Here is a 56654-nt window from a genome sequence, read left to right on the forward strand (position 1 = left end):
CCCCAGTGTGTGTGTAGCCCCTAGTGTGTGTGTAGCCCCCAGTGTGTGTGTAGCCCCTAGTGTACGTAATCCCAGTGTGTGTAACCCCAGTGCGCGCGCAAGCCGAGCAATCGCGGTAACATAAACTTGAATTAACAGACGTCGCACAGTCCATACTAATGTCAACAGAAGGGGGAGCGAATCACAGAGTTTAATCAAAAGTTTTTCTCCCGCCCACCGCCAGCCCATCTCTCTAAAAGTTTATTTGTACGGTCGAGGGATTATAATTTGTGGAGCATAATCTGACGTTTCTTGTGATGTGATGTGACTTTTAATCAATCAGAAAGCGAGGGTGATAAGGGCCACGGGAATGGCGGGCGGGCGGTTGGTCCCCGAATCTTAACTCCGGTTTGCACAGTGTTAATATTTTATTTTTTTATTTCAGCTGACTCAATCATGCGATATAAAAACACTTGATGGGATTTTGAATGAGTTGGCGTTCTCGGATTATTGTATCGTTGGAATTTAGTTTTCATTGGGTTTTTAAGTGAAGATTGGAGGCAGACTTCATATACAGTAGAGCCCAGTAGGCTCAGAAATCTGTACACCAGTTGACTGACAGTTGAGAGGCGGGACCAAACAGCCAGAGCTCAACTCCCGCAAGCACACCTAGGTGAGTACACAGCGTGGTAGACGGTTGAAAAAAAATAAAGGAGAAGGTGGTGGAGGCCAAGACCGTCAGTAGTTTCAAAGCGTTATACGACAAAGAGAACGGGGAAGACGGGACACCACGAGCGTAGATCTCATCCTGTAACTACACTTAGGTAATTAAAAAACACACACACACACACACACACACACACACACACACACACACACACACACACACACACACACACACACACACACACACACACACACCACATAGAGTAGGCTCAGGAACCTGTACATCAGTTGATTGACTGTTGAGAGGTTGGACCAAAGAGCCAGAGCTCATGGCGCTTAAAAATCGCAAGCACAAATAGGTGAGTACACACACACACACATACACACACTCACACACACACACACACACACACACACACACACACACACACACACACACACACACACACACACACACACAAACACACAAGCGCCCTTGGGAATGAGTGACCACAGTGTATTGAACTTTGAGTACCTGGTAGAGCTAGGACTTATCTCCCCCCCAAAAAGAACTAGGAATCAAAAGGCTGGCATACCGAAAGGGGAATTATGAACAGATGAGAAGTTTCCTAAGTGAAATACCTTGGGACACAGACCTCAGAGACAAGTCTGTACAGGGTATGATGGACTATGTTACCCAAAAGTGTCAGGAGGCAGTAAACAGGTTCATCCCGGCCCAAAGGGAAAAATCCGAGAAGCAACAGAAGAATCCATGGTATAATAGGGCATGTATGGAAGCGAAGAAACTGAACAAAAAGGCGTGGAGGAACTTCCGGAATAACAGAACACCAGAAAGCAGGGAGAGATACCAGAGAACCAGGAATGAGTACGTCAGGGTGAGAAGAGAAGCAGAGAAAAATTTTGAAAATGATATAGCAAACAAAGCCAAGACCGAACCAAAGCTACTCCACAGTCACATCAGAAGGAAAACAACAGTGAAAGAACAGGTATTGAAACTTAGAACAGGCGAGGACAGGTATACAGAGAATGACAGAGAGGTGTGTGAGGAACTCAACAAGAGGTTCCAGGAGGTCTTCACAATAGAACAGGGTGAGGTCACTGTGCTAGGAGAAAGGGAGGTAAACCAGGCGGCCTTGGAGGAGTTCGAAATTACGAGAGAGGAGGTCAAGAGACACCTGCTGGATCTGGATGTTAGAAAGGCGGTTGGTCCAGATGGGATCTCACCATGGGTACTGAAAGAGTGTGCAGAGGCACTTTGCTTGCCACTCTCCATAGTGTATAGTAAATCACTAGAGACGGGAGACCTACCAGAAATATGGAAGACGGCGAATGTGGTCCCAATATACAAAAAGGGCGACAGACAAGAGGCACTGAACTACAGGCCAGTGTCCTTGACTTGTATACCATGCAAGGTGATGGAGAAGATCGTGAGAAAAAACCTGGTAACACATCTGGAGAGAAGGGACTTCGTGACAAATCGCCAACATGGATTCAGGGAGGGTAAATCTTGCCTTACAGGCTTGATAGAATTCTACGATCAGGTGACACAGATTAAGCAAGAAAGAGAGGGCTGGGCGGACTGCATTTTCTTGGATTGTCGGAAAGCCTTTGACACAGTACCGCATAAGAGGCTGGTACATAAGCTGGAGAGACAGGCAGGTGTAGCTGGTAAGGTGCTCCAGTGGATAAGGGAGTATCTAAGCAATAGGAAGCAGAGAGTTACGGTGAGGGGTGAGACCTCCGATTGGCGTGAAGTCACCAGTGGAGTCCCACAGGGCTCTGTACTCGGTCCTATCTTGTTTCTGATATATGTAAATGATCTCCCGGAGGGTATCGATTCATTTCTCTCAATGTTTGCGGACGATGCTAAAATTATGAGAAGGATTAAAACAGAAGAGGACTGTTTGAGGCTTCAAGAAGACCTAGACAAGCTGAAGGAATGGTCGAACAAATGGTTGTTAGAGTTTAACCCAACCAAATGTAATGTAATGAAGATAGGTGTAGGGAGCAGGAGGCCAGATACAAGGTATCATCTGGGAGAGGAAATTCTTCAGGAGTCAGAGAAGGAAAAAGACTTGGGGGTTGATATCACGCCAGACCTGTCTCCTGCAGCACATATCAAGCGGATAACATCAGCGGCATATGCCAGGCTGGCCAACATACGAACGGCATTCAGAAACTTGTGTAAAGAATCATTCAGAACTTTGTATACCACATATGTCAGGCCAATCCTGGAGTATGCAGCCCCAGCATGGAGTCCATATCTAGTCAAGGATAAGACTAAACTGGAAAAGGTTCAAAGGTTTGCCACCAGACTAGTACCCGAGCTGAGAGGTATGAGCTACGAGGAGAGACTACGGGAATTAAACCTCACTTCGCTGGAAGACAGAAGAGTTAGGGGGGACATGATCACCACATTCAAGATTCTGAAGGGGATTGATAGGGTAGATAAAGACAGTCTATTTAACACAAGGGGAACACGCACAAGGGGACACAGGTGGAAACTGAGTGCCCAAATGAGCCACAGAGATATTAGAAAGAACTTTTTTAGTGTCAGAGTGGTTGACAAATGGAATGCATTAGGGGGTGATGTGGTGGAGGCTCACTCCATACACAGTTTCAAGTGTAGATATGACAGAGCCCGATAGGCTCAGGAATCTGTACACCTGTTGATTGACGGTTGAGAGGCGGGACCAAAGAGCCAGAGCTCAACCCCCGCAAACACAACTAGGTGAGTACAACTAGGTGAGTACACACACACACACACACACCACACAGCTCTAGAACCAACAACAATGCCAGGAACTATGCTGCTCCCCACAGTACGAAAACACACACACATTATCCCCATAAGATATATCAACATTATAACTAAAACCCTTAACACCTCAAGACCCAAAACACCGGAGTTTAGAACCCCCAAGAATCTCCAGATTAACCCCATAACTATGACCGTGGCTTGGGTATCTGGGCAGATGTGCAGTCGACAGGAAATCAAGAGCCTCGAATCACTATTAGAGAAGCCCAGCCAATCCCAATCAAGATTCTCCGGTAATGCAATAATCAACATGAGACAAATTTAAAGTTGGATGTTGAGAGGAATGAGGGAATGAGGACCTTGGAAGTGGATTATGAGGTCGATCTGTGAGCTGTAATGTCTCAAGGCGCATAAGAACCAGGGGCCAGATTCACTAAGCAGTTACACAAGCACTTACGAACGTGTACATCTTTCCTCAATCTTTGACGGCTTTGGTTACATTTATTAAACAGTTTACAAGCATGAAAACTTGGCAATCAACTGTTGTTATTGTTATAAACAGCCTCCTGGTGCTTCGGAGCTCATTAACTGTTTAATAATTGTAAACAAAGCCGCCAAAGATTGAGGAAAGATGGACACGTTCGCAAGTGCTTGCGTAACTGCTTCGTGAATCTGGCCCCAGGTTCGTAAGTGCTGGCGTAACTGCTTCGTAAATCTGGCCTCAGGTTCGTAAGTGCTTGCGTAACTGCTTCGTGAATCTGGCCCCAGGTTCGTAAGTGCTGGCGTAACTGCTTCGTAAATCTGGCCTCGGGTTCGTAAGTGCTTGCGTAACTGCTTCGTGAATCTGGCCCCTGTCCTCCATCTGATGACTCCCTACCACACTACATACACCTGATGGGCACCATAGGTACCAGTACCACGTACCTGATGGGCACTGTGCCCTGGTGAAGATCCAACTTATCGTTCTCTCTCTCTCTCTCTCTCTCTCTCTCTCTCTCTCTCTCTCTCTCTCTCTCTCTCTCTCTCCCTCTCTCTCTCTCTCTCTCTCTCTCTCTCTCTCTCTCTCCCTGGCTCATTCCTGCTTACCGTTCTGCAACATTGAAAAAGAAAGTAGAGACGCTTTTAAACGTCAACACTGTCAACAACGCCCCCTGGGACCCGACTGTGCAAGCCTCCACATCCTGAAATGCTAGAGACCTCCACCTGGTCACTAGTATGTTATAACTGTAGTCATACTGAGCCAGAATGACTATAACCATGCAGGCGAGGAGGCACAATAACGTGGCTGAAGTATGTTGACCAGACCACACACTAGAAGGTGAAGGGACGATGACGTTTCGGTCCGTCCTGGACCATTCTCAAGTCGATTGTCTTGAATCACATGACCCATTCTCAAGTCACAATCGACTTGATAATGGTCCAGGAAGGACCGAAACGTCGTCGTCCCTTCACCTTCTAGTGTGTGGTCTGGTCAACTATAATCATACTAAGCCAGTCCATCCAGTGTTAAATACGACGATCGACGTCTTTGGCTTACACCCCGAAGGACCCGGGTTCAGTCCCCCCCCCCCTCCCAGGTAGAACAAAAACGGTTGGGCACGTTTTGTTTCACCTGGTGCATCTGTTCACTTAGCAGTAAAATAGGGACCCGGGAGATAGGTAACCAGAGTGTGTTGTCTACATGTGGTCCTTGCGGGCCAGGGTTTCGAACCCTGGATACTGCTGTAATTTCCGAATTGTTGTTCATTGTTGTAATGTGGTTAAGTAATTATCAAAAGAATGCGGCAAGCCTGATGGCTGAGTGGACAGCGCTCGGGATTCGTAGTCCTAAGTTTCCGGGTTCGATCCCCGGCGGAGGCGGAAACACATGGGCAGAGTTTCTTTCACCCTGATGCTGTTGTTCACCTAGCAGTAAATAGGTATCTATGAGTTAAACAGCTGCTACGGGCTGCTTCCTGGGGAAGTATAACAAAAAAGGAGGCCTAGTCGAGGACCGGGCCGCGGGGACGCTAAGCCTCGAAATCATCTCAAGATAACGTCAAGACGCCGGAAAGACCACCATCAGTCTCGCTAAATGTCCATAGGCCGCTAAATATAGCGCTGAAGATATCAATACCACAATAAAAACATAAGACGAACGATATCAAAGGTATCAGATTCACCAAAAGGATTCTGTCGGGGATCAATGTCCTTAAGGGATGTTAGGAAAGCAACACACACACAGCACCCGCCCGAAAGTAGGACATTCTACGAGGTTCCCGCCCGAAAACCGGGACAGTCTACGAGGTTCCCGCCCGAAAACCGGGTCAGTCTACGAGGTTCCCGCCCGAAAACCGGGTCAGTCTACGAGGTTCCCGCCCGAAAACCGGGACAGTCTACGAGGTTCCCGCCCGAAAACCGGGACAGTCTACGAGGTTCCCGCCCGAAAACCGGGACAGTCTACGAGGTTCCCGCCCGAAAACCGGGACAGTCTACGAGGTTCCCGCCCGAAAACTGGGACAGTCTACGAGGTTCCCGCCCGAAAACCGGGACAGTCTACGAGGTTCCCGCCCGAAAACCGGGACAGTCTACGAGGTTCCCGCCCGAAAACTGGGACAGTCTACGAGGTTCCCGCCCGAAAACCGGGACAGTCTACGAGGTTCCCGCCCGAAAGTGAGACAGCGCATTTCGAACCAAAAAGGAGCATGGCAATGTTTCATTAAATGACTATGAGATAAGCAGGAGTGACCAATACGCAAGCTAGCCACAGCCGTCCATGTTGTTGTTATAGATTCAGCTACTCGGAACAAGTTCCAAGTAGCACGGGCTATGGTGAGCCCGTAACTTACCTGGCACAGGGGCGAGGCAAGTAGCACGGGCTATGGTGAGCCCATAATGGACTTACCTGGCACAGGAGCGGTGCTGTGTAGACTCCTGAGCCGTCCATAATCCGGATAAAACGGGTGCCTTTCGTCTGACGGCCGGATGTGCCTGACAGAGCCACACTGCCAATCTACCTTTGGCCAGAAGAAGTGTTACGTTACACGTGCGCAACTTCCCTCTGGCGTAAGAGAGCGTAGAAGCCGTACACACTAACCCAAGTAACATTTCAAGGAACATTTAACGCATTTACTTGTAACAAAAATATTTCGCCTGTGGTCTAATGCTTAATCGAAGAGCAAATCCCATCATACTGTTTTCCGGGAGGTGAAATTCATACCAATAAAATACTGAGAAACTTTTATTGTAGTGACCAAACCAGGAGATTCTGGCTTGGTATTCACACAACATAATACACACAACATAATTTGCTACATAATACAACACGCTGTATTATGCAGCAAAACTTAAAAGTGTTTGTTGCACTGCTGAACCCAAACCAAATGCATCAGCAAGTTGTGTAACCCTTAGAAAACATATATATATATATATATATATATATATATATATATATATATATATATATATATATATATATATATATATATATATATATATATATATATAGGCTTGAAAATGGCAGCAAACTATTTTTTTGTAGGGAAGGGAGGTGTCACTAGCTCATTACAGTGTTTACACACCAGAGTGATGAAAGGGGAGGGTTCCATTTGAAGTTAACAAAGTCTTACTATTAAGTACTACCGAGCAAAAACAACCATTAAGCCCTTGTTTGTACACACACACACATATTGTTATGTAATTTAGTATTCAAACAAAGCGGATTAGATCCAAACAGATGACTATCAACACAGTGAACCACAAGCCCATTATCAATGTACTTATGTGAGACATTCTTTAAAAAAACTTAAGAATACCATATAACTTTTCAGACAAAAATTGCCCATTATAAGTACAGCATATTAGACTCTTATTAAAATTTGTAGAGAGCATTTATTAACAAAATATTTACTCAACCCTATATACAACTTTCTTTACATAAAAAATGGAAAGTGACTGAGGGATTGTGGAAAAAAAATCAACTCTTGAATGGATAGTTTGAGAAGCCATTACAAGATTGTCAACAAATATAAAGCCTTAAGCAGTAAACACATTAACAAAAAAAAGTGGAAAAACACAATTCCAATCAATACCACATCTTGACATAGAAAATAAACACAAAAAAAACACCATTGAAATATATTTTGAAAAACACTGTGCTTATCTACTTGATTTAAACATTCATTTTTTACCAATAGCATCAGCATGATCTTTGGATTCTACCTTCCATGTGGCCTTTGGATTCTACCTTCCATGTGGCCTTTGGATTCTACCTTCCATGTGGCCTTTGGATTCTACCTTCCATGTGGCCTTTGGATTCTACCTTCCGTGTGGCCTTTGGATTCTACCTTCCGTGTGGCCTTTGGATTCTACCTTCCATGTGGCCTTTGGATTCTACCTTCCGTGTGGCCTTTGGATTCTACCTTCCATGTGGCCTTTGGATTCTACCTTCCATGTGGCCTTTGGATTCTACCTTCCATGTGGCCTTTGGATTCTACCTTCCATGTGGCCTTTGGATTCTACCTTCCATGTGGCCTTTGGATTCTACCTTCCATGTGGCCTATGTTCTCACATATTTCCACTCAAAACTTGTATTTTTGTGTAGAGTTCAGACAATACCTACAATAAATTCATATTTAAACAATATCTTTGGTCTCGTCAGTACTAAAAGTAATATATTAATTAATATTCTTCAGGGTATCCTTGTGCATTTGTTTCTCAGTTCTGTGTCTATCCAGAAAATTTATTGATATCTTTGTTAAGGTGTTCTTAAATGTTTGTTATACACCCTTAAAATCTTCCATTATTTTTTTTTTTTTTGGGGGGGGGGGGATTTCAGCAATGTTTGCACCTAAGGAATTTGTTTGTGCTGCCTCCGTGGTGACTTGTTTATCTGGTACAAACAACGTCCATGTGTGTGTCTGCCCACTGTACACAGTTATTGAATTTAATTTATATGAAACATCAGAAACAGAACTGTTTTGAATACAATTTATTGTTCTCAGAACAAGGAGCTGCCCTAGTTGCCTGGCAAGGGGGCTGCCTGACAAAGGGGATGCTTGGCAAGGTACTCCATGTCAAGGTGCTCCCTGGCAAGGGAACTCCCTGGCAAGGGAACTCCCTGGCAAGGGAGCTCCCTGGCAAGGAGACCCCCTGGCAAAAGGGCTGCCCCAACAAAATCAACAAAAATCAAAATCAACAAAATATAAACTTCGTCCTTTTTCTCAGTATGCCTTAAAGTAAATGCTTTTGCACATTTATTAAATAAAACATATTCATGTATTTGACAGCTATGATTGACAAGAACACATTACCTTTTCTTTTACAAATGTTGCAAATCTGGAAGATGTAAATTGCTTGCATTTGTGCCTTACTAACTTTCACCTTTTCTGCAGCTTTCAGGTTATTTTTTGCCAATTTATCCCTTTTTTCCGTTCAAGTGTTATCATTTCCAAAAGGAAAAGACATTTTTGTACCACTGGAATATTTATACTATAAACATTAAAGTCAATGGCTAAAATAATCATATCAGTATCAACCCCAGCGTCTAAACCCGTCCTTATCTGTCTAAACTACTTCTAATCTGTCTAAACTACTTCTAATCTTATCTGTCTAAACTACCTCTAATCTGTCACTTCAAATGACTAAATTAGGATAGTTTATGCTGTCATTTCCACCGTTTTCTTCCAAGAAATCCTAAGACAATTCTGACATTACACTTTGCGTCTAGTGTATTTTATACACGAAAACTACATCAAAATTGTAACTGAGAAACCTGTCACCAGAGACAATAGAGAATCACAAGTTTGTATTAAGCCAAATTAACACTTGTTAATACAGTATACAGTCAAAATTAACTCGAGTTAAAATATGAATTATCTGCAGCAAAACTGATCACTCAAAAGTTATTATTATAATTAGTTATCACATGGTTATAGTAAACTATAAATACCTGAAAATGAATGACATTTCCAACATAACTTAGAAGTAACATTACAGTAATCTTCCTGGGTACAGAACACCTGTAGAGGTACAGAACATCTGTAGAGGTACAGAACATCTGTAGAGGTACAGAACATCTGTAGAGGTACAGAACATCTGTAGAGGTACAGAACATCTGTAGAGGTACAGAACATCTGTAGAGGTACAGAACACCTGTAGAGGTACAGAACATCTGTAGAGGTACAGAACATCTGTAGAGGTACAGAACATCTGTAGAGGTACAGAACATCTGTAGAGGTACAGAACACCTGTAGAGGTACAGAACATCTGTAGAGGTACAGAACATCTGTAGAGGTACAGAACATCTGTAGAGGTACAGAACATCTGTAGAGGTACAGAACATCTGTAGAGGTACAGAACATCTGTAGAGGTACAGAACATCTGTAGAGGTACAGAACATCTGTAGAGGTACAGAACATCTGTAGAGGTACAGAACATCTGTAGAGGTACAGAACACCTGTAGAGGTACAGAACATCTGTAGAGGTACAGAACACCTGTAGAGGTACAGAACACCTGTAGAGGTACAGAACATCTGTAGAGGTACAGAACACCTGTAGAGGTACAGAACATCTGTAGAGGTACAGAACACCTGTAGAGGTACAGAACATCTGTAGAGGTACAGAACACCTGTAGAGGTACAGAACATCTGTAGAGGTACAGAACATCTGTAGAGGTACAGAACATCTGTAGAGGTACAGAACATCTGTAGAGGTACAGAACATCTGTAGAGGTACAGAACATCTGTAGAGGTACAGAACATCTGTACAACATTCTCTTTGGATTATTTGTTCACCTAGAATGTGAAACAGGATTATTTCCTTTATCCCTTTTGACTAGAAATGAAATTTAGAACTACCAACATTATGATTTTTTCCTCTCTAGTATTCAATTAAAAAAATAGTGCAGTTCTTACAAATAATTACATTACTTATCTTTAAATTGGTTAATTGTATTGTGTTCATTATTTAAATTGGGGGAGTTGGCCAATTTTGTTATTTAAAACAGTACTTAAAATTGTACAGGAATATCTCTATCTCTCTCTCTCTCTCTCTCTCTCTCTCTCTCTCTCTCTCTCTCTCTCTCTCTCTCTCTCTCTCCCATCTCTCTCTCTCTCTCTCTCCCCTCTCTCTCTCTCTCTCTCTCTCTCTCTCTCTCTCTCTCTCCCCTCTCTCTCTCTCTCTCTCCCCTCTCTCTCTCTCTCTCTCTCTCTCTCTCTCTCTCTCTCTCTCTCTCTCTCTCTCTCTCTCTCTCTCTCTCTCTCACTCCCCTCTCTCTCTCTCTCTCTCTCTCTCTCTCTCTCTCTCTCTCTCTCTCTCTCTCTCTCTCTCTCTCTCTCTCACTCCCCTCTCTCTCTCTCTCTCTCTCTCTCTCTCTCTCTCTCTCTCTCTCTCACTCCCCTCTCTCTCTCTCTCTCTCTCTCTCTCTCTCTCTCTCTTTCTCTCTTTCTCTCTCTCTCTCTCTCTCTCTCTCTCTCTCGTGTTGTGCAACCTTGCAATCTTAACGTTGGCGACTGCATCGAAGAGAATCGATGTATCAATTGAATATCGAATTAGCTCCGACACCTTCTTCGTCTAATGCCTCTGTTCACCCTACCAGTAAATAGGTATCATGGAGTTAGATAGCTACAATCGGCTCCATCCTGGGAATGTGTGTGTGTGTGTGTGTTAGAGAGAAATATATGTAGTAGTCAGTTTTACTTATTTTCGACTCTTAGAATGAAAAAGATCTGTCTGACATTTCTGTTAGACAGAGATGTCCTTAATCTTAATTCCTTAATGTGAACATTACTTCTTTATGTATTTTGTCAATTCTTTTTAGTATCTCATACGTCGTTATCATGTGTGGCCTATTCTTTCTTTCCTTCAGTGTAGTGAGGTCCAGTTCCCTACAGTTTTTCTTCATAGCTCGGACCCCTTTCCCCGCCCCCCATTCTATGTGAGTGTGTGAAGGGGGGGGTGATGGGGGGTGAGGGGGAAGTGTGAGGTGGTGGGGGGGGGAAAGACTTGTGACATGTAAACTTATAGATAAAGCCTGTGTGTTGTGTATCGCTGGCTGGCTAAACATTTTATTCCCCCTGATAACAGCAACAAATGATTTTGACGAACCTATTCAAGAATGCAAAATACATTATAATTAACTCGAAATTATCTAAAACAAAAATGAAAAGGGGGAATTTAGTGAATACAATAATAAAATCAGAACTGAGTTTTGTTGATGGTGTGGGTTACCGGACTCAGGTCTCTGGAGGCTGTGATGGGGGGAGTCAGGTCTCTGGAGGCTGTGATGGGGGGAGTCAGGTCTCTGGAGGCTGTGATGGGGGGAGTCAGGTCTCTGGAGGCTGTGATGGGGGGAGTCAGGTCTCTGGAGGCTGTGATGGGGGGAGTCAGGTCTCTGGAGGCTGTGATGGGGGGAGTCAGGTCTCTGGAGGCTGTGATGGGGGGAGTCAGGTCACGAGATATTGCTCCTTGTCAGCGTGGGAAATGGGGGGGAGGAGCTCCCTGTCTGCCCCCCATTCAGCTGCCTGCTCCCCCTTCCCCGCCACTCAGCCTTGCCAGCTGACCAAAGCCCTGGCCTGCTGGCCAGGACTTGACGGAATTGCTCCACAATCCCCAGTACAGTAGCAGACAAAGGCGGGACCAAAGAGCCAGAGCTCAACCCCCGCAAACACAACTAGGTGAGTACAATACCACGTGTCCATCAATGATACGGAAAAGGTCCACACTGGAATTATTATACCATACTCGTGGTGGTGGTGGGGGGGGGTTCCTTGATTGTTTCAAGCGTTGGTTAGACATGTATATGAGTGGGACTAGGGTGGGTTATATATAGGAGCTGCCTCGTATGGGCCATTAGGCCTTCTGCAGTTACCTTTGTTCTTATGTTCATATACTGTACGTTATATGGGAGTAGGTTATATTCCATATAGGTTGTTAAGGAGGACGTGTTGTCTCACTTGCTACAAGAAAAGTCCCCCAAAAATTTGGTGGGAAATAGCTTAATAAAAGTAAACATTTAGGAAATACGGGTTTCCAGCCAATCCGGATTGCGTCTAAATATAATCCGGATTTTCGTGGTTTACTCCTACCTCTGTCCCGACTTGGGACAGAAATATTCAGCCTACACTTCTACGCTTCCTTGTTTTCAAAATATTGTGTGTGTGTATATATATATGTGTATATTAAAAGTCATAGACTTAAAGAATTAAAAAAATTGTGCTGTAAAGAAAAACTCATATTTTTACTACACCACCTAACACTTAAGATCCTAACGCACATCTTAAACCACTCTGATATTTGAGGTGTATATATATCTCGAAGTCTCTACTTCTTTTGTAGGGTCTGATGGTGTAGTGGGTTAAGGCGTACTAGTTATGGCAGCTACTGGAAGATAGTTGTGCTTTCTGGGTTCGAGGCCCACTGGTGGGTGTTGTCCAAAGATTGTTAATCTTCACTTGTGGTTTATGCAAGTATAGGCATATATATATATAGAGAGAATTTACATCTTCATCTCATTACCAGATTCTCATAAGCTAACTACTGACTTTTCCAAGGATGCAGCCCACAACAGGTGACTTAACCCAAGGTACCTATTTACTGCTAGGTGAACAGCGCCATCAGGTATAAGAAAATGTTCTCCAAATGTCTTGCCTTGCCCCGGAATTGAACCCGGGAAAATGCAGTTTTGACTACAAAAAAAAAGTCATACAAAATATCCACAATACAGTGCATTACTGCTAAGAATTCTTTTTAAAGCTTCAAATGATTAACATTATCAGTGTTCAGTAGAGAAGAGGAACATTACAGGAATCGAACAGACTTACATAGCCGGTGTAGTAAAAAAAAATGATAAAAATAAAGAATTGTATACCATGAATAAATCCACAAGGGCCGTGACGAGGATTCGAACCTGCGTCCGGGAGCATCCCAGACACTGCCTTTGTGCCTCGGAGAGGCTACGGGATCCAGTAAGTTCAGTAGAACTTCGGTTTCAACCCTTTTTAACCCTGTCGTAGCTCAGTCGATTAAGGCAGTGTCTGGGATGCTCCCGGACGCAGGTTCGAATCCTCGTCACGGCCCTTGTGGATTTGTTCACTTGATGCATCACGCAAGTGTGATCTGTGTGTGTAATTGTATACCATAGTGAGAGTACTCTCCAACTCATAAATAAATACACATTCTCACAGGAACTAAGAATTGTATATACTCCAAGAGACTTATTGCAAATTCTTAACCCATACTTAGATCATTCTAATTCAATATTAAATTTGTTATGATAATACACTATTGTGCTGAGATACGACTACTTTATGTTCATTTTTGGACACCAAATCCTTGACTTTTTCCACAAAACTACAACATAAAATCATCTTACTTGCAAGTGAGTATTAAAGCCATCTTGGACAAGATCTTGTGCATGGTAACAACTCTACTGTAGTACTGTGTCTTAACGTAACAAGCTTTAGCTGCTGAATGTCAGCTTGGCCAGACAACGACGCTGCTCCTAGACACATTGTACAATAGACTCAACAAAGGCAGTTTATTTATTTAGATTCCAATTACCGAGCTCTTCAAAATTCGCGCCAGACAACGGGTGTTTGCATCGTAAATCTAAATATATTTACTGTTTACATATTATGACAAATTACAAACAAAAATTATATGATATTTCAGATCAATTTGTTAAGCTTGAGCTTAAGTGGTGTTCAATCTTAAAAACAACAACACAAACTCGTAATATGAGCACACAAGGTCAGGCATCAGGTGTCTGCAAACTTGTGAATGGAATCTATGTTGACCAGACCACACACTAGAAGGTGAAGGGACGACGACGTTTCGGTCCGTCCTGGACCATTCACAAGTCGATTGTGGAATCAAGTCGAATGGAATCTATCTGGAAATAAACTCCCTTCACACACTCGAAACACACACACAAATGAAAACTGACGGATCGAAACGACCTTATTTTCCATGCTTTCAGATGTGCGGATTGGATGGTTTTTTTTTTTCATCCAAGTTATTGTGGCTTAATCTTGGCATTTTCTTCAGTTTTTACAAGTAACAGATATTAATTTCTCTATCAATGTCAAGTCTAACATAAAATGTTATTGTCAAGAAATTGTTAAGATCTATTATCACATTTTCTGGGTCCTCCAACATCTATTGAGCACCTTAACAGCATACTGTCGGTGTTGCCATTGTCTAAATTATCCTTTTTTTTAAATGCTTTATTTTTATACAATAGTACAGTATATACCGGTTTTAAAGCTTCACTGACTTATGTCGAGGTCCTACGACAATTCTAACCTAAACATTACTAGAGTGAAATTCGGAATAATCTTTGTTCTTAGGACATCTATGAATTCCAACATAGCAGCATCACAGGGGGAAGTTAAGGACATCAATCCTCATTTTCTTGAAACATTAACTACAATATGCTAATATGTATCCCTCGACTTTGAGTAGCACCTATTTTCTTAATCCAAGGTTATCTATAAAGTAATCTCACCAGGAGACCCCTTGAACCACGGCTGGTGACGCCTCAAGAGGGCGCCCGACCCACTTGTGTACTAAGCGACCTCCGTCCACAGATTGTAAACAAACACAGTGGTGCCAAGTGTCCTCACTGCCCCTATATCCTGATAGCCTGAGGAACATTGGAATCAGATATTTGGTAATAAATTTGCTTAACCTAAAATCCAGACATGTCAGATTTACATATATATAAAACAACGATCACAGAAACAAACTGATCCAAATATGCAGGAAAAAAATTGAAAAATTAGAGAATGCTAAACGCGTTTTCGGCGTATTTGGCCTTTCTCAGAGCGAGGCTTTTCTAGTTACTTGACTGACACAAACTGTGTTTTGTCTCACCTGTTTATTTGACCCTCCTTGTCTTGTGTTTCTTGGACACTACGTGTTGAGCAAACTGACTGACGGAGTTTAGGGTGAGGTCACAGGGAGAACAGTAGTATTTACCTGCAAGCAAACATTGAAATTGAAATTGAAATTGAAATAGGTTTATTGATGTAAAATACACACAAAGGGATGAGGTAGCTCAAACTATTCTCACCCCGTTCAGTACATCGTGTTAATATATACATACACACACATCACAAACAATAAACATATTACCAAACATTCTGAGAGATAAACATATAAATTTCCTCCTCAAGCAAACATAATAGCGTTATTTCCTACATCTTAAATATATATGAAAATTATTAAATTAATGACCGTGACCTCAAGTCTGATGTATTCAGAGGATTGCAGTAGAATTACGTGGTCTACAATGAAATTTCACAACGCCATTCATTTATCATACACGATATTATGCATTTATAATGTATATTACCAACTGTGCATAATCCCTTTCAAATAAAATATTTATAAAATAATTTATAAAATTATTCAATGCTTTATAAATTTATTTATAAAATATTTAATGATTTATAAAATAATGATTTATAAATGATGCAATGATTTATAAAATAATTCAATGCTCTTCTCTTCAAATGAATTTGAATAACATGTTTAGCGGATGATTTTTTCCTTTCTAAACACTGTACAAACCCATTAATTATAAAATGAAGGGTTAAATATAATGGAACGTTCTTTCCTGGTGGAAAGGAAAGTCGCCAGGAAAGGGCCAGGGGCCCCACCTCGTCCTTTCCTGGTGAGAAGTTGCACCAAGCTTGAATAAAGCACAACCAAGCCTTGCAAATCGTGCTCTGAGACCCATGCGGACCTTACAGGAGCCAGGACCAGAATCAGGCTCCAGGAAGAGCCCTGAGGTTCAGAGATCTACCCAAAACCAACACAAAACAAACTAGAAAGGATAGGCGAAGGAAGATAAGCGCCTGGGGCCAGATTCACGAAGCAGTTACGCAAGTACTTACGAACGTGTACATCTTTACTTAATCTTTGACGGCTTTGGTTACATTTATTAAACAGTTTACAAGCACGAAAACTTGCCAATTAACTATTGTTATTGTTATAAACAGCCTCCTGGTGCTTTGGAGCTCATTAACTTTTTAATAATTGTAAACTAAGCTGCCAAAGATTGAGAAAAGATGGATAGGTTCGTAAGTGCTTGCGTAACTGCTTCGTGAATCTGGCCCCTGACTAACCAAACCACACACTAGAAAGTGAAGGGACAACGACGTTTCGGTCCGTCCTGGACCATTCTCAAGTCGATTTTGGTCAACATATTTCAGCCACATTATTGTGACTCCTCGTCTGCACTGGCCCCTGATTATTGTCATTGTGTATGCACCCAACACACACATTGTTGTCATCGGTCATGGCAGTACAGACGAAGGACCACGTACCTGAGGGAGTCCTGTAGATGGAGAGATCGTTCGACTTGGGTTTCTTCACCTCGTCCGCTTTGATGACACTGGCAAGGATGCTGTCTGCTGGACCTGCGACAATTGAGATACATTTGCTTACAATAACGTTCATAACAACACTAAAGTTAATGAGACAATCATCTGGAGCAATGAGGTGATTCGATTCAGCAGCCAGATTCACGAAGCAGTTACGCAAGCACTTACGAACCTGTCCATCTATTCTCAATCTTTGGCAGCTTAGTTTACAATTATTAAACAGTTAATGAGCTCCGAAGCACCAGGAGGCTGTTTATAACAATAACAACAGTTGACTGGGAAGTTTTCATGCTTGTAAACTGTTTAATAAATGTAACCAAAACCGTCAAAGATTGAGGAAAGATGTACACGTTCGAATGCTTGCGTAACTGCTTTCGTGAATCTGGCCCCAGGTCTTCTAGTAACAGTGTTTACCCTTCACCCGACGCCTAGCATAAGACAGGCCACACACTCACCGTCTGGGCTCACCATAGCCCGTGCTACATGGACACTTCGTTCTGAGTAGCTAAATCTGAAACATCACCGTCTGGTCATACTGTATCCTCTCACGCAGCTAAACTGATCCAGTCACATCGGCCGCTCTCCATTTTGTAAGGGGGAAGGGGCACTGGAGGCGATTTTCCAAGTGAGGAGGCGAGCACAAAGATGGCCCTGATTGCTCTTACGCGCGCCTTCCGCGGCTCTGAACAATGAAAATGGCGCAAAATCTCCCGCCAAAAGCGCTGCTGATGACGTCGTCAGAGAAAGCGCGGGAAGACGGAGGGAGGAATAAGGCGCCAGTATAGCTGACATGGAGAGATCCACTCATCGTTTTCTTTCGCGTTTTTCTGGAGAGTTCAGTTTATCGAGGTGTCTAGATTTATGAGAAAAGCTAATGTGCGATTAGAGACCGGAGGCCAGATTCACGAAGCAGTTACGCAAGTAATTACGAACCTGTACATCTTTTCTCAATCTTTGGCGGCTTTGTTTACAATTATTAAACAATGAATGAGCTCCGAAGCACCAGGAGGCTGTTTATAACAATAACAACAGTTGATTGGGGCGCTTGTAAAATGTTTACCAAATGTAAACAAAGCCGTCAAAGATTTAATAGTAAAACTTTAATAGTGTGACAGCATATTCCCCAATAAATCTGACTGATCAATTTACTATAACCCATTTAGAATTAACAAGATAATTAGGTAAAGAAAAATAAAATACCTCTGGTGAGGATGGTGAATGTTCAACACCTTAAGATTAATGAACGATGGTCTTAATCACCATTTAGTGTGTGGTCTAGTGTTGACTAGACCACACACTAGAAGGTGAAGGGACGACGACGTTTTGCTCCGTCCTGGACCATTCTCAAGTCACAATCGACTTGAGAATGGTCCAGGACGGATCGAAACGTCGTCGTCTCTTCACTTTCTAGTGTGTGGTCTGGTCAACATACTTCAGCCACGTTACTGTGACTCCTCGTCTGTATTTATTTAACCTCTGTCAATTGACCCATGCATAAGGTATTCTACCCTACAAATGGACACAAAATCTCATATCATTTCCTAAACCGAACTCTCAAAAATTATTATGATCCAATCTTGAGCATTTCTAAAGTCGTATAAGGAATTATTAACAGTCGTCTCATGTTTCAGGCCAAAGACAACCTGGACCCATATTCACGAAGCAGTTACGCAAGTACTTACAAACGTGTACATCTTTCCTCAGTCTTTGACGGCTTTGGTTACATTTATTAAACAGTTTACAAGCATGAAAACTTCCCAATCAACTGTTGTTATTGTTATAAACAGCCTCCTGGTGCTTCGTAGCTCATTAACTGTTTAATAATTGTAAACGAGTGATGGCGTTGTGGTGTTTCTGGTACTCGAACCAACAGCGATGCTATGGTATTCTGCTGATAAGGTGGTGTTACTGTCAGGGGGGACGTTGACAGCGCGGGCCCGGCACACCCCAGACACGTAGCACATGTCGCCCCAGATTGGACTTCGGAGGGCGGTGGGACAGTTGATAATGGATTTCCGCGGGAAAAGAAAAAGACTACAAGGATGACCCTTCGCCTCCCCGACAACCCTCCCTCCTCCCCCTCCTTCCCCGGAGCAAGCGCCGCCACCACCACTCTTGATGGGGAAGAGGGAGGGGGAATTATTTATCGCGGAGCCAGGCAAAACGTGCGGGGAATGGTTACAGGAGCCCCCTGCTCCAGGTTTCTTCGTCGACGCCTTCTGCTCGACAGACATAATTAGGTGCTGGGGTAGGGCCGCGGTGGAGGACGCCTCCCAAGAGCCCCGGGACTCTGCTTGGGGGAGAAGAGACAGGGGGACAAAAACTAAATTGTGGACAGTGGAAAAGAATCAAGGCTTCTTCGCCCTGTGTTCATGGTGTGTGAAGGACCAGTCCAGGGTCGTTACCACGCCGCCGCTCCCTCGCTAGTGGGAGACACCATCACTGCTCCACATTACAGTTTCCAACTGTAGCAGTTCTAAACTGTTAGCATTAAACTTCGTGTGAAAATCTGTGCTAAATTATCCTTCGTTGTCCTGGTGCTGAGGACAGAGTTTCTCTCTTCGACAAATATAGATTTATACACCAAACTCTGTCTGTCCATAGAGCACAGAAGAAAATATATACTTATCCTGGTAAACACTTCATTAATGACCAAGTCTGTGATAAAAAATAAACTTTAAAAAAATAGCTAGGAATTCTACAATTAATCTCTGAACGACAGAGATCACGTTGATTTGGAGTTGTTGTTTCAGATTTAGCTACTCAGAACGAAGTGTCCATGTAGCACGGGCTATGGTGAGCCCGTAAAGATTTGGAGAGGTCCCCCATGTTGAAATAGCCAGCCACTACACCACACACTACACAGCAAGCTATACCTTATACACCCTCTATCCCTCCCCCGGGACACACACACACACATTTCTTCTACCTTCTGAGTACACGCACGCGCGTGCGCACACACACACACACACACACACACACACACACACACACACACACACACACACACACACACACACACATACACATACACATACACATACACACACACACACACACACACACACACACACACACACACACACACACTACGCCCAAGTTAAAACAAGATTGAGTGCGGGTGCGGGAGAGAGAGTGTTCCACCACTATTAGTGTGCTGATCCTCGGCTCCCAACAAACTCCACAAGGGCCGTGACGAGGGTTCGAACCTACGTCCGAGAGCATCCCAGACGCTGCCTTAATCGACTGCGCTATCCTCCCGGACGCAGGTTCGACTCCTCGTCACGGCCCTTGTAGAGTTTGTTCTTTTTCTGTCGATGTTTTTCTGTTATCTTTTTCTGATAGGTAAGAAAATTTGTTCATTTTCTTATCTATCTGAGACTACGAGGGTCGTGAGGTCCACCACTATAAGCCCCCTCACCTCCTTATCGTCCCCACCTGGCTGGCTAATTACTCGTCTCAGTGTCATATATTTGTGTCTTAACAGTTATGGGTGGAATTGGCTTCAAACACCTTCTGTGTTCTCCACTGGTCCACCTCCCGTATTCTTGAGGTTATCTTGAGGTTATCTTGAGATGATTTCGGGGCTTTTAGTGTCCCCGCGGCCCGGTCCTCGACCAGGCTTCCACCCCCAGGAAGCAGCCCGTGACAGCTGACTAACACACAGGTACCTATTTTACTGCTAGGTAACAGGGGCATAGGGTGAAAGAAACTCTGCCCATTGTTTCTAGCCGGCACCCGGGATGGAACCCGGGACCACAGGATCACAAGTCCAGCGTGCTGTCCGCTCGGCCGACCGGCTGGGAACGAGACCTTCCTTAAATCTCTTTCAGTCAACGTAAGTGTCTATCTTTTCCACTCATGTCCTCCTCTTCCTTCCTCTTTTTAATATAAATAGGCTTCTTGTATCCACTTTATCTACTCAGCCTCAAGCTCTTGTACGTAGTGATCATGTCCCCCCTCTGCTTCTTCTCTCCTCTAAGGCTGTAAGGCGGAGTTCTATCAACCTGATATCCACTTTTGATGCTTATCTAGTTGCAAACCTCTTGACTAAATCTGTCTCTAAATCAAATTCTGTTTACGCTTCACAAGGTGTGGGTTCCATGCTGGAGCTGCATACTCGAGTAATGGTCTCACTTACGTAGGGTGTATGGACTTGAAAGCCTCCTTGTTTAGGTTCTTTAATGGCGTTCTTGTGTCTGCTAACTTTTCACATGCTGCTGATGTTATCCTGTTCAGGTGAGCTTTCAGTGTTGGGATTATGTCTGTTCACAGGTCTTGGTCTTTTGTTTCTGGTAAATGCCTTGCCCTTAGGGTAGAGAGGGGAAAGAGAGGGGAAGAGAGGGGAAGAGATGGGGGGGGAAGGGACCCAGTGGCGTCCGGGTCAACCCCAAAAGGTTCCGCCATTCCGGGAGCCCCCAGAATGCAAGTCTGCCACCAGAACCCGATTGATTGATGAAGATTAAGCCACCTAAAAAGGTGGCACGGGCATGAATAGCCCATAAGTGGTGGTCCTTTTGAGCCATCACCAGTATCAAGAGCTGATACTGGAGATGTGTGGAGGTGCGACTGCACCCTGCGTGACGGGAGATGTCTCCCGTGACCAGAACCCGTTTTGCATGTCGATATCTGCAATTATACCTGCCGGTGGTGGGGGTAGGTGGGAGGTTGTTGCAGTGCCAGGTGGTGGTGGATTAGGTGGGTGATTGTCGTAGCAGTGGCAGGCGGTGTGTTAGGTGGATAACGTAAATATAAGGAAAACATTTGCCCGTGAAGCCGCCGGCTGTCCTCCCGCCCTCAGTTTACACGCTGTATCAAATGCAAAGAACAAACTCGACGCCATATTTACTAAGCGGCACCTGTTTCATCCCGGCCGCCATTTTGTTTGCGATCTCTCTCAAACAAGGGTCAAAATTTTTCACCTCTGCATCAAACGGCTCACGATCTCTGACCCCCAACCGTTCCGTCACCACCAAAAAGAAACCATTTTATCTCAAACATGACGCTGTTCTTGTTCCAAGAATTCTGGAATATTCCTTTTTTTGGAGGCATTGATATGGTAATCGCTGCCGCTTCGGTCAGCCAGGTTCGAGCCCCGATTCTTGCATCAGTGAGCAGTTCAACTTGCTAAACTGTCCACTCTTATAAATCCAGGAGTTTTGGGCTCGTACTGCTTCAAATTTACAATATTATCGCGCGCCCGCTGGAGGGGTAGAACCCCGCGCCCTCAAAGGGAACTTTTAAGGCAGAAAAACAAACATGACCTGCACCTAGGTACTACTACTACCCCTTACCCCTTTCCCTGCGCCGCGTAGTTAATACCGAACAAACAAAAGGTACGAGTCAGTGCTTAGGCAAAGACAATCTTCTTTGACCAGTGTTGTGTGAAGGGGCTACGTCACACACACACACACACACACACACACACACACACACACACACACACACACACACACACACACACATACACATACACATACACATACACATACACACACACACACACACACACACACACAGAAAGAACTTTTTCAGTGTCAGAGTAGTTAACAGGTGGAATGCATTAGGCAGTGATGTGGTGGAGGCTGACTCCATACACAGTTTTAAATGTAGATATGATAGAGTTAAGTAGGCTCAGGAATCTGTACACCAGTTGATTGACAGTTGAGAGGCGGGACCAAAGAGCCAGAGCTCAACCCCCGCAAACACAACTAGGTGAGTACAACTACGTGAGTACACACACACACAGCTAGGAGTTGATATCACACCGATCCTGTCTCCTGAAGCACACATCAAAAGAATATCATCAGCGGCGTATGCGAGGTTGGCTAACATCAGAACTGCCTTTAGCAACCTGTGTAAAGAATCCTTTAGAACCTTGTATATAACGTATGTAAGACCAATCCTGGAGTATGCGGCCCCAGCATGGAGCCCGTACCTTGTCAAGCACAAGACGAAGCTGGAGAAAGTTTTAGAGATATGCCACTAGACTAGTCCCAGAACTAAGAGGCATGAGTTACGAGGAAAAGCTGCGTGAATTAAGAACATAAGACTGACAAGTAACTGCAGAAGGCCTATTGGCTCATACGAGACAGCTCCTATTTATCTACCCAATCTCATTCATATATATGTCTAACCTACGCTTGAAACAATCAAGGGATCCTACTTCTATTATGTTACGCAGTAATTGGATCCACAAATCAGGGGGTAGGGGGGGGGGTTGGCGGCTGGATTAATGATTATTTATTCTTTGTTTCAAGGACGAGCTGTTTCAAGGACGAGCTGTTTCAAGGACGAGCTGTTGTAAGGACGAGCTGTTTTAAGGACGAGCTGTTTCAAGGACGAGCTGTTTCAAGGACGAGCTGTTGTAAGGACGAGCTGTTTTAAGGACGAGCTGTTTCAAGGACGAGCTGTTGTAAGGACGAGCTGTTTCAAGGACGAGCTGTTTCAAGGACGAGCTGTTGTAAGGACGAGCTGTTTTAAGGACGAGCTGTTTCAAGGACGAGCTGTTTCAAGGACGAGCTGTTGTAAGGACGAGCTGTTTCAAGGACGAGCTGTTTCAAGGACGAGCTGTTTCAAGGACGAGCTGTTTCAAGGGCGAGCTGTTTCAAGGACGAGCTGTTTAAGACGAGCTGTTTCAAGGGCGATCTGTTGTAAGGACGAGCTGTTTCAAGGACGAGCTGTTTCAAGGACGAGCTGTTTCAAGGACGAGCTGTTTCAAGGGCGAGCTGTTTCAAGGGCGAGCTGTTTCAAGGACGAGCTGTTTCAAGGGCGATCTGTTGTAAGGGCGATCTGTTTCAAGGACGAGCTGTTTCAAGGACGAGCTGTTTCAAGGACGAGCTGTTTCAAGGGCGAGCTGTTTCAAGGACGAGCTGTTTCAAGGACGAGCTGTTTCAAGGGCGAGCTGTTGTAAGGACGAGCTGTTGTAAGGACGAGCTGTTTCAAGGACGAGCTGTTTCAAGGACGAGCTGTTGTAAGGACGAGCTGTTTCAAGGACGAGCTGTTTCAAGGACGAGCTGTTGTAAGGACGAGCTGTTTCAAGGACGAGCTGTTTCAGGGACGAGCTGTTGTAAGGACGAGCTGTTTCAAGGACGAGCTGTTTCAAGGACGAGCTGTTTCAAGGACGAGCTGTTGTAAGGACGAGCTGTTTCAAGGACGAGCAGCGCTTATTCAGTACTCACGTATTCCTGCCTTACTCACATGCGCTCACTCATGTTTTAACCTCAGTATCCCTTTTAGCCTTAGTATCCCTGGGAGCGTCAGATTCACGAAGCAGTTACGCAAGCACTTACGAACCTGGGGCCAAATTCACGAAGCAGTTACGCAAGCACTTACGAACCTGGGGCCAAATTCACGAAGCAGTTACCCAAGCACTTACGAACCTGGGGCCAAATTCACGAAGCAGTTACCCAAGCACTTACGAACGTGTCCATCTTTCCTCAATCTTTGACGGCTTTGGTTACATTTATTAAACAGTTTACAAGCATGAAAACTTGCCAATCAACTGTTGTTATTGTTATAAACAGCCTCCTGGTGCTTCGGAGCTCATTAACTGTTTAATAATTGTAAACAAAGCTGCCAAAGATTGAGAAAAGATGAACAGGTTCGTAAGTGCTTGCGTAACTGCTTCGTGAAGCTGGCCCCTGGTGGGCATTGACATGTCACGGCTCAGTAGAACCTTCACTGACGTAGATAATCACAATAATCACCTGAAAGATCTTTTTCAGCTACAAGACGACGTCGTCTCCTCCTGCCAGCGGCTCCTTGAGACACCGAGAGGATAATACACAAGATTTATGTATTTTATCGGAAAATATATATTTTTGGTCAGGTCTTAAGATGCTATTCAGGAACTAATTGAGTCGGCGGACTCATCTGCTTCACGGGGCAAGGGTATGCTATACCACACAGGTCTTTAAGGTGTTGAATCATGTACTGAGATGATGGGAAGTTGGTCTGTAAGGTGTTAATATAGGTAGGGTCGTGTAGCAGCTGTAGTGTGATCTATCTATATCTATCTATCTATCTATCTCTCTCTCACGACACGACATACATACGACACACACACACACACACACATTTCATCTGACTCCATACACAGTTTCAAGTGTAGATATGATAGAGCCCAATAGGCTCAGGAACCTGTACACCAGTTGATTGACGGTTGAGAGGCGGGACCAAAGAGCCAGAGCTCAACCCCCGCAAGCACAACTAGGTGAGCACACACACACACACACACACACACACACACACACACACACACACACACACACACACACACACACACACAGAATCCAAGAGAGAGACAGAACGGGGAGACGACGTGAGGCTGTTGAAGGAAGGTTTAAAAAGACTGTGAATTGACTGCAATTGCTACGAGTTGCTGCTTGAGGACCGGCTGTTGGCCAGTTAGCCAGGAACTGGTCGACTGACTGGTTAGGATAGGTTAGTTAGACTGACTGGTTAGGACTCTCAGGCAGCCTGAGAGGCTAAATGGTTGCCTTGTCGGGATCCGAGGGAGTTAAGGCCACCCAAGCGAGAATCTGTGTTAAAAGCTTTCATCAACAAACTTGAAAAAGCAGGGACCAGATTCACGAAGCACTTACGCAAGCACTTACGAACCTGAGGCCAGATTCACGAAAGCAGTTACGCAAGCACTTACGAACGTGTACATCTTTCCTCAATCTTTGACGGTTTTGGCTACATTTATTAAACAGTTTACAAGCATGAAAACTTGCCAATCAACTGTTGTTATTGTTATAAACAGCCTCCTGGTGCTTCGGAGCTCATTAACTGTTTAATAATTGTAAACAAAGCCGCCAGAGATTGAGAAAAGATGGACAAGTTCGTAAGTGCTTGCGTAACTGCTTTCGTGAATCTGGCCCCAGATCCCCGCCCACGAGAAATTGCTCAACCTTGCCAGAAAGACCTGTCAATCCACCCCCCCCCCCCACCCCATCCTTGCTACCCCTTCGAACACATTCCCTCATTGTCCATTTCTAGCCTATACCATCTTGCGGTATGAAGCAATAGAAGAACTCCCGAAACACTCTTCAGGTATGACCCAGGTAATCCCTGATTGATAAAGATTAAGCCAGCCACGAGGTGGCATGGGCATGAATAGCCCATATGTGGTGGCCCTTTTGAACCATCTGTGGAGGTCTGTGGAGGTGCGACTGCACCCTGCGTGACGGGAGATGTCTCCCGTGAGGTAATCCCTATTCTACCCCCCCCCCCCCATCCCTCTCGCATATAGTGTAAGTTCATCTTTCTCTCTCCTCCCCCAAACATCCTCCCTCCACTCCCCTTGCCCTTCTGTAACCAGAAGCAGTTACGCAAACACTTACGAACCTGTCCATCTTTTCTCAATCTTTGGCGGCTTTGTTTACAATTATTAAACAGTTAATGAGCTCCGAAGCACCAGGAAGCTGTTTATAACAATAATAACAGTTGATTGGAAAGTTTTCATGCTTGTAAACTGTTTAATAAATGTAACCAAAGCCGCCAAAGATTGTGGAAAGATGTACACATTCGTAAGTACTTGCGTAACTGCTTCGTGAATCTGTAATCAGGTGGAGATGGTGAAGGTGGTGGGTGAGAAGCGATTGTGCTGACAAAACAGAAGGGAAAGTGAGGATTTATGGTATCGTATACAAGAAAATTGTGAGAAGCATAAGGTAAGGGGGGAGGAGTATAAGGTAAGAGGGGAGGAGTATAAGGTAAGGGGGGAAGAGCATAAGGTAAGATAACCAAACCACACAGCAGAAAAGGCAGAGACAACGACGTTTCGGTCTGTCCTGAACCATTATCAAGTCGACTAATGGTCCAGGACGGACCGAAACGTCGTCGTCTCTTCCTTTTCCTGTGTGTGGTCTGGTCATCATATCTTCAGCCACGTTAGTGTGACTCGGCGTTAGCATAGTGTAAGGTCATGTGTGGGTGAAGTGAGGGAGCGTTGTGTTGAGTGGTGGAGAGAGTATGTTGGCGAGGGTGAAGGTTGGTGGGGGGTGTAGGGTGATGGAGGGTGCACTCACCTAGCTGTGCTTGCAGAGGTTGAGCTCTTTGGTCTTGGCTCTCAACCATCAATCAACAAGTGTAGTGACTCCTGGGCTCTACCATATCTACAGTTGAACATGTACACAGTCTGCCTCCACCCCCATCCTAGTACATTCTGTTACTATTTACTGTGTAAAATTACTATTTAACTACGTTCTGTAAAATTCTAAGGAAAATGTTACGAGTAAGAGTCCAGTTGCTCTTGTAAACTACACCTTGTATTTCCATTCTGTTATTAATGTAAATGAACTACTTACTGTATTGTTGCTGAATCTACTGAATCCATATTGTAATAGTCCTTAAGTGTCACTTTTTTTGCATTGAGGTGTTATTTTCCGTTATCATTCTCATTTTGTAAACAATTGTACATTGCTCTTACATTGCAATTGTACATGTACAATTGTACATGTACAATTGTACATGTTTTATATACACGTATTCTTTTGAATAAACATTGTTTTATTAACTACTCTGACACTGTGGCTCATTTGAGCACACAGTTTCCACCTGTCTTCTTGTTCGTGTTCCACTCATGCAAAATAGTGTGTTTAACTACCTTGTCAATTCCACTTGTAAATTGTGAAAGTGGTAATCATGTTTCCCTCGACTCTTCTGTCTTCCAGTGATGTGAGGTCAAATTCCAGTAGCCTTTCCTCTTACCTTTCTGCTCCAGAATATGCTTTCTGGTCCTTTCCATAGGTAGGTGACTTTTACCTCCACCAGATACTCAAAAGTCAGTTTATAAATTGACTTCCTGTTTGTTTGACTTGTTCAGAGGACATATCGGGTCAAGTGTAGCTGGTTCATCATTACCTCTCATTCTTGTTGGTCCCTTGACATGGTGACTGAAAATGTCTGTTTTGTCCAAAAGTTTAGCTTTCCATGTAGCTGTACCTTCACGTGGTTCTCTGTTATCCCAGTCTGTCTTTCTGTGGTTGAAGTCTCCCATGATTAACAGTCTGGACCGATCCCTGCAGGCAACTAAAGCTGGTCTTTGTTTTTATATTAATGGTTGTCATCCAGTTTCTATTATACTCCTGTGTCACTTCTGTCATTTAGTGGATCTTCTTGAGGTTATCTCGAGATGATTTCGAGGCTTAGCATCCCCGCAGTCTGGTCCTTGACCAGGCCTCCTTTTTGTTACACACCCCAGGAAGCAGCCCATAGCAGCTGTCTAACACCCAGGTACCTATTTACTGCTAGGTAACAGGGACATCAGGGTGAAAGAAACTGCCCATTTGTTTCTGTCTCCACCGGGGATCGAACCCGGAACCTCAGGACTACGAATCCGAAGCGCTGTCCACTCATCTGTTAGGCCCCCTTGGTTATCTTTCATCTTCCCACTGTCATATCGTCTGTCTCCTCTTCATTCTTTTCCTTCTCTCGCTTTCCTTGCTATTCAGTAGTCCTGTGGAAACGCTGCATTTGTCATGATGTCTGACAACACACTAGAAGGTGAAGGGACGACGACATTTCGGTCCGTCCTGGACCATTCACAATCGACTTGAGAATGGTCCAGGACGGACTGAAACGTCGTCGTCCCTTCACCTTCTAGTGTGTGGTCTGGTCAACACACTTTAGCCACGTTATTGTGACACCGCCTGCATGTCTGACAATTTCATTTCTGTGAGTACCGTTACATTTGGATTTTCTTCTTGTGACATTTCCCCAAGTTCGTTTGCTTTATTTGTAATTCTATGTTTAAGTACATTACATTGAAGCTCACTTTCTTCTGTCCATTATTATTTAACACTCTTCCTTGACATCCATTCCACTGTAGGAAGCTGTTATGTGGGCAGGGCTACCTGGATGGGTTTATTTCCCTGTGAAGTAGTTAACAGGGGGTTTGGAGGGTGGTGGGGGTGTGGTATGAGGGAAGCTAAGGTCTTGTCTACACTTGCTTAGAGAGGGAGTCTAAGGGATGGGGAGGCAGGGAAGGCTAGGGATGGGGGGAAGGGGGAGGCAAGTTTCTATGGGGTGGCAGGTGGGGGTGTTGCGCTTCTCTCTGGGGGTTGCTGAATTGAATCAGAGTGGGTTCCCCACTCCCTTCTGCACTTCTTGGATTGGGGATCGCAGTTCTTCAGTGTAGGATGGTTGGGGGGGGGGAATAATGGGGTTGTAGATTGATGGGAGTGAGGGTTGGGTCGAGGTGGTTATCTTGAGGTCATCTCGAGATGATTTCTGGGCTTAGCGTCCCCGCGGCCGGGTCCTCGACCAGACCTTTTTGTTACACACACCACCCAGGAAGCAGCCCATAGCAGCTTTCTAAATCCTAAGTACCTATTTACTGCTAGGTAACAGGGGCATCAGGGTGAAAGAAACTTTCACCCTGATGAGGGATGTTTCCGCCTCCACCTGGGATCGAACCCGGAACCTCAGGACTACGAATCCAAAGCTCTGTCCACTCAGCTGTCAGACCTCCTCCAAGGGTGGCATTCAAGGGTAGCAGCTGTGTGGCAGGTACAGTGCACACTTATGAGGCGTGGACAGATTATGTGCTCTGATGGACGAGAGATGTGTTTGAATGGGCGTGTGTGAGAGGTGTGTTGCGAGAAGGGTACGTGTGCAATGGAGGACTTTGCTAGGTTGTCGAGCGAGGGAACAGTGTTGTTTGAGGTGTGGGTAGGTGATGTTGGGGTGCATTTGAGGTGAGGGGGCGTAAAGAACAATAACATGAATGTTTAACAAATTAAAAAGTGCAAAATCCCACCAAAGGAGAAACACTAGCAGTTCCGTGACAAAATATTGGGAGCAACATGCCCCCGCAATTCAAGGCATGACCCTCTCGCCATCATGCATTAATTTTTACTTATTCTTATTATTAAATATAAACACCGAGTGAAAGATTTTAACACTGGGTTGGGTGCTCATCGGCAACGCCCAGGTTACCTTGCAGTGCGATGCGGGTGGCCTGCCGAGTCAAGGGAAGCGTTAAATTTTATCATGCATTTGTACTGATGTGGTTATCTAATTATAGGTTTGAATGAACACACCCCTCCTAGAAGTCAAGACCAGTCATGTTATATTCTATTATTAATCAGAACCCTAAAAATAACATTAGCCAGATATAGAGCACTAAGTGCACTCTATATCTGGATCTCTATACAAGTGTAACTACATTGCAACTAAGTGCATCGTAATCAATTTAATTCATTTCTTTTAAGCTACATGTTAAAAAGTCATATTACAATAACTTTTGTGATCCCACAAAGTTACAGTTTGATTAGCTGTTGGTAATGAATTTTGTCCACAAATTCTACTTGTTTATTTAGCCATTACATCAAAACATCAATTATCTTTTACATAAGGACAAAAGTAATACACACCACATCCAGGAATATTTGTCAGTCTACCATCAACTTTTGTATACACTTCATTAATGCTCAGTTTTAATAACTCTCTCTTTGTTGGGTGTGGCAAATAAACTTTTGCTCATAGTGATAAGAAAACTTATGCTAAAACCTATTATCATACCCTTGCTTTATCTTAGAAGACAAACTATCTAATGTTTCATGTATTGTAGCTACAATTAACTATAGTTTATATCAGACCAGAGTAAATTAAGGAGGAAATCTGAAACAATATCCAGTATTGTTTAATAATGAAAGGTGCTCATATATAAAATTTAATATGCGGAAAAACCACATGTAAAAAATAGAGAATGTTTAACGCGTTTTCGGCTTAATTCGCCTTCATCAGAGCAAAGTAGAATGAAGTAAAATTTAATATATATAGTTGTACGACAACCAGTTTAGGAAAACATGCCGTTACAAAAAGCTACTCTCGGTGTACTTATTCCCATACTGTATATCAGTGTATATAGGTGAACATGCATTAATAACCTACTTATCAGATACTCTTCACAACTATATATGCCTGAAGAACAAAGTGGACACAATTTCAATGGACAATTAAGTAGAAAGCAAATGTTGAGCAAATGCATAAGTTAAGAGGCTACTAAGTGAAGACGAGGAGTCACAATAACGTGGCTGAAATATGTTGACCAAACCACACACTAGAAAATGAAGGGAAGACAACGTTTCGGTCCGTCCTGGGCCATTCTCAAATCGATTGTTGACCATTCTCAAATCGATTGTGGACCATTCTCCCAATCGACTTGAGAATGATCCAGGGCGTACTGAAACATTGTCGTCCCTTCACTTTCTAATGTGTGGTTTGGTCTACCAAGTGCACTGCAGCACAGCCCCCATACTAGTAAATCCTCACATTACTCGACCCAATGTTGCAGCTTCAGTTAATGCAAGAGCAACCTTCAGAAAAGTGACCCTTTTGTGTGTACTAAAAGGAGCTACTGGGTAGAAGAATATCCAATCCCAATCAGTCACAACATTACCAGTGCCACAAAGATTTAACCCGCTATACAATCAAACACTGAAATTGACAAAATTCCCATATCAAAAAGACCTAAGGAAGCATAGACTAAGATCCTAATATAAATTCATAAAAAAGAATACTTCCAGCACCCCACTATAGTACACAAGATTTATATTGAGGAACCATTAGGACACCTGGACACTGCAGAAAACAAATCCTCATTAACCTGAGGTAACTGATAAGAGCTGAGCTGGAGCCCAGGGGCCAGATTCACGAAGCAGTTACGCTAAGAACTTATGAACGTGTACATCTTTTCTCAATCTTTGGCGGCTTTATTTACATTTATTAAACAGTTTACAAGCATGAAAACTTCCCAATCAACTGTTGTTATTGTTATAAACAGCCTCCTGATGCTTTGGAGCTTATTAACTGTTTAATAATTGTAAACAAAGACGCCAAAGATTGAGAAAAGATGTACACGTTCGTAAGTTCTTGCGTAACTGCTTCGTGAATCTGGCCCCAGCCTCCTCCACACTATAGGAGGGGGATGAAGGGGTGTTGGCACCACTGAGTGACGAGTCTGCTCAATCTTTCTTCAGTATAACTCAAAGTTATAATTAATGAAGAAAATTGTCAAAAAATCAATCAATATACCTAAAAATGTCATTACTGCCCAATGCCCTCCATGGGGCAGTAATGATGTTTACTATATAGTTATAATAGATGGGTGCTTTTCACCTGATAATTTCCTCCCTCTCCATCTTCATTGGAAAAGAACAGAAAAGGTAAGTAAAGATATTCCAATTTATCCTCAGCTCCATTCGGTGTAAATATCTAACACGATAGACTCATTGAAAACTATTGCCGCCCTTCTAGCAAACAATGTCAGATGCAGATGATGAGTCACAATAACGTGGCTGAAGATATGATGACCAAACCACACACCAGAAGATGAGGAGACGACGACATTTCAGTCCGTCCTGGACCACTATAAAGTCGTGTGATAATGGTCCAGGACGGACAAAAACGTCGTCGTCGTCTCATCATCTGGTGTGTGGTTTGGTCATCAACCACAGAAGCACTGCAATTGGTTCCTTGGCTCGGTGCAAAAATAATCCACAAGAATCATCACAAAAACAAGTTGTCAATCATTCACTCCTCTCAAGCTCCTTCCACCGAGTCCTCAGCAGTACACAGTCATCCTGGCTAAGCACTTTTTGATAATTATTCACGTTCACAAAGTTGTGCTCATTGTCACTTCTCATATATCATTCAAATGCTTACCACATTATCCCAAGCATTCACTTGAAATAGCAACCTGTATTGCATTTGGACTGTCTTCCCTCCACCCTAATACTCACACTGACTCACACTGATACACATCTTTATCATATTAACCAAGCAGTAAATTTACATAAATGTAGGGCAATACAGTACTGCAATTTTCACAAATTTTATATAAAAAAGCTCAAATTTATATACCAAATTACGTACCAAAATTTTACCAAAATTCTTAATTACACCTTTAATATTCTCTCACAACACGATTCAATTTCTAATTTGACAAGAAGGAAATGCACTATCCGGCTAGAATGCTTACAAAACTTTGAACATCAACATTACCACATGCTACACGTCAATGAGGTTGCAAGATATATATATACTCAGAGTACATGGAAAAGTTTTGCAGGAAACAAGGAACAAAGTACAAATGTTTTCTTCCCCTCCCCCCCCTACCACACACACACACACATATCCATTCCATCCAACTTTACAAAAAGTTTGAATTCTACTTTACATATAATAAACCTAATCACTTAGAAAATTACAAAATTTAACAAAGTTATAAATGAGAATAAAAGCAGAGCAACCTCCTTATTTCAAGTGGTACAACAAGAAAGAGAAAGAACTATAACAGGAACAGGATAACTGGAAACAAAAAAATAAACAAAGAATGTTAAGTTGGAGACTCCCCCCAAAATAATTACTAAGAATGTGTGTGTGGAACTATTGCCTTAATATCACAGCTATGAAAACTCAAACCGTTTGTAGAAGGGTCAAATATTGGCATGTACCGGTACTTACAAAATACGCACAGTATTCCTTTTCTAGAAGGAAAATGTGAATCTTTGCAATAAAAAATTGGAGTAAACCTGTAATTTTCAATGGCCATTTATACCTAGTGTCAGAAACCTGTGTTGAAGGTGGGGACTGGCCGCTAACCAAGACTGCTGCCACTGAAGCTGTGCATGAAACAGAATATAGCAAATCCTGAATATTCACTTAGGGGAAAACTTGACCATTACTGTACCTCCAAGTGCACATAATCTAGAGTACAATGAGCATAGTTCTCATCCTGTATCTACTATCAGGTAATTACACTTTGGTAATTACTACCATGAAAGTTGCTGTAGTAGCACAAGACAAAAAGATACTAATTCCTATCCTGCACATTATCTTGTGATGTCATGCTGCTTGGAAGCAGATAATAATTTAACCAATCACTATATAACGACTCAAAGAAAGCATATGACAAAACCCAGTGTGGTACAGTATCTCCTTAACTCGTGCACCTGTTAACTACAGATTTTCTTAACTCTCTGGCTTCTGCTGGAAATGTATACCCAGTCAGCTTATATAAAACACATGTCAGGCATTGTACAGTTATAGTAACCACAGGAAAATAATATTACTGCAATTCTCAAACAATTTAATCTTTTATCCAATTAACCCCTTAACGTTTTTGTGATGCCTACAGTCATCATTTGCTCAAAACGCTAGAACGTTCCAATGACCACTGTAGTCGTCATTTTTGCCATCATGTCAGCTAACTTTAACTTGCCTTTGTCATTTTATTTTACTTTTATTGCATTTTTGAAAACATCTTCATAAAGTACAACTCTTTAGCTCAAAAGCAATACCAAATTTAACACTACCATGCATAGTAACTTTGCAGTATGCAATGGAAGTCAAATACAGTATCACTAAGCGATTTGTGTTTGGCCCAAGACATTGGTAGCACCCAAAATTGGTAAGGGGGCAAAAACGTGAAAGGGTTAATATATATACAGAGTATTCACCCAATTTAACTACATCTGATTTAATGTCCCGCTGTACTTAACTGATTTTGAGAAGAGTATTTGGATCCTCATTTGCCGAATCAACATATTGGCTTCAATTGACACATTTTCCACAGGGTAAACAAGGCAGTCGTTATTGGGTTGCCACAGCAACCCAATAACGACAATAATTATTGCTACGCCAATAATTTCCACAATGTTTTCACAGAGTGGGTATGGGAGTGTACTTATGAGTTTCCCTGGAGTGACTGTCAGACTGTATTAGTCTCTTCCTCTGCAAATGTGTGTGGAAGGGATGTATGTGTGTGTGGATTGACGTACCTTTGTTAGGAATAACAAACGTACCTTTATGGTGGATGTACCTTTGTTAGGAATAATAATAGGTGGAGGGGAGGAAGAGATAAATGTTGGTGGGTGGGAGGGAGTTACATCATTTTCATAAAGTATTTAGGGACCCAAAAATGACTCAAAATATTACCAACGTTAAACAACTTTGGATTTAGCAACAATCCTAATTTACGGAGAAGGGCATAACCCCATATAGGTCGTTAAATTGTGTGAATACTGTATATTTTTAATCTTTTCAACTAAGCCTAAAATCTTTCATTATTAATAAACCAGAGTTGAATACATTGATCAAATTTTGCTTCTTTCTTCTAACCATTTAGTTCAGAAGGAAGTTAAGCAAAATTTTAATCATAGTTTCCAGTGTGTTACAATCAATGTGTCCCTTATGCTACCTCACATCTCACAGCTTAAATTAATTATGCCTTAAAACATCTACGTTAAAAAATAAAAACTCGCATGATATTCTTACATAAAAATTTCCAATCACACACTAGTAAAATCATTTGATTGCAATCAAGTATACAAACCCAATTTAAAAGTAAATGTATATGTTACAGAGAATCGATGTATCATCTTTGCAGCAGGGCAGCCGAGGCTGGTGAATGCTAAAGTCATGAGAGAGACACAATGTTGCGTCAAGAACAAACGCTAATCTTTTCATTGTCTCGGCAATGGCTAATATATAACTTTAGCTATTATGAGGCTACGTCACGAACATACACATGGCTCTTTTTTTTTTTTTATCCATCTCTGTAGCAACAGGTAATAATAACATCATAACATCAATGCTGCATGCATCAAGATCGTTCCTCTTTCCATCATTGCAACAGAGGCTAATGATAATGTAGTCATAACAGGGATGCATTGAGAATAAATTCTGACTTTAAAAATATCTACCTCTTCCACCATTTCCAAATTTCAGAGAAATTATAAATTTATATGCTGATGTTGCTTTCTATGGTGACAAATATAATACTGTATCACACACAGATGTAAATTTCAATCTGATGGCAGGTTATAAAAATTATGGCACTTAAGCCTAATTTGACAAATTAAAACATTTGTTTTCCTATTAACACACACATATAAAAGAGATTATAATTTATATTTCTTAAAATATTGACTAACTACTACTGCAAAGTTTAAAGAAGACAATTCATATGCAATCACTACTTAAATATAACTTGACTTCTCTCAAAATTAATGATTTGTTCTTATTTATTTCTATGTTACTATTTTTAACCTACACAGTTATTTTTTAGTTGGCTTCTGATTACTGTATTCCATTCATATTTTTTAATATAAATCTCTCTCCTTTTTAACTTCTAAAATATAAAAACTGACTGAGTTGTCATCGTTTACACAATTCTCTTAACAATAATCATGAATTCCTCAAGAACAAAATGAAAGAATTAAAATACAATAATATATGTGTGCCTACAAAGAAACAACTGGCACGTTGAGTTACTCATAATAAACAAATAGAAATGAATGAAACAAACCAAGAAAAATAATGTGGAGGTGATGCCAGTGGTAAGAGACGGCACCGGGGCAAGCCGCCGGCACACCTGTTAATGTTTTTTTGCCCTCTTGACAACGAGTCTACGAGCCAACTTCATGGTCCTGGGGAATAGAAACTCACGGGTTACATTCCTTGAGTTTTAATCATTGTAGTAAATAAATCATTCCTTTAGTTTGTAGTTTGTAGTTTGCAAAATTCAACCCAAACTTGTGTTCATTCATTAGTAATTCAAATAAAATGTAAGAACTGATGTCTTTTATTTAAACAAGCAGTATAGCACTGATGAAAGATTCAGAATTGCCACTTAGATTAATATAGAAATACTTTAATAATTCAAAATTTATTTTCATCTCTTTTAATATGTTTACATGTTTATAAATACCGTAATAACTTTCACTATATGTAACTATTTGTAACTAATGTAGTTAATGTTTACAATTTTGCTTGTAAATAAGCAACATAAAAAGTCAACATTCAGCACTGAATAATGGTGGAGGTTTCCCCGAATTACATCAAAACTTGGTAAGAAACAGCTAAATGTTATTGATTTTGACCGTACCTGCAGAGGGTTTTAAGTGTCGTAACTTAATTCCTTAACCACTAATTGAAACCATTCATTCAATCATTTTGAAAGTTTGACTTGCACTCAAGCACAAATAATTTTTTTTTGTTTAGTTAACCATACTAAACCTGTTCTAGCAACTAAATTACAACATAAACTTAAAGTAGTACTGTAGCGGTAGAAGCTGACTCCACCTGCACTGCAAGGAAATGTTGAACAGAGACCAAATGTCAAGAGACATAACCAAGTACAAATAGATAGGAGATAAAGCCCACAGGGATAGCTCTTAACCCATATATAAATGCTAGCATGTAAGCACTGTGCAAACACTGCACCTGAAGCTTATGCCATGATCATCACCATCAATACCACTATCATAATAATCACAATCACTAGTGGAACAGCCAGAAAACATCGTGGCAACACCTTCCTCATTGAAGCTGCTTGTTGAGACAGTGCAAACCACGGGAACACAGTCTGAATGAAGTAGTGGAATCCAAACCCAGTATCTTGAAGTTATCTTGAGATGATTTCGGGGCTTAGCGTCCCCGCAGCCCGGTCCTCGACCAGGCCTCCTATTTGTTACACACCCTTCCAGGAACCAGCCCGTAGCAGCTGTCTAACTCCCAGGTACCTATTTACTGCTAGATAACAGGGGCATCAGGGTGAAAGAAACATTTTGCCCATTTTGAGGACCTTAAACATAATACAGAGTACAAAACACAATCAAATGTACCCATAGTAGGAAAACAGCACGTAAAGGATTTGGGAATAATAATGTCTGACGACCTAACGTTTAAGGAGCATAACCAAGCAAATATTGCGACAGCCAGAAAAATGATAGGATGGATTACGAGAACTTTCAAATCCAGGGATCCCATCACAATGGTTGTACTCTTCAAGTCACTTGTGTTGTCCCGTCTTGAGTACTGCTCAGTACTCACTTCCCCCTTCAGAGCAGGAGAGATTGCTGAAATAGAGGGAATACAGAGAACATATACGGCACGCATAGACGCAATAAAGCACCTAAATTATTGGGATCGTCTCAAAGCCCTCCAAATGTACTCACTAGAAAGAAGACGAGAGAGATATCAAATAATATACACCTGGAAGATACTGGAGGGCCAAGTACCAAATCTACACAGTAAAATAACAACGTACTGGAGTGAACGATATGGAAGAAAATGTAGAATAGAACCAGTGAAGAGCAGAGGTGCCATAGGCACAATCAGAGAACACTGTATAAACATCAGAGGTCCGCGGTTGTTCAACGTCCTCCCAGCAAGCATAAGAAATATTGCCGGAACAACCGTGGACATCTTCAAGAGGAAACTAGATTTATTCCTCCAAGGAGTGCCGGACCAACCGGGCTGTGGTGGGTATGTGGGCCTGCGGGCCGCTCCAAGCAACAGCCTGGTGGACCAGACTCTCACAAGTCAAGCCTGGCCTCGGGCCAGGCTTGGGGAGTAGAAGAACTCCCAGAACCCCATCAACCAGGTATCAACCAGGTATCATTTGTCTCCGCCTCCACCGGGGATCACCTCAAGATGACCTCAAGAAGATTACAGTAAAAATAGACCAAATATATACAGGGATATGTAAATGCCAACAAGGAGTAATATTTTAAATTTGATACCAACAAGAGGTCAGTTGTAAATTAAAGAAAATTTTAAACAAAAAAGAATTGTCTTACCTCCACACCTAAGTGGTAAATGGATGGAATGAACATTAGAATATAGTGTGCCAAAACCATTGGTAGTTTAAAAATTATCTATATGAAAGTACACAAAGATGACACACACACTGATCGTAGCTCTTCCTGTAAGGAAAGCAAGATTTCCAATCATCTTGAATATCTGGACATTCTATAATGAGGTGCATGACTGTAAGATGCAGTTTCGACAATAAGGTACAGGGCTTTGTTGACTAAGCTACACACCAGAAGATGAACAGACAATGACGATTCAGTCCGGCCCGGACCATTATCAAGTTGATTGTGATTATCAATTGACTTAATAACGGACCAGGACGGACCGAAACATTGTCATCTCTTCAACTTCTGGTGTATGGTTTGGTCATCCTATCTTCAGCCACATTATTGCGACTCATTGTCTGCAGGTATTTGTTTCATTAAGTGCCCATGAGTGTGCAACCAATATGCAGCCTAGCCAGCACCATTTCTCACCTATTACAGTAGTAGGAAGAAGACCATAGAGATAGGATACATGTAATACTGCAGTTTGTTATTTGTAATACTCGAACAAGGATCACCTAAACAGGTGTAGACTGCAACATGAATTACAGGGCACAAATCCAAGGAAGGAACAGATCCACAAGGGTTGTGACGAGGATTCAAACCTACGTCCGAGAGCATCCCAGACACTGCCTTAATCGACTGAGCTACGACATGGTCAAAATTTGTTTTATGACCATGTCGTAGCTCAGTCGATTTGACCATGTCGTAGCTCAGTCGATTAAGGCAGCGTCTGGGATGCTCTCAGACGTAGGTTCAAATCCTCATCACGGCCCTTGAGGATCTGTTCATTTGTTGCATCACACTATTGTAATTTGTGTATGTAACCAAGGAAGGAAGTTGCTTTTGGTAGATGGGAAAGATACAAATGGCCTCCTTCGAAGAGGTATCTACAAGATCATTTGAGTTAACACTAATATGGCTAGGGGACGAAGCAAACCTCAATTATCTTATACCTGCTGAAAATTAGTTGGAACGGGATTTCAATCACCATAGGATGGGAAGTGTTATGAGACCCTAGGGCTATAAAATACTGTGGGGTCAACTACAACAACATGTATAAACTAATACTGACCGTTGACCAGACCACACACTAAAAAGTGAAGGGACGACGACGTTTCAGTTCATCCTGGACCATTCTCAAGTCAATTGTCACAATCAACTTGAGAATGGTCCAGGATGGACCGAAACGTCATCGTCACTTGACTTTCTAGTGTGTGGTCTGGTCAACATACTTCAGCTACGTTATTGTGACTCGTCTCCTGCATAATACTGGTTGTAGAACACAAAATTCTGACACCTATGTAAAGAAACACCAAGATGAAAATACATCATTTGTTGATGACACTCATCTTGGTATGTGTGTGCTTAAACAAGTACAGTACTGGATAAAACTGAATAAATAAATAAATAAATAAAAGGATTTGATGCAGCTTTGATTGAAATTTTACCATCAAGAAAAAGAAATCAATATACTGAAGTCACATAGAAATTTCCTAATCAACATATGGTTTTAAATATGATTGAATATATAATTTCATCCAAATTTGTAATAAGATGAACAATCTAATAAGCTTCCACTGTTGCTCTTAATATATTTGCTTTCTGATAACCCCATATTGTCAAGCAGTTGAGCAGAAGGAACATCCAGGAGGACCAGTCTTCAGAGAACATCGCACTTATGCGTGGGGTGGAAGCCTTCTCATTGGTAACATTTGATTACTCAGAACCTGTTGTGTATTTTATATCTATTCTAACCTACACATCACTTCCTCACAATGTTATAATGAATTTCAGATGCAAAACTTTACAATGTAATTTTACTACTGTTCTTAGTTCTTTAAAAAAAAACTACAAGTTCCTGTGTGCTTGCCAATGGCTTCCTGTCATTGGGTCCTTGACAAGAATCTTGCTACAATCTTTATATTGGGACAAAAGGCTGCTATTTTTACAACTTTAACCCAACCACTTGAGCTGGACGGTAGAGCAATCATGCAGGTCGGTGTTCAATCCCCAACTGTCCAAGTGGCTGGGCACCATTCCTTTTCCCCCGTCCCATCCCAAATCCCCATCCTGACCCCTTCCAAGGGCTATATAGTCATAATGGCTTGGCATTTTCCTCTGATAATTCCCTCCCTCCCCTACAACTGTGACTTCTGGCAACATCTGTGGCTCTGACACTGCAAATAGAGGACAGGCACTAATGCAAGCAGGCCATAGAAGCCACAGCCCTCTGCTTGGTGTGTGGTTGAAAAATTAATGCCCCAGTACACGAGTGTTCGTTTCCCCTCAACTTTTTTTACTGAAACAGAACTCGATGCATTATAAATTACTTTAATAAAATGGTCCAGAGCAGAGTTGTCAACAGTGACATCATGTCTAGGCTTGACCGCTAAAACCTTTTGATCCTACGTAATGGCACATCACCAAGTCAAGCCTGCGGGCCGGGCTTGGGAAGTAGAAGAACTCCCAGAACCCCATCAAGCAGGTATCAAGCAGGTACCATGTTCAACATTCTCAAAAGTCAAATGCTCTATGATTGCATCTCTATCCAATTTAATTTATTACCAAATAATTTCACAGCACAGTACAAGCAAAGTTGTAAAGACAAAAACAGAACCTTTTAACTCACAGCTAAAACTTTCCAGTTTGTTTTCCAGCAAACCACCAGCATCAATGACAATCCCGACAACATCAAGACCTCGGAACCAAAACAATTCACACAAGAAATGCCTGGGACTGCCCCAGAAAGCACCACCTTGTCTGTATCCAACTTGTCCTCAAGGAGGGGGTACCCTAGAGGTAATCACTTCAAAACCACTAAATAATTAGTGCTATCAACTACTCCCTATTCATGGTTAGATTAGGTTCAGGTATGTTAAGGTAAGGTTAAAGGTAAGGTTTTATTAGGTTTGATCATGTTAAAATTGTGTATTACGCTCAAACATGTGAAATATGAAATTTGAAAACTATTTAAGTATCCCCTAGAATTTCATTTACAGAAAACCAAATTCTTTAGACCATTTCAAAGAAAAGTAGCGTAGATTTTTTTTATTTTAAACCAATAATTTATAATCAAACAAGTTATAACTTGAGAATATTCTCAGTTCAAGACAAATGTTCACTTTCCAGTTCACAAGTGGAACCATACTATACTCTCAGACCATCATAAATATCTATATAAATATCAAGGTGAAGGAGGAGGGGGTGGAGGAGAATAGGGGGGACGAGGGGGGAGAGGTTAACCCCGATGGCTGGCCGGTCAGTAGAACCACTTTACCCCAAGAAAGACCTGCTGTATCACCCATAAGCAGGTAAGGAGCAACTTAATAACATACACTTGTAAAAGAAACCCCCCAGACCAGAGTACATACACTAAAAGATGCCAAATTCAAAATTGTTACATATATTGTTTTTAGTATGTTAAGCTCAAGACAAAACGGAGGTCAAAATCCTAATGGTTATGCTAATGCCACTGAGCACGGAAGACATTGCTAACAGGAAGAGTGTGATAGGCTTGGGTGACAAGTTAAATTGGAGAATGGAGTAAGAATTCTAGTTGGTTGGAGTGGATTGGGAGATAAGAAGACTATGAGGAGCAGGTAGAGAAGTGAGGGGGGCAATTAGTGAAGGATGGAGGCCTGGAAGAGAAGCAGGGGTTGGAGGGAGTGCTGGCAACGGGCTTGGAGGGAGTGCTGGCAACAGGCTTGGAGGGAGTGCTGGCAACGGGCTTGGAGGGAGTGCTGGCAATGGGCTTGGAGGGAGTGCTGGCAACGGGCTTGGAGGGAGTGCTGGCAATGGGCTTGGAGGGAGTGCTGGCAACGGGGTTGGAGGGAGTGCTAGCAACGAAGTAGGTGTAATCTAATTTTGACTGTCCTTGTAAATATCCCCTGAAAGTGTAGTCAGGATAGGGGCTGCAGAGTCACCATTTTCCCCTCCCTCTCCTCTCTCTTATTCTTGCCTATGCTTTGAAAAAATACTTGTCTGTAGATCACTATGCATTGAAATTTGTTTTTTTCTTTCTTCCCAGGCAGGACAGAAATGTTTGCATACGTTTCCCTTCACCTAATGTCTCTGTTGACCTAGCAGTAAATAGGTACCCAGGAGCTGGGCAACTGTTATGGGGTTGCGTCCTGGAGAAGGTCAGTAGTTCGACCTTGGTAGTGGGAAGTTAACGAGACCTTGATACAAGCCTAAACGAAATATATACGCAGGTTTTCTATCCCCAACAAACTTAATTATTATATTATAATATGTATGCATATTATAAATTATTTATATTTCAAATGGTAAATGTAATACTTTTACTCTTCCTTAATAAAGATGCTGAATATTAATTATACTTTTTCTATCAATATCATGCTAATTACACTATCATTATATTAATGCCCACTGCATTATATTTTATAATATGACACGAAGACAGTAACATACACACAAATAGTCAATAAAGAACATTAACCTACCTGAACATAGAAGTTCAAAATAATGAACCTTTTGTCCTGGAACTTAAAACTTCATTGCATACAATATTTTGAGCAATTAATTTACTCACAAGACATACATAAAATAAAATGAGTAAACAAATGCAGAACGACAAAACTTTAGTAACACTAAATTGGAACAAGAGACAAACTCGTCTAAAATTCCTTTAACTATCAGAAAATCTGAACCAAAGCTTTTAGCAGTCTTTTCATGACTAATTCAGCTTTTCATACATTCTAACAAGAGCACTATTTAGTAATATTTTTACATTTATTAACTTTTACATTTCCAACGAGAATTAAAAAGACGTAGAAGAGTACAGTAAACAAGACCACATCACTGACCTGTTGAAGGAGACGTGGCTTTTTTCGCATTGAGCCTTAAAGCCTTCAAGTGCCGCTGACCTGTCATGTGACCATCCAGCTGGTCTTGAGAGGTCGCCGACACGTTACACAATTCACAGAAAAACCTGAAACGAAACCTTCACTGTACACTGGCTGTTTTCATCAAAATAAAATATGTCTTACATTAACTCTTAATATTTCTTGTTTATCCCAAACAAAATTTAAAAAACACTCGAGCTCTCTGGCCCTCAATCATCCCACAACTACTACTACTGTAATCAAAACGTATAAAACTACCTCAGGTAAAGTTTTGAAGGAAACTCAAAATTCGGACAAAAATATTCAAAATTGGACACTAAAAATAGCATAGTGTCAATGGCATACCATAATCAAAACTTATAAAATTACCTCGGGTAAACTTTTGAAGGAAATTCAAAATTGGCACAAAAATATTCAGAATTGAACGTTAAAAATGGCAAATGATAGCAAAAGTGTTAAAAGCTACTGCAAAGTGATTAAAGTTATGAGCCAGAAGCTGTTGCAAGAACAACAGGGAAATAGTTCAGTATATCAAAATGTTTCATGTCCATCTATTTCTTTTTGATCTCGCAACCTTAATTAACATGTTTAAAACTACCTCAGGTGAGATTTTGAAGGAAATAAAAGTTTGAATTAAAATAGTCAAAATTTAGCCCAAAAAATCGGATTCGAAGGAAAGGGTGTTGAAAGTTGCCAGAGAGTGCAAGGCTAGAGCTAAAGTAACAATATCTGAGGGAATAGTAAAAGAATAGTGTTTCATTTGTTAAAAATATCCTCTTTCATATATTGCACCCATAATCAGCATTTATAAAGTAGCCTCAGGTGAGATTTTGAACGAAATTCAAAATTTGGATAAAAACAATAGGAATTAGTGGCATTTAATTACATTCAAAATTAGCTTTATGGAAAATAAATATTTGAAATTAAAGTATTTCCTCAAGCTACAATATGTTAATACATAAATTTCTCATAGCAAACCTTCCCCTCTCCTTCACAGCATCAAGGTCGACTGGTTTTTCGGGAGTTTCTCCCACCTCATCTTCAGATGAAGGCTCCAGGTTGAGGCCCATTCTCTCCACTGACACTCTGGGGTCGGGAGGCCTGTAATAACATTTAAGATACTAACCGAGAAAAAATATACATTTATTAAATAAATCAAATGGCACAAACGGTATCCAATTATCACATGATATTCAATTTGCCTCACATATGAGTCATTGCCTGGTTAATCAGGTATCCTTTGAAGGTGTTTGTCATGTTCATTTTTTGACCACTGCGAGAGGTTGGCCAGTTATGCCCCATATGTATAGAGGGGGAAAGAGTTGAAAAGTCTTGGCCTTTGATGTAGATTGAATTCTCTCTCAAGTGTGCCTATTGCACCTTTGCTTTTCAATGGCATTACTTTGAAATTCCTGCCATGAACAAATCCACAAGGGCCGTGACAAGGATTTGAACCTACATCCGAGATCATCCCAGACGCTGCCTTAATCGACTGAGCTACGACATGGTCAAAAGGCAGCGTCTGGGATGATCTCTGATCTAGGTTCGAATCCTCGTCATGGCCCTTGTGGATTTGTTCATTGATGCATCACGTTATTGTGATTTCTGTGTGTAATCCTGCCATGCCTTCTGCTCTCATGTGGTGTTATTTCTGTGATTAGATTTGGAACCAGTCCTAGTATTTTCCAAGTGTAAATTATTATGGATCTCTCCTGCGTGCAGTCTTGTGAATACAGATATCAAAATTGCCTTTCCCAAGACCCTAACTCTTTCTTGTAATGGTGCCGCCATCTGTGAACTCGGTCCCGACATCCTAAGCTAATCCACACATACCCTGCTTCAGTGAACTGTTGTTTGTCAAATTCGGTGAGTAAATCTGGCATGGAAAGCCTGTGTTCAAATTGGATATTCACCCAATCAAGTACAGTACAGGTATTATTGAATCGAGGTTCCAATGTTTACAGATTTCACAAAAGCTTTCAACAAATGTGACCATGGTGTTATTGAACACAAAATATGTACAAAGGGAATTACTGGCAAAGTAGGAAGACATATCTTTGATGTCCTAACGAACAGAACCCAGTGCACAATAAACAAGGTGATCTGGATATTTTTAAATTCAGATTACCCACTGTGAAAACCTTGGTCCCCCCAAGGTACTGTGGTTGCTCCAATATGTTCTCTCAAGCTCTTATTGGACATTTGACAAGGACACAAACTATAGTACCATATCATCCTGTACAGATGACACTACTTTAGGATATTAATGAGAGTAGATAATATAATTGACACAGCAAATCTCCAAACTGATGTAAGTCAGGTCTTTCAATAGGCCACAGATAATAATAGGATGGATAATGATTTTAAGTTCCAGCTCCCGTGTTTTGGAAAAAGCAGACATATATAAATGGAAATCATACATAAAATGCACATTAAAGAACAAAAAAAAAATGTAAAAGATGTCGGAGTAATCATGTTGGAAAACATTACTTCAAAGAATACAATAAAGTAGCTGTCACAACTACAAGAAAAATGACACGATGGATAACAACAGCCTTTCAAATGAGAAATGCAAGACCAGTGATGATGCATTTTGAAACACTAGTGCTCTCTAGGGTGGAATATTGATGCACACTAATAGTACCATTCAAAGCTGGAGAAACAGCTGATCTGGAGAATGTGCAAAGATCTTTTACTGCTAGAATTCATTCAATAAAACATCTAAATTATTGGGACTGCTTAAAATTTTCAAACTTATATTTCCTAGAGTGCACGCAGGAGAGCAACAATGATTTACACTTGGAAAATATTAAGAGGGACTGGTTCCAAGTCTGCATCTGAAAATGACTCCACATGAGACCAGGAGGCATGGCAGGATGTGCAAAATAGCCCCCACTGAAAAGCAGATTCAATAGATACAATGAGAAAGAATTCTATCAACATCAAGGGCCCAAGACTTTTAATACTAAATGTAAGGGGCATAGCTAACCAACCTCTCCCTGTGTTCAAAATAGAACTTGATACACACAACCAGATCAAATGCAGGTCAAAACCACAGGTAACCAATCTCAGACATCCAGCATGGAGACCTGAAACCAAGGGTCCACAGCTTTGTGGGCCATAGGAATCTCCGGCAACAAACCAGGACGACCCCTACACCAAACCCAAGAAAGAAAAAGGGAACACAGAATGGGACTTGAAAGGGCATGCAGCCCAGAAACTGAAAGAGTACACAGCCAACAGAGGAAGCTGGCAGAATCTTGGTAAAAAAAAAGAGCCAAAGAAAGCTTACTGTAAGCCACCTCAGGTAATTACAGTACAATTTTGTTTTTTAAAGGTATTCTTCAGCAACAGAACAGCAGACATGTGACATGAACAGAAGCTACCACAGTGACTGCAATAACCAGAATTGCAAACACAGGAACAATTGAAACCAAATAGGTCACTGCCATATAAAGTCGAGTGGGAATGCACACACCATTTATAGCATAGCACCTGTGGAAAACCTGAATCCGAGTTCTGAACGGCCAACTTAAAAACATGTTTTCGGAATGCATCCTATTCATAAGCTGGGGATTGCCTCTTAACTCATTAATAATCAGTATACACTACATGCAATACTAACGAGAAGAAACTTACATTCTCTGCCATTTTCCTGTCTCTTTATTATAGTAGCCAGCCTTCAAGGGCTTCAGCCCGTGTAATACACGCTGATGATTTCGACCCATGTAATGTTGCTGTGCGTGTTGTTCCGAAGTAAAGCTTAAATCACAGCACTTGCAGTGCAGTTGGCTAACATCTAATGGTTCCACTTTCTGAAACAAAATATAAATCACATCACACATTTTAAATAATATAGTAATTTTATATAATCAAAATATATATCTCACTTTAGGATTGTATCATGGTCCCCTGCAAGATCGAACTACTGACCCTAACCAGGATGCAACCTCACAACAGTTGCCTAACTCCCAGGTAGCTTTTTACTGCTAGGTAAACAAAGGCATTAGGTGAAAGGAAATGTCCCCCAATCATCTCTGTCTTGCCTGGAACTGAACCCCAGGATCCCCAATTTTGAATCAAGAACAAAGCCAACTGTACTACTGAAGTACTTTACATCATAATCACCGTGTTTGAAAAAGAATTGTATCTAACTACTATATATATAGATGCCAATATCCCAATATCCCAATGCCCTTCCCCAATATTATCTTTACTGACCTTTTTAGATGTCGATAAATCTATCTTGGGTATTTTTTCTGCTGGCTGACTTTCCTTCCGAAGAAATTCAATTATGAAATTCTTCATTTTTTTCTTATGTTGCTTTCCCTCATAGTGATTTTTGGCCTGAATGCGAGAATTGAGCTGAAAGAAATGGAAGAGATGTTTATAGTTTCAAAACCAATTTAAGTACTGTACAGTACTCTAGCAGTTTATTATTAAACCACTTTTAATAACACATTCCTACAAAGCCATAACCAATACCCTGTAGTACAATATTGAGAATGAGCTTGGATATCCAGGAATTAGGTTTTCATTAAAGATGGAAGATACCCAGTAACTATTAACTAAAGTTAAAGTAATATGCCAAAAGAAGCATTGGAAGTAAGTTTGCGCAAAATAGAGCTTTAAATAGAGCTGCATCAGCAAATGCAGATTCTTCAAATATCATAGTCAGGATCAACTTTGAATTTCTTAGTTCCCTTGAAAAAACATGAAAAAATGTAGAGATGAATACTTTACACAACAAGAAGCATTACTCTACAATATTTTGCTTCCCATTCTCACGCCTTGGGAGGGACTCACCAGGAACAGATTGGAAAGAACTAAGAGAAGAGGATTTAAAGAAAGTACAGCCCATATTCCTGTTTTGGTAGTACTTAAGAGTAACGATGAGGACCATAGTACTGTATATTTACTGAAGAACTACGAAATTAGAAAGTAGAAATCGGCACTATTGAAATGGGTAAACCTAAAAACTATTTTTTTACTTGTGGTTCAAAGACAAACTAAACTATCCTAACCTAACCTTCCTAGACCTAATATGTACACCCCAAGGAATTGTAAATGTACTGCAAGTGGATAAATTTCATGATTAGAATTTTTTATTTTATTATATTGATTTTTTTTTATTTTTTTTTATTTATATAGATAGATACAAGAGTTCTTACATTCTTGTACAGCCACTAGCACGCATATCATTTCTGGCAAGTCCTTAATCCAAATTTTTCCAGGAATACGACCCGCCGAATCGTTTAACAACTAGGTACCCATTCACTGCTGGGTGAACAGAGACTACCGTTAATGAGCATTCATTATGTATGAGCACTCATTTAGGCCCCTTAACTCGATGTTTGGTTCAACCCACAGCACCAGTTCTGCTTACCAAAAATGTGTCTACAAACAGCAAGAGCCCACAACATAAGGAAACTGAGATTTCACAGAACAAGCACAGCTTGTACAACTGAATGACAGTAATCCCTTTCAGAACAATTGTATCTAGGAAAATGTATGTTGGCAGAGCCTGCCTACAGCACTAAGCTATGATGACTATACAGCACTGGAAAGGAATATGGGAACAAAGAACTGGGATATGAGAAAAGGAGTGAAGGAATGCTAACTAACCACTTGGACCAATGGGGTCAAACACCGATCCTGAAAGACGTGGAGCCCTTGGTGTACTGACCAGTTGAATTGGAAGGACAACTAACACTTAGCAAAGTGCTTTTCGATGGTCTATTTGATGCAGAGTAGTGCTTGGAAGTGTTCTGAGTATAGATGAATTTAGCTTTTTTGATGTCATTCAATATATAAGCCTTTCCCTGAGTCTCCTTTGCCTCAATATGTGTTACAGGAATGTTTGAAAAGATCCCTGCCATGCTAGATGGAATGTCAACCTTCTCCAACTGTATTCAGTCCATTTCATGGAAAGAGGAGGACTTTGTTTAAGGAAGCAAGATCAAATAACCCATTCATACTACTGGCCATCCTTTCTCAATTGACCTTGATAGCGCTCTACCTAGTCTTACCTTTACATCGCACAATTCACAACAATTATTGTGAAGCAAAGCAACAAGCTCCTCTGGAAGACTCGGGTCAAGTTCGACTGGTACTGAAATGTAAAGTATTACTATATGAATATTTTGTAATACAAATATTAAATCAGTCTATACTCTATTACTTGGTGCAAAACAAATATTCATGACCAATTATTTGTATTGCATTAAATACAGTTAAAAACCAATAAAGTATTTATTACTGAAATTATGCACTTACAAGGTCTTTTGTTATTTGGTATTGGCTTCGAGACAGGTGGTGGTGGTTCCGGTTCTTTTCGCCTTGGAACCAAAGGACTGCCAACAATGGGTTCCAACTGGTTATTGATAGGAGTATCTATTTCTGAATCCTCTGGATAAAAATCATGCTCAAACTGTCTTCTCGGGGAAATGCCACCATTACTGTGTCTTGGTCGGAAGCTGTGTTGCTCTGAATAATGGTCAGCTGCATGAGGACGGTACGAAGGATGTTTTCTTTCTTGTGAATATTGGCGCCCTTGATGAGAGTAAGGGTGCTGCTGAGGGCGAGGATGTCTCGCTGGAGGGGGAGGGGGTGGAGGAGGACGAAGTGAACTAGAGGGCCTCATTTGGCGGTAATGTAGGGGTGGTGGTGGTGGGGGGTGGAAATTTGGTGGGTCATGAGGTGGAAGAGGAGGGGGTGGGGGTGGGTGAGGAGGACGGCCATAGCCTCCCCAGTAGTCGTCATAACCTCCGTATGGTGATCTGCTAGGGCCGTACATATCTGGCGAGAAAAAATACTGTAATGCTAAAGGACATAAGGGATTACAAAAGGTACAAAAATTACAAAAAAACATACAAAAATAAAACATAGATAAAGTATCTTTAGCACTTTGGCTGTAGTAACCTCTAGAAGATTGACCTAACCAAAGGAAGACAACCAGATGAGAACAAAATTTTAATTTTTGTTTAATTTTAGTAAATCTAATTCCAAATAAGAACATAAGAACATAAGAACAAAGGTAACTGCAGAAGGCCTATTGGCCCATACGAGGCAGCTCCTATTCTATAACCACCCAATCCCACTCATATACTTGTCCAACCCGTGCTTGAAACAATCGAGGGACCCCACCTCCACAATGTTACGCGGCAATTGGTTCCACAAATCAACAACCCTGTTACTGAACCAGTATTTACCCAAGTCTTTCCTAAATCTAAACTTATCCAATTTATATCCATTGTTTCGTGTTCTGTCCTGTGTTGATACTTTTAATACCCTATTAATATCCCCCCGGTTATGTCCATTCATCCACTTGTAAACCTCTATCATGTCACCCCTAACTCTTCGCCTTTCCAGTGAATGCAACTTAAGCTTTGTTAATCTTTCTTCATATGAAAGATTTCTAATTTGGGGAATTAACTTAGTCATCCTACTGCTGGACACGTTCAAGTGAATTTATATCCATTCTATAATATGGCGACCAAAACTGAACTGCATAATCTAAATGGGGCCTAACTAGAGCAAGATATAGCTTGAGAACCACACCAGGTGTCTTGTTACTAACGCTGCGATTAATAAATCCAAGTGTCCGATTTGCCTTATTACGAACATTTATGCATTGATCCTTTTGTTTTAAATTCTTACTAATCATAACTCCCAGATCCCTTTCGCAATCCGACTTCGCAATCACAACACCATCTAGCTCGTATCTTGTAACTCTATCATCATTACCTAACCTCAGAACTTTACATTTATCAGCATTAAACTGCATCTGCCAATCCTTTGACCATTTCAAAACCCTATCTAGATCAACTTGAAGTGATAGTGAGTCCTCCTCCGAATTAATTTCCCTTCCGATTTTCGTATCATCGGCAAATTTGCAAATGTTGCTACTCAAACCTGAATCTAAATCATTTATATATATTATAAACAACAGAGGTCCCAGGACAGAGCCTTGAGGCACTCCACTTACAACATTTTCCCACTCTGACTTGATTCCATTTATACTAACTCTCTGTTTCCTTTGGTATAGCCATGCCCTAATCCAGCTTAATATAGCACCCCCAATACCATGAGACTCTATTTTTTTAATCAGTCTTTCATGTGGCACTGTATCAAAAGCTTTGCTAAAGTCAAGGTATACAACATCGCAATCCTTACCACTATCAACTGCCTCAACAATGCTAGAATAAAAAGATAACAAATTTGTTAAACATGAACGGCCATTTATAAAACCATGTTGCGACTCAATTATTAATTTATGTTTTTCAAGATGAAGACGAATTTTATTTGCTATTATAGATTCGAGTAACTTTCCCACAATAGACATTAGGCTAATTGGTCGATAGTTAGACGCAAGTGATCTATCTCCTTTCTTAAAAACTGGTATCACATTAGCAACTTTCCAAAACTCTGGCACTCTGCCTGACTCTATTGATTTATTAAATATGGTTGACAGTGGGTCACAAAGCTCCTCTTTGCATTCTTTAAGCACCCTAGCAAACACTTCATCCGGCCCTGGGGATTTGTTTGGTTTGAGTTTTACTATTTGTTTAAGAACATCCTCCCTGGTAACTGCTAAACTCGTCAACCTGTCCTCGTCCTACAATAATACAATTAATGTCAAATTCATATAAGGAAACTAGGAAAAATATAATAGTAAATTGAATGCTTTAGTTTCATATGCAGGCGATGAGTCACAATAACGTGGCTAAAGTATGTTGATCAGACCACACACTAGAAGGTGAAGGGACAACGACGTTTCGGTCCATCCTGGACCATTCTCAAGTCGATTGTCTTTAGTTTCCCTTCAAGAAAACTAACATTTCAAAACGGCTGCCACCGAACCCCTGATCTCTTCAGGATTGTGTCCATGTCCTCAAAAAAGTGACCAAACCTAATTTTGAATCCATCCCCTGACAGTAAATTCCAATGGCTGTCAAAGCTTGACATCACTGCTTTTCTTCAGTTCCTTCATCTTTTTTTGAGAGAAGTGGGCAGGGTGGGCAATAGTGCCCCCATGTACACTAGATGGCATTCTTCTTACGCACATTGTACACAATTAAAATAAGTATTTGGTGAATAATTTATTCCTATATCAAATTGGAAATACAGACATTTTGCATTTGTAAATAACACATCCTTAACACTCCATAAATAACACAGTCCTCTTCAACATATTAAAAAAATATATGAACTGAGGAATATCACTCCATAATTTACTTTAAAATAGACCATCGATCCCCTTTTCGGCCCTGCCTGGAAATAGGACCAACTTTCCCAGTCACAGTCCTCACAATGGACCGAGTTCCGAGAATTCAATCCTTTTGGAATTTATGCATGCTAGTGTATAAATTCATTCATGGTGCATAGTTTATCATGCACAATTTATAGTGGCTTTACAACAATGTATGAACTCTTGTATAAATAAAATAAAATTAAAAATTAGCCGATAATTTGACGAAGTGATAAATCTCGCTTCTAAAATATTGGACCCACATTTGTAATTGGAACTCAAAGATTCCAGTATTCTGCATGACTCATGTTTAAATATTGAAGACAAGGACTCACTAAGCACATCTTTACATTCTATAAGGGAAAACTGACAAGTTTTCTGGTCCTGGGGTCTAGTCGGGGTTTAATTTATTGTTTTAATAACTTCCTCACTTGTAACAATTCAAAATCCAATGTAACAACTACAAGTAGATAATTTTTAAAACGTGCCTAACAGGATACAAGAATAAAATACTATAAAAAGCTCAACCACTGAACCGTAACCTTATAGAATATACAAGTGAGTGATCACTCAACACATCTGCAAACCAAACTGTTTCTAGAGTTCTCTTACAAACATACAGGAAGTAATTCCCAGACGAAAGTGAACCACATTGTTAGTGAGTACGATGGTGAAGAGGTGTAGGGAGTGTCAGTAATTACAGTCAGGTTTTAACAAAGATATCTATATATATATAGATATCCACACAGACAGTATGGCTAGAGCAGGCCCCGGGGGCTCCCGCCATCATCACCGCCACATTTGAGCATTACTTGAGGTCAAACTACACCCATTATACCCTGCCCATCGTGGCACTTACTTGGCATATCTTGCCTCCGTGCCCCAATGTAGCCAGAGGTGTTCTGCTGCCTGATAATTGGTTAAAAGAATTGGCGGAGCTTTAGCAAGCTTCTCAGCTGATCGAAGGGTAAACAAACATTTTGTCGGTACGTTTTCTGTCTGCCAGCCCGAGTTTTCAGTGGCGTCAGGCCCCTTCATCTGTCAGTCTGAGTAGTTCCCTAATTGTTTTAATTAGATATGTGCCGAAAAAATACTCAGTATTACTTTGATTTGTATATAAATCCCCTAAACATGGGGATAGGTCTCCACGTGAGTTGATACACAACTCTAATATGAAACAACTATTTGAATGACGCACGTGTTCACTATCCTGTATGAAGCATGGTTAATTTTATTTATTTATATTTACTTTAGTTTTATTTATATATATATAAGAGTTCTTACATGTACAGCCACTAGCACGCATAGCGTTTCGGGCAGGTCCTTAATCCTATGTTCCCTGGAATACGACCCGCCAAATCGTTTAACAGGGGTACCCATTTTTACTGTTGGGTGAACAGATGCGACAGTTAAGGATTGGCGCCCAGTCAATCTTCCCCGGCCAGGGATACGAACCCAGGCCAAAGCTCTCGCAAAACGTCGGGCGATTGCTTTACCACTGAACCACGGAGACTGTTAATAATAATAATGAGTTACAAACAGAATGTTGGATTTCTAGATAAAACTAATATATACTATGCCTCCAGCCATTAATACACAATACAGCTTTTCGAGCAAGATGTGGGAAAAACTTACAAACTAACTAAACCCTAAGTTTTTAATTAGAGTTAGATTTAACATTTACCTGAGTTGACTTACGGGCCACTAAGACTCTATAGTGAGTCTTAGCTGAATTTGGACTGGGATATATTTTTTTTTGAGATATATACAAGAGTTGTTACATTCTTGTACAGCCACTAGTACGCGTAGCGTTTCGGGCAGGTCCCTGGAATACGATCCCCTGCCGCGAAGAATCGTTTTTTCATCCAAGTACACATTTTACTGTTGCGTTAAACAGAGGCTACAGTTAAGGAATTGCGCCCAGTAAATCCTCCCCGGCCAGGATACGAACCCATGACATAGCGCTCGCGGAACGCCAGGCGAGTGTCTTACCACTACACCACGGAGACTAAATATACAGTCTGATATCCAGTCCTATCCAGTCTGATAGAGACTGGATATACTGAATATATCAAGCTTGACATATATATATACGTATGCTTGACATACATATACGTCAAGCTTGAATTGAGTGGAAAATATTAGAGGGGCTGGTCCCAAACCTGCACACACAAATAACATCACATGAGACCAGAAGACATGGCAGGATGTGCAGAATACCCCCGTTGAAAAGCAGAGGTGCAACAGGTACTCTGAGAGAGAACTCTATCAACATCAGAGGCCCGAGACTGTTCAACACGCTTCCGCTACACATAAGGGGCATAACTGGCAATCCCCTCACAGTGTTCAAGAGAGAACTGGATAAGGACCTCCAAAGGATCCCTGGTCAACCAGGCTGTGACTCATACGTCAGGCTGCGAGCAGCCGCGTCCAACAGCCTGGTTGATCAGTCCAGCAACCAGGAGGCCTGGTCGACGACCGGGCCGCGGGGACGCTAAGCCCCGGAAGCACCTCAAGGTAACCTCAAGGTAAGGTATCCCCAAGCCAACATATACATCAGAAAACTCTTGACCCCTGAAAGAGTCGTTAGGGTCTCCTTGACATGTCCAGTACTATGTAGGTTAGCCTAGCATTTTAAAAGCACTACAATCACCTTCTGTGGTTGATTGTTCAATAAATCATTAAACTATATGTGTAACAGATCTCTAACCTTGTCCATGGACAGGAATCTTTACACCAGTTGATTGACAGCTAAGAGGCGGGAACAGAGAGCTGAAGCTCAACCACCGCAAGCAAAACTGGGGAACTCCAGAAGAAAAAAACATATATATCCTGGTTAGCATGATAAATGTGTGGCCACGTCTGTGGTAGGAAACTATTAGTGACCTCGACCAGGACAGGAAGCCGGCGGCTTGTCAAAGGTCCCACCTGATGATTTTTTTCCAGTTGAATTTCAAAATTTAACAGAGTTTTGGCCTTTACGGCTTCGGCGGGTAGGCGGTTCCGTGGGCTTATAACCCTGTGGGTGAAATAGCATCTTTTCAATCATTCATTGTGGCTTGTTGAGCTTCAAACCATTGTTCCTTGTTTGTGTTACATTTGACTTTTGGAAGTTATCTGCATCAACATCCTTCAAATTGCTCAGCATTTTTAACGTTTCGATGAGATCAGCCCTATCATGTCTGGTTTGCAGTGTTGTTAGCCCTGTGGCCTTCAACCGTTCCTGGTATGAGGCAATTAAAAGGATGAAACGGTAAGCCATTACGACCATATAGCACTTTTGCTGGTATGAAAGTTGACAGTTCTGGAATTATTTTTGTTGCCCGATGTTGAACGTTCTTCAATAAAGCTATGTCGTCTAGAAGATGAGTGGATTCACGAAAGTACTTACTAACCTGTCCATCTTTTCTCAATCTTTGGCGGCTTTGTTTACAATTATTAAACAGTTAATGAGCTCCGAAGCACCAGGAGGCTGTTTATAACAATAACAACAGTTGATTGGCAAGTTTTCATGCTTGTAAACTGTTTACTAAATGTAACGTCAGCTCAAAAAACAACGAGAAGTAACGAAGGAGGAGACCAGCAGTAAAGGGACCTCGTCTTGGAGAGTTGTGAAAGACAGGGGCCTTAAGAAGACTTTGATAAAGCCGCCTTCAAACGCCATAGCAACTTCTAATTCATTTGACGTTTTGGAGGACGAGTGCTGTGGAGAGACTGTGGATCGCGCAAAAGGGAAAGCAACGAAGAGAAAGGAAGCGCAGGCCCCTCAGAAAGTAAAGGAAGTACCTAAGCAAACATTAGTTGTGGGAGATTCCCAGATAAGGTATTTGGATAGAACGTTTTGTGCTAGAGATAGGGGGAACAGGTTAAGGGTTTGCTATCCCGGAGCTGGCATTGGTGATATTATAAACAACATGAATGATATTATGGCTGGTAATGGGAACAATCCCATTATTTGCATTAGCGTGGGAGGAAATGATGTTGGTCGAGTTAGGAGTGAGGAACTGATTCAGAGGTATAAAACAGCCATAGAGTTAGTTAGGAGCAAGGGAGGAATCCCGATCATGTGTGGCATTCTTCCAAGAAAGGGAGTGGGAAATGAATGGATAT

General features: G+C 41.6%; 1 protein-coding gene across 2 annotated transcripts; it reads right to left on the reverse strand.

Annotated features, from left to right (window-relative positions):
• Positions 1-13392: 13392 nt before the first annotated feature.
• On the reverse strand, positions 13393-53560 carry LOC123749935 (zinc finger matrin-type protein 3). Of its 2 annotated transcripts, XM_045732073.2 has the most exons (10): positions 53404-53560; positions 49571-50092; positions 49324-49406; positions 47516-47659; positions 46934-47109; positions 44273-44395; positions 43256-43380; positions 16714-16806; positions 15257-15361; positions 13393-15026 (listed from the first exon to the last, which is right to left on the reverse strand). In XM_045732073.2, the coding sequence occupies exons 1-9, from the start codon at positions 53408-53410 to the stop codon at positions 15261-15263; spliced, it is 1374 nt and encodes a 457-aa protein (XP_045588029.1). In that variant the 5' UTR covers positions 53411-53560; the 3' UTR covers positions 13393-15026; positions 15257-15260. The 2 variants fall into 2 exon arrangements, with proteins under 2 accessions (XP_045588029.1, XP_045588014.1); XM_045732058.2 differs by lacking the exons at positions 13393-15026; positions 15257-15361; positions 16714-16806 and adding an exon at positions 30077-36212.
• Positions 53561-56654: the final 3094 nt, after the last annotated feature.

This window comes from Procambarus clarkii, chromosome 4 (genome assembly GCF_040958095.1).
Source record: "Procambarus clarkii isolate CNS0578487 chromosome 4, FALCON_Pclarkii_2.0, whole genome shotgun sequence".
Lineage (NCBI taxonomy): Eukaryota > Metazoa > Arthropoda > Malacostraca > Decapoda > Cambaridae > Procambarus > Procambarus clarkii.

Coding starts and splice junctions, on each gene's coding strand:
- LOC123749935 (XM_045732073.2), bottom strand. Junction 49,407..49,570: donor ACCAAATAACAAAAGACCTT/GTAAGTGCATAA, acceptor TTTACATTTCAG/TACCAGTCGAACTTGACCCG. Junction 15,362..16,713: donor CATCTACAGGACTCCCTCAG/GTACGTGGTCCT, acceptor GTTTGCTTGCAG/GTAAATACTACTGTTCTCCC.